Below are 61,013 nucleotides of genomic sequence, written 5' to 3' on the forward strand. Positions count from 1 at the left end.
AATAAAATTATTTTAATTGATAATTTAAATATTTTGATGTATGAAATGATAGAATTGAAATCGAGTTATTTGAATTAAATATGATAATATTCGTATATGGTATTTTAAATAGTTTACGAGTTATTAAAAAAAACATGATTAGGGTGATTGGAAGAAAATTGATTATGATAAATAGATTTAAAGATGTGTTTAGAAGAGTGAAATTAGAATTGTTATTGTTATTGAAATTTTAATTATAATTATAATTTTATAAGATTTGGTATTGAATTACCATTCAATTATTATGTTTAAATTTTTTTCAAAATTTTTATAAAAAAAGTATTATTTATATTATTAAGATATTTATTTCAGACAACCTATTATGATAGTTTAAATTTTAAGAGTTTTTGTTTAGAAGTCAATTTTGACAAGAAAAATAAATAAATATTTCGACATATTAATTTAATAAATAAAAAATATATATTGGTTTGTCATGTTAAATTTCTAAATTTAAAAAAAAAATATCGGTTTAACATTTAACTTTATAAATTAAAAAATATATATTAGTTGGAAATGTTAACGTACATTTAAAAAAAATATTGATTTGAAACTTTAACTTTCTAAATTAAAAAATATATAAAAACATTAGTTTGAATTTCAATAAATTTTAATTATAATTTCTTATTTTAAATGTTATTCTAAATTTAAGAATTGAAATTTCACCCATAATTCTAATTTCATGAATACCAACCACACCATAAAAATATTAATATATAATGATAAAATATTTTTTTTAAATAAAATAAAATATATTTTAGTAATTTAGTTAATGATGTGTGTGATAGGTTGATAACAGATGGTATGAAATGAAACAAAATGATATTTATTATAGGAGTGAGTTTATACTATTGTATTTATCCATATTGTATTTCAGATCGAAATTTTTGATTTATGATAATCATACCTTTATTGCAGAATCATACTGAATATAAAAAAATATGGATATTATATCTCTCCTATCATATATATATATTACCTGAAAAAGAAAATGCAGAGATGGTACAAAATTTATAAATAGAAAAAAAAAAGATATTTTAAGAATTAAATTTACCATGTATTCTACTAATATAGAAAATAAATAGAGAAATTTGATTAAATAACCTGAAAGATGAGGTTATTTGATCTGGTGGTGACTTGCTAATTTTTTTGTGCTCGTAGTCTTTTTATTTTTTTTTGGACGATATTGTCCTTGTAGCGAAACGCTAAGTACCTTAACGTTTCGCTAAGTGGATTAGGGTTAGTATAAATACTTTAATATTTTCATTTCCTTAGTTTTCTTTCTCTCTCTTCTCCTGTTCTCTCTTTCACGGCGGCCGGCGGCGACGGCGACGGCGACGGCGACGACGGAGGTTGCAGGCGGCAGTTCAGTTCATACAAATCTATACAGATTTACAAGATCTAACCTAATCCATTTATGTTTTTATTTATACATATTTACAAGATCTATATAGAACTAACCCTAAATCTATTTTACATGCAGGTCTCCGATTCTAGGGTTTAGTGTATGTAGGTCTCCGATTCTAAGGATTTGAAGGTCGAGGAAGATGTTCATTTCAAAATCTAATTCGAGTTATGTTCATGTTTACATTTTCTTCATTTCAAAAATCTTTTCATATTTCGTTCTGGTTCATATTTGGTCATATTTGTGGATTCTTATTTGTTATTTGGTTCATATTGGTTCATGTTTGAGCATTTCGTTAGGTTATTATTTGTTATTGGTTGATATTTGCAGAAAATCTCTGATTAGATCGTATGTGTTTCCGTTTTAGATCTGCTTAGCGTTTCGCTAAGTGCATTTCGCTAAGTGCATTTCGCTAAGTGCATTTCGCTAAGTTCATTTCGCTAAGTTCATTTCGCTAAGTCCATTTCGCTAAGTTCATTTCGCTAAGTTCATTTCGCTAAGTGCATTTCGCTAAGTGCATTTCGCTAAGTGCATTTCGCTAAGTGCATTTCGCTAAGTGTATTTCGCTAAGTGTATTTCGCGAAATGCACTTAACGATAACTTACTTGATTAATAAATAAGTAATGTAATGCTTATTTATTTTGATAATGATGTTTGAAGGATGAATATTGTGCTAATTTAAAATATATTTTAAATAATTTGGTGCAAAAATTTAGAAGAGATAAATCTAGGAAGTTATCGTCAAATATTCAAAGAAATTAGTGTAAATGGGGAATACTTAGAATGCATGTCAATGTTCACGATAGAACATATACTTAGGTTTATAAGACGATGTCACATGAAATGGGGTGACTTTATAACCCTTTGCAAAGAACTGAGGCGAATTAAAGGTTGGTCGATTTCTTGTCCTTCCTTTACTCTCTTCCAAAACTATAATCTTATTAGCTTTAGTTTGTTGATAATAAAAAAATGAACTTTTTTTCAGTGGCTTGTTTGAAAGGAGAAGACAGAGTACGAAGGCCATGGTGGGCACCTCCTTGTTTGGCGGTTGTTTTCGTCAAGTCTGCGAAGAGTAATCGGCAAGCCAGAGTTGTATCGTTGAAACTTGAACCTTAATAGATTTTGCTCTTTTCTATGTATGTAATAATATGTATGTATGTGTGTAATTCTCACTTGTTTCATGACTTTAATCATCTAAAATTCATCTTTTGGTTCTTCAATGGAGAACTTATGTGAATTTCTTTCCTATTTTAATTAGCTTTTTTGGTTTTATGTTTGATTTTATCAGTGTTTTCCTGTTTTAAATGCATGTATACAACTTTGTAATGAAAGGAGTGCATTATGATCAGGATATATATGATATATCTAACCAATAATAGTCTACTTTCTTTATATGAATCTTTATTGGACTCTTTCTTATGGATTATTATTTTCATCTTGATTATGATAAATGGGTAAATTTTTAAAAAAAATTATGTTTGTCAAAAATTAAAGTATAAATTAAATTACACTTTAAAGTAATTTTTGCACCAAATTATTTAAAATATATTTTAAATTAGCACAATATTCATCCTTCAAACATCATTAGCAAAATAAATAAGCATTACATTACTTATTTATTAATCAAAATAAATAAGCACTTAGCGAAATGCTAAGCACTTAGCGAAATGCACTTAGCGAAATACACTTAGCGAAATGCACTTAGCGAAATGCACTTAGCGAAATGCACTTAGCGAAATGCACTTAGCGAAATGCACTTAGCGAAATGCACTTAGCGAAATACACTTAGCGAAATACACTTAGCGAAATGCACTTAGAGAAATGCACTTAGCGAAATGCTAAGCACTTAGCGAAACGCTAAGCAGATCTGAAACGGAAACACATACGATCTAATTAGAGATTTTCTGCAAATATCAACCAATAACAAATAATAACCTAACGAAATGCTCAAACATGAACCAGTATGAACCAAATAACAAATAAGAATACACGAATATGACCAAATATGAACCAGAACGAAATATGAAAAGATTTTTGAAATGAAGAAAATGTAAACATGAACATAACTCGAATTAGATTTTGAAATGAACATCTTCCTGGACCTTCAAATCCTTAGAATCGGAGACCTGCATACACTAAACCCTAGAATCGGAGACCTGCATGCAAAATAGATTTAGGGTTAGTTCTATATAGATCTTGTAAATCTGTATAGATCTATATGAACTGAACCGCCGCCTGCAACCTCCGTCGCCGTCGTCGCCGCCGGCCGCCGTGAAAGAGAGAACAGGAGAAGAGAGAGAAAGAAAATTAAGGAAATGAAAATATTAGAGTATTTATACTAACCCTAATCTACTTCGCGAAACGCTAAGTGACTTAGCGTTTTCGCGACAAGGGCAAAATCGTCCAAAAAAAATAAAAAGACCACGAACGCAATAAAATTATAATCTTACCGGATCAAATAACCTCGTCTTTGAGGTTATTGAATCAAATTTCCCAAATAAATAATACCTACTTATGCTCAAGTCTTTTTAGAGAAATAAATGGATATGTTAAATTATAGAGAAAATATAAATACAGTTAAATCTTAAATTTGTATGGAGAAAATAAAAAGTTAGTCAAGATGGATGAATCTAATTAAAAAAAGAAAATTAGAATGTCATTGTTTAGAATTTTATTAGTTATTATTATTTATTTATAAATATTATATGTCGATTATATCTAAATATTAAAAAATTTTATACCCGATGTGATGTCGTATCTATAGTTTTGATATATGTTAATTTTGATAAACCAAAAAATAATGATATTTTCGAAGAATGCATCATCATCAACATGTCTATCTAGATCCAAACCCTTAATGGACCGAAGTTAATAATGGTCGAGCCACGCGGCAACACGAAGCTGATTCACCCCACCGTTAAAGTAGATCTCTCTTATCTCTCTAAATATTTTAGCAATATTTTAGTGAGGTTGTGTTTGGACACGAAAATAACGTTATGTAAAAATTATTTTAAAAAAGTACGCTGAACCCTAGATTCCTGATCTCTGCCCGTTCAGACCTCTTCACTTTATTGACGGTCAATTTTGGCAGTATTATTTTGAATTTTAACTTAATTCATAATTCCACCCTGTAATTTCAGTATTCCAACATTTAAGACCCTAAAATCTTTAAACAACCAATTTTGTCTCAAACCTTTCCAATCTTAATTTATTTTCACATATATTGAAATTAAATCATACCCTTGACTATACGATCATGTCTAATTTGACCATCGAACTATGTTTAGGTCCAATTCGACGTTAAAGTTTCAATTTCAAAATTTCTTAAGACTTGTTTGGTTTTCTTTTATATCAAACAATATTTTTTTTTATGTATTGAAGCCTCTAAAACATTTTTAAAAAAATCTTAAAAATTATAAGTTAGTAAAAAATAATATTTTCTATTGTAATCATTTTTTTTTTATCATTTTTAGGGACTGTCTTTGAGAGCTCATATTTTTTGTTTTTCCATCTTAAATTTTATTAAATTAATTCAGTATGCTCTTAAAAATAATTTTTGACCTACACAAACATTTCTAAAATTTTTGGAGCACAATTAAAAAATACTCTGTTTTTGCAGTGTCATCGTTAAAGTAACTTTGAAATTTCCAAACAAAATTGTAACAAACTCCTAAAATTATTCTTAATATGTAAAAAAAAAATTCAGAATTTTACAAATACTTTTATAAACTACTCGATTTTTGCAGTGTCATAAATGAGACTCCAATACTCATAATTTTTTTGTGAAAAAATTTCTACACTCATGAACAGTTATGCTATAAAGATTCGTGATTCAAATCTTTAATCAAGTAAATTTTTACTTTATATGTGTTCTCTTCGTGATAGAAAAAAAGTTGGTGACACTTGTATCTCAATATTGTCTAAACTTAATAAACAACTATAATATAATAATCTTTATAATCTTTAATAACGAATAATCATTCAAAAAAACAAATCACATTTTAGAATATAAATTTAGTCAAAGATAAAAACAAATATTTTTTTTTTTGTATTTTTTAGAACACATGTGTAAATTGTTTTTTTTAATATTTATTTTATGTTATTTCGCTTTGATATTTATGACCTCAATTTTGTTTGTTTTAGTTTTTTTTTTGGAATTTTGTAAAAAAACAATATTGTTTGATAAAATGATACTTTATTTTAGTTTTTAATTAGTAAAAGGTTATTTTTGTATATAAATTTAATAAGGATAAAATTATATATTTTAATATTTTATTTAATAAAATGAACTATTTGATAATTAAAATAATACTTATGTGATTAAAATAATAATAAAAAATACAATTATGTAAAATTTTTAAAGAAAATAAACAAAAAAAAAGTACTCTTAAAATCAAACTATTCTAATGACTTATATATATATATTCAATTTTTTAACAATAAAATTAATGAAAAACTGATTAGTTGGGCTGTTTCAATTAAATAACTAAATTATTAATTTAGTATTTAAAATATTAAAAAAATAATATATTAATTTATACACTTATATTTTAAAATTGGTTTAAACGTAATTAAAATTGTCAGTATATATAATTAAAATATATTAACATAAGGAAATATATTGGCAGGAAAGTGTAGGAAATGATGTGTCATCTCTTAATTGGATTGAAAATTTAAAATTTTTCTCTATTATTAGATTTTTAATCCAATCAAGGGTTTGACACATCATTCCCTATACTTTCCTGTCAATATATTTCCCGCTCTCTATCATTACTCTTAAATGATATATTAAAAAAAATTAAAATTTAGTTTTAAACCTAATTTTAAATAGTGTTTTCAAATAGAATTATTTTAATTGATAATTTAAATATTTTGATGTATGACATGATAGAATTGAAATTAAGTTATTTGAATTAAATATGATAATATTTGTATATGGTATTTTAAATAGTTTACGAGTTATTAAAAAAAACATGATTAGGGTGATTGGAAGAAAATTGATTATGATAAATAGATTTAAAGATGTGTTTAGAAGAGTGAAATTAGAATTGTTATTGTTATTGAAATTTTAATTATAATTATAATTTTATAAGATTTGGTATTGAATTACCATTCAATTATTATGTTTAAATTTTTTTCAAAATTGTTAAAAAAATTTATTATTTATATTATTAAGATATTTATTTCAGACAACCTATTATGATAGTTTAAATTTTAAGAGTTTGTGTTTAGAAGTCAATTTTGACAAGAAAAATAAATAAATATTTTGACATATTAATTTACTAAATAAATAATATATATTGGTTTGTCATGTTAAATTTCTAAATTAAAAAAAAAATATCGGTTTAACATTTAACTTCATAAATTAAAAAAAAATATATTAGTTGTAAATGTTAACGTACTACATTTTAAAAAAAGTATCGGTTTGAAACTTTAACTTTCTAAATTAAAAAATATATAAAAACACTAGTTTGAATTTCAATGAATTTTAATTATAATTTCTTATTTTAAATGTTATTCCAAATTTAAGAATTGAAATTTCACCCATAATTCTAATTTCATGAATACCAACCACATCATAAAAATATTAATATATAATGATAAAATATTTTTTAAAATAAAATAAAATATATTTTAGTAATTTAGTTAATGATGTGTGTGATAGATTGATAAGAGATGATATGAAATGAAACGAAATGATATTTATTATAGGAGTGAGTTTGTACTATTGTATTTATCCATATTGTATCAGATCGAAATTTTTGATTTATGATAATCATACATTTATTGCACTAATCATACTGAATATAGAAAAATATCGATATTATATCTCTCCTATCAAATATATATATATATATATATATATATATATATATTTTACCTGAAAAAGAAAATACAGGGAGTAAAATGGTACAAAATTTATAAATAGAAAAAAAAAGATAATTTAAGAATTAAGTTTACCATGTATTCTACTAATATAGAAAATAAATAATACCTAGTTATGTTTAAGTCTTTTTAGAGAAATAAACGGATACGTTAAATTATAGAGAAAATATAAATACAGTTATATCTTAAATTTGTATGGAGAAAATAAAAAGTTAGTCAAAATGGATGAATCTAATTAAAAAAAAAAAAATTAGAATTTCATTGTATAAAATTTTATTAGTTATTATTATTTATTTATAAATATTATATATCGATTATATCTACATATTAAAAAAATTTATAGCCGATGTGATGTTCGTATCTATAGTTTTGATATATGTTAATTTTGATAAACCAAAAAATAATATGCATCATCATCAACATGTCTATATAGGTCCAAACCCTTACTGGACCGAAGTTAATAATGGTCAAGCCACGCGGCAACTCGAAGCTGATTCACCCCACCGTTAAAGTAGATCTCTCTTATCTGTGACCCACCAAGATTCAAAAATATTAATTAAAATTTTACTTTTTTTTTTATTGGACTTTCTTGTGAGGCACACCAAACCAAGTAGACGGTACTAGTTAACGACGTTAAATGGTTAATCCGAACATTTTTCTTTTAAAAAATAAAAAAAAATTATAAAAAAAAAGAAGAGTAAGAATATTTTGGGAGGATAGTGATATAATAAAGAGATAATATTAAATAAATTTTTAAAAAAAATAAATTTTAAAAAACCTATATCAAACAAGCACCAAGCACCAAGGGATGAATATTGAATAGATAAGATTGGAACGAATGTTTCCGTTTCCGTTTAAGTCGTTAAATTTGTAGACCAAATATAAAATAAAAATGAAATCGAATATGGGCCCAGCCCATTTCATTCCTGCGGCCCACCGTCTACCTCTTGGTTCCTATATAAAGGTGCAAAGCGTTTCATGCATTTCTCGCTCAATCTTCTTCTTCTTCTTCTTCTTTCAGTTTCTGCGATAATTAAGCAATATATTATTAAAATCTTCGCCATTTCCATTTCTTGCTCGATTCCATTTCAATAATTTCCTTTTGTTCTTCATTTCAAGGTTGAATTATTCCTTATATAGTTAATTTCTCTTTCGATCTCGTCGGAATATTCTTCTTCTGACCGGTCGTTGTGGGGATATATACGTATCGTGAGAGTGATTTAGGGTTTTACCCCTTTTCCCGACGTTCATTCTGCTTCTTTTGAGGGGGTAGCCGGGGCTCCGGCCTCGGCGGCTATTAAAGCCCCCACCTTTACACCAGAAATTGGTAAACAACAATAATCTTACTCATTCTTTCATTCTTTTAACCGTTTCGGAAAACAGATCGGGGAAGAGATGCCGGCCGCTTGTTTTGTAGATTCTTCCGTGCCGCCGGCCGCCGCATGGGAAACCACTCTTCCCTTGCCGGAATCTTTCTCCGGTCTACCTCAACCGGCTAACACCATCTCCTTCACATCCATGTCAGACGCCGTCGATGCCTTGTCCCTCTGGTCACCTCCTCGTTCATCCGCTCTCTATAAAATCGATGGATGGGGCGCTCCTTATTTCGACGTCAATAGCTCCGGCAATATCTCCGTCCGGCCGTACGGAACCGATACCTTGTCTCACCAGGAGATTGATCTGTTGAAGGTTGTAAAGAAGGCTTCAGATCCGAAGTCATCCGGTGGCCTTGGCCTGCCGCTTCCGTTGATCATTCGGTTTCCTGACGTGCTGAAGAATCGACTCGAGTCTCTACAATCCGCTTTCAATTTTGCGATCGAGTCTCAAGAATACGAGTCTCATTACCAAGGTGTTTATCCAGTGAAATGTAACCAGGATCGTTTCATTGTTGAAGATATTGTGAAGTTCGGTTCGTCATTCCGTTTTGGATTGGAAGCTGGATCCAAACCGGAGCTTCTCCTCGCCATGAGCTGTCTTTGTTACGGAAATCCCGAATCTCTACTGGTCTGCAATGGATTCAAGGACGCTGAGTACATTTCGCTCGCACTTGTAGCGAGGAAGCTTGCCTTGAACACAGTTATTGTGCTGGAGCAGGAAGAGGAGATCGACCTGGTTATTGAAATTGGACGGAAGCTGGCTATTCGTCCTGTGATTGGCCTGCGTGCCAAACTCAGAACAAAGCATGCTGGCCATTTTGGGTCGACTTCTGGTGAGAAGGGTAAGTTTGGACTTACAACTACTCAGATTCTTCGTGTGGTGAATAAGCTCAGGCAGGCTGAAATGCTGGACTGCCTTCAATTGCTCCATTTTCACATCGGATCACAAATTCCTTCCACAACCCTGTTAACCGACGGTGTTGGAGAGGCTGCTCAGATCTACTGCGAATTGGTCCGCCTTGGTGCTGGAATGCAAGTGATTGATATTGGCGGTGGTCTTGGGATTGATTACGATGGTTCAAAATCAGCGGATTCGGATGTTTCAGTTAGCTACGGGCTTGACGAGTATGCAGCCGCAGTAGTTCGTGCAGTACAGTTCGTATGTGACCGTAAATCCGTGAAACATCCAATCATCTGCAGCGAAAGCGGGAGAGCCATTGTTTCCCATCATTCGATTCTAATATTCGAAGCTGTATCATCGAACGTATACGACTCCCCAAACATGGATTCAACCGGTCTTCAGTACTTCGTAGAGGGTCTAGGAGAAGAAGCTCTTGCCGACTATCGCAACCTATCTGTTGCAGCTATCCGAGGAGAGTACGATACCTGTTTGCTCTACGCCGACCAGCTTAAACAGAGATGTGTTGAACAGTTCAAAGATGGAAGCTTGTGTATGGAACAACTCGCTGCTGTTGACGGTCTATGTGAAATTGTGTCAAAGGCGATTGGAGTATCTGAATCCGTTCGAACATATCATGTCAATTTGTCTGTTTTCACTTCGATCCCTGATTTCTGGGGGATTGAGCAACTTTTCCCAATTGTTCCGATTCATCGATTAGACGAGCAGCCTTCGGTTAGAGGGGTGTTGTCCGATCTGACGTGTGATAGTGATGGGAAGATCGACAAGTTCATTGGTGGGCAGGGAAGTTTGCCGTTGCATGAGCTGGGTGGCGGAGGAGGGTACTATTTGGGTATGTTCTTAGGAGGGGCTTATGAGGAGGCTCTTGGAGGGGTTCATAATCTATTTGGTGGACCTAGCGTGGTTCGTGTTTCACAGAGCGATGGACCTCATAGCTTTGCGGTGACTCGAGCCATGGCTGGTCCGTCTTGTAGTGATGTGCTTAGAGTAATGCATCATGAGCCGGAGATGATGTTTGAAACGTTAAAGCATAGGGCGGAGGAGTTTGTTGGAGCTGTTAATAATCAAGATGATGACGGTGATGATGATAATAACATGGGTTTTGTATCGGTTGTGAATGGGATTGCTGGTTCGTTTAACAACATGCCTTATTTGGCAACATCAGGTGATAATAATAGTACTAGGTCTTGCTGTTTGTCTGCTGCTGGTACTGCTAGTGGGGGGAATGGGTGTTATTCTTGCTGTGTTGATGAGAGCTATGATGTTGTAGGCGGGGGTGCTTGTGTGGATGGGGAGGATGATGATCAGACATACATCTGTGCTTGATCCTGGTGGTGGTGGTTGTGATGGGGTAATCTGTTTCCGTTTCTGTTTTAACTAATAATAATTACTACTTACTACTACTGTTTGTATTTGAGGGTTGGTTGGTTTGTTTGTTTGTTCTTTCTTTCTTATGAGAGAAAACAACAAACATAAAAACAGATGAAGGGTGTCTTTCCCCGCCTCCTGATTCCCATTTGAAATCTGGGGTTAGTTGGAGGAGGAGGAGGTGTAATATTAGTGTTGTAGTAGAACCTCTGTTGGTATGCAATGCTTTAATGTTCTTTTTGGCAAACTTATGATGTTGAATGAATGTTTTGGTGTTGCAATACACACTACTAGTGTTGTTTTGTTTATCTTCTTCTAGTTAGTTATTTTCTCTTGTTTTTTTGTTGTTATGTTGGTAAGAGAAATGGATAAATAAAAGTTTGAATAATGTGTTTATCCAAGTAATTGTGTTTGTGTTGATAATAAATGGGACCATAGTATGATTCTGCCTTAGCTGCATTTAGAAGGGAAGGGGATCATGCATATGCATAAGGAAAAGGGTGAGTGAGTGAGTGGAGGGTGGTGGGGATTGTGAATATACTAGTAAACTAATCTAGACCTTGAGAAAAAGAATAGTGTGGTGGGGGTGGGTGGGGGGACTCTGATAAATAAAATGCTTAGGAAGGAGGAGGAAGGGAGGGTTGGGTCCATATATATTAGAGAGATTCTTGTGATTTGGTGGTGGTGGTAACAAGTAGGCAGAATCAGAGACAAAAGAGAAAGAGATCTTCATTTATAGAAATTGATAGAGAGAGCCAGCCAGCTAGCCATGTAAGGTAGTTATATAGTTGCCACACATTATTTAGTGACCACCTTACCTTACCTTCTTTACCTTTACCTTATATACTATACCTTATCATCATCACTCACTCACACTATTATGACTCTATCTAATCTATTTAAATTTGAACAAGATGAGTCTACCCTCATTTGTATGGCAAATATTGAACTACCCACACACCCCATCCCCTTCCCTACACACAACTTGGGCTAGCATATTGTCTAGCAACTTCTTTTTATCATTCATTTCTTTCTCTCTTTATTTTCCACTATACATATATATGCCCACCATCCTCCCAATTGCCAAACACCACCAAATGCCAAAAGTGTGGTTCTGGGATAGATGGATGGATGTTAGGTTAACAACTACTCCTCCTAGACACACAACCCATGTTACAATAATGGACCCAAGAAGATCCAGATTAGCTTAAAGCAAATAAAGTTCAAAATAAATTAAATACACTGAGTAAGATCTTGTTGGATTTTATTAAGTTTTTTTTAACTTGTTTGATAAAAAAGTTTTGCATATTTCAGATTTGATGAAGGTCATTTATTAGAGTGTTTTCTTTTTTAATTTAAAATTCGAGTGTTAGACTAATATCAAGAATCTTTTTGTCGTGTATGATTGAGAGTTATTAGTTAATCTTTTTGTCGTGTATGATTAAGAGTTATTAGTTAATCTTTTTGTCGTGTATGATTAAGAGTTATTAGTTAATCTTTTTGTCGTGTATGATTGAGAGTTGTTAGTTAATTTTCGAGTTTGTAAAGTTTGAATTGAATTGAATTTTATTTTATAATTATCTATATTGTTTTCTGGTGAATTATTTTATTGAAATAAATTATCTAACTTTAAATGGCAATAGTAGTTCTATGCGAATTTTATAACGTTTTGTTAAATTTCTTATGTTGTGATATGTTAAACGTGTTTTATTTTTATTTTTTATTTTAATATATTTTTTTACTTTTTTTTATTATTTTTTGTATTTCTTTCTTTTATAGTTATGCTTAAATATTTCTTTATTATTTTTTAAATAATTCTTATCATTTTTTAATTATACATGGATCATTTACCACTAAAGTAATTATATTTTTGACATTTTATTGATAAATGAGTGGTTTTATAATTCAAGTGATAGTGATTTATAGAGAGATACTTTAAAAATAAAAACTAAAATAATTCAAGATCAACTCAGCTTCTTTAATTTATTTATTTTTTCATTTTCTTTCACCATTTTATGAATGAATAATATCCCTTCTCTAATTTATGGTCAACAAAATAAACTTGAATATCCCAGCTTCCTCAAGGCCTTGTTCTTTTTGAGTTTTTTAAAAAATTCATCCCAAATCAATTTTTTAATCAATCACTTCTTAACAATCACATCACTCATTTCATTAACCAAAATACTAAGATACCATCTATTTTAAATTATTATTTTTTATTTTATTCATATATATCAATACTCTTTTAGTCTTTTTATCAAAAATAATTATCACCTCCTTAAAATTATCACAAATTATTTTTTTTTTCTCTAGATTTTTTTAAAAACCCCAATCCAAACAAGACCTAAGAGGTCCTGCACAATTTTCTTAACTATATTATTTTTGTAGACATTAAAATATACTTTTAAATGATATTGATACATATAATAATAATTATATCATTAGAACAAACAAGTGCAACTAATAATAATAATAATAATAATAATAATAATAATAATAATAATAAACAACGTGGTTACCCTTGTTTGACTAGAAAAATATCAACCTTTTTGAAAGGGACCTCACAGTTGCTTGGTTTTTTTGAAGTTTCCTATTCAAATTTATTATTATAAACATTTCAAGCCACAATCTTTTCTTTCTTTAATATTAATGCAATCCATTGTCCTCAGGATATATATAAAATTTATTTATCACATTGTATTTGCCGTGATTGGAAAATGACAAGTAAATGGATAAATCATTTATTAGAGTCATACTTGACCCATAATTAATTATCATTTTTTTTTCTTTATTTGTTTTTTTTTCTCGAAATATTTCGTATTATCTTCAATGTACAATGTATCATCGAAGAGGTTTGACTCACGGTTTAACAAGTCTTTTTTATCAAATATTATGATGAAAACATTAGTTATGGGACATGATCATTTCATGTAACAGAGTTTTTTTATAGTCTCAATCTTTATTTAAAACGACTTTAAATCTTGTGTTAATTATCTTTAAGATCAAATTTTGATGACAATCAATGGCAAATCATCCATTCTGTAAGAGTTTTGACAATTTGATGTTTGAATCCTTCTTTATTTCTCTTGTTTGTATGGGAGTTTTTTATTTATAAAAAATATTAATCAAGTAAGCATCTTTTCAAATACTTTTTTTTCTAACCCCATAAAAAAATGACACTTTAGGTGATATATGTGTCATCCTCAACTTCCACAAAACAAACCTAATTATTAAATTCCATACACTATTTAAAAATAACATTTATTATAAATTTGTACTTGTAGTTGAGTCATATACTATGTACATTTGATTTTCATTTTTATTATTGGATAATTGACTTGTATAGTTCATATTATTAGTTAATATGTAACTTATGTTATCTTGACCTTTACATTTATTATAACAAAACAAACTAAAAAAAAAATAATAATAATTAAAAATTAAGAAGAGGTGTTCATGTCATTCAGGAAGATTAATGTTAGAAGTGTGTAGGAAAGTCGTTAATCATTTGATTGACTTAATTGGAACTAATTAAATATTTAATTAGATCTTAGGATATATGTACTCAACATTATAAAGTCCATAATTAATTATGCATTGTTACCCCCTCCACCAACATTCTGATTAAATAAACTTTATTATGAAACACTCTGATTTTACATTTCAATCTACTATATAATAAAAATGAGAGATTTTAATTCAAATAAATAGTTATTTAATTATCAAAATATTTAAATTATTAACAAATAAACAATAAAATGTAAACTAATTTAGCAAAATAGCCCACATTTTACATCAAACAGTATTTATTTATTTAAAAAAACTTGGATTATTTTAAATTTCAACAAATAAATAAAGCATATTACAAAGAAAGGAAACAAGAGTAGGAAAACAAAAATTGGAATAAAAAAAGCATACAAGGTTATAGTGCTCACACGAATCAAATATGGGACAACATTGTCTTGTTTTAAGCTCTTTCAAAATTTTAAATAATGAATACAACTTGCAAAGAGCATTTCCTTCTACTTGACCATATTTTTTTTTAGTTCGTCACATTCCACAATCAATATATATGAAGTAGTAGGCGCACAAATGTCTATTTGTCGCCCAAAACAAGATCATCTTACATCGGATTTTTCTTTTCACATCATTTGTTCATGCGTTACAAATTCGTTGGTATTAGTAGTGAAAATCGAATTTAAATAAAAACCACCATAATGAGTACATGATATTTTTAAAAATTGTAATGAGTATAATCAAATTAATTAACTTGAGTAACAAGTCAAATTTATTTAATATATCATTCCCACAACCCAATCAAATACAATCCCACATAAAACAAAAAAAGACAGATTTTCAAATATTTCTTCTATCAATAACAACAATTTGGTGCACAATTTGCAACCCCTTTTTATTCACACTTCACCAGAAAGAAATGCCCTTTCTCCAACCAAAGGATCTCCAGCCAGGACTCGGTGACGTGAAACTAAGCCCAAACATCTCATTCACAGCCCGGCCTTGTTCAGAAAACCTAATTAGCTTAGCAACAATGGCTGCACTCTCCATAATTCGGTTTAAATCGTCTGGTTGGTTCCACAACCGATTAACGAGCTGTAACCTCCTCCTCTTTGAATCCAAACTAATATCCCATTTCTTGTAAAGCCTATTCCTTTCAGCTCCTGAGAACCTTTTGTACATCAGCCTACATAACATCTCTTTCTCTCTATTCAATTCCTTCTCACTGTGTCGTCAACAAAACCAACCAGTTACAAAAACAGGATTATAAAATACAGAGTTTTTTTTAAAGGAGAACAACAACAAAAAAAACACCTTGAGGCCAATGTGAGGGTCCTCCCAGCTTCAACAGCGTGGCTTCCCTGTGAAAACGCGTCTTTAAGGAAATTTAGTCTTCTAAATTCAACTTCCATATAAACAGAATCAGCCGGATTGCCTTTGAACAATAAGAAAAAATATGTTCTGTGGATTATAGAAACATTGCAGATCTCCCACAGTTCAATGATCGCCTTCCGTTGCTTCTCGAATTCAGATTGTACCAATGACATGTCCTCCTCCTGCTGCTGCATTGGATCTAATCCAATGTCTTTCATATTGACCTAATAAAGAACAGGAAATCGACCAATTAAGAATTTGGATAAAAATTTGATATTAATAATTATCTCACCTGTTGTTTAGCCATTTGTTTCAATCCAGCAACAAATGTATCGACACTAGGTATTATTTCCTCATTGCAGTCTGCAACACTACTACCCATGGAAGACTGAGAATTGTTTCGCAACAACTTCTTTGTGATCGTTCGGACGCTTTTCGGCCTGCCTGTAAAATTCCTCTCATAACCACCATTGGGGGGCGGCGTGTAATTATGTTGTGGAGTGGTGGGCGTGCTCATGATGACATCACTTTCGAAACTCCAGTTTCGTCTCAACATATGATTTCTATAATCACCACCTTCGAAAGGTGGTGTGGCGAGGGAATCCACTTCACTGTATCTTGAATTATCTTGATCAGATGATTGTATTTCCTCGCATGGGAACTCGGTTAATGTTGAGACTCCTCTTTCACTGGATGGTGAATGGCTGCTGGGTTCAGAAACATCTACATGTTTCTTGGCTGCTGGTTCATTATCCACCTCAATACATGGTACATCCTTGCAGACGCCATTTGAATAGTCTCCAGTTTCGAAATAAGATTTACCTAATTTACCTGCTGGCAATGGAGAAGAACTTGATGATGCTGATGCTGAACTTTCAACGTCTTCGTCTTTCCATCTTGAGTGATAATGACTGATCCCATTCTAGTCAAAACAAGGAAAACAAAAAATAGTTTAGAATTTGGAAGACTTTTTGTTACATTTTTCTTTTGAAGGGATAGTTTGGGTCGTTCTTTTCGGATGTGGTTATGAAAAGGGTACATGAAAACCTATTTTACTTGTTTGTCAAGGGTTTAGGGTTCCCGAACATAGATTAAGGAGATTTTCGCACAGCTTGAATTGTACTGTGCACTTAAATTAAAGCAAGTATATGTAATTATTTGAACATTTATGGGTTTTGTAATTTGAAATGAAAAATAAGCATGAGATGAGAGTGTTTACTGTTTATTGTTTTTCAATTATAAAAAGTATATTGAATTAACCACAATCAAACATTTGAGGCTTGGTTTAATTTGATTAACTTATAGTATTTTGTTTCTATATATAGATTAGTTCACATACCTGTTTTCTTTGAGCTTCATTACTGGCAGCAATATGCAGCAAATCCTCCACCCGAGCTTCCGCAAGATCCTTTTTCCTATTAAGCTCTCGAACCTCTTTTTCCAACTATATACAAACAAAAAATCGCAGAAAGAAAGAATATATATATAATTAATTATTGATAAGTTTGACAGCATGTAGAATAAGCTGGAGATGATAATTATTATTTACCCTATCAATCTGGAGATCTTTCTTCCTCAAAGATGTAGAACAGTTACAAGTAGAAGAAGGGGTGGGGGGAGCTCTCAGTTCGTTCTCAAGCCGAGCCAACTCTTTTTGCAAATGTTTGACCAGGGCTTTGTCGGACATGACCACGTTAACTTGGGCATTTGTGGTCACTTCTTTTGCACAGCTAGCAAATAAGAGAGCGTTTCTAGTTTGCTCAACATGGCTTCGAGCAGGACAAAGCGTGCAAATAATGGCTGTTCTTGCATTGCCTCCCAACGACGGTTGGAGTATACGAGTCAGCTTAGAATCTCGATAGTTAATATGGACATTTCTCCCTTTGCTGTATGCACGCATCAAGTGCACTAAATAAATATATTTTGAAATGAATAAGAACCAGGTGCGTTAAACATACCTTAGCTTGCGAATAACAGTTCCCAAAGTCAATAAACTACGGTTTATGTGACAGCCTTCCTTCAGCCTGTTCCCAACCGATAGAGCCTGAGATGCTCGCTCGCTTCCAGCTAGGTCAACAAAATTCTACACAAACAAAAACAACTTTCCATTCACAAGAAACTAAAAAACTCAAGAAAATAAATAGATAAATAAGATATTCATACCACACAGGCTACAAGTGTTGTGGACTTGTCTTTTCCTATAAACTCGCGAGCAGAACTCTCAATTGTCTGCAGAAAAAGGTCGATTTTGTTAAACAAGAGGGGAAAAAGAGAGAAGGATAGATTGTTTCAATCAAAAGTTTTGGTTTGACTGAAAGAAAGCCCACCAATCTGATTATTTGATGAGATCTAGAACTTGTCTCATTCAAAGAAGTCTCTCCAATCTTCCTTTGGGCTGCAAGATTGTGTGTTGTTTACATTAGCTATCAAAACAGAGAATTTTACATTTTACAGATTACTATGGTAAAAAAAGATACCTTCACAAATTGACAAAAGCTCTTTGAGATGGTTCCAGTCTCTTAGAGTCTCTTCTGTAAGTTTCTCAACGACAGTCCCTTTCTGAAGGAACCAAAAAAAGACTTATTACAGATGCAAATTGACAGAAAAAAATATTATTATCAAACACAGATGAGAATTAATAGACAGAGCCCATACCTCAGGATCATCTAGAAGCCTAAGTGGAGTATTATCAGAGGTCAGCAAATCTCTTACAACTTCATTATAGATTTCTACAGCCGATAATTTCAAAACAAACGCTCTTTCCTGATGCTGGAAGTCACGAAACAAAACACATGTTACAGAAAACATTACAGACTCAGAAATTCAAATGAAAACAGAGTGTAATCATTACCTACCTTATGTATATAATCATAAATGTCTGCAACTGCATACTCTGTTATTCCAATCATTGTATAAGTCTTTCCGCTGCTTGTTTGCCCATATGCAAAAATAGTGGCTGAATGAAAAATCAAAATAAAAAAATTATATAATGGTGAAAGCTTTGTACACAACAAGAAGGAAAATGGAAGGTTGTCTTACAATTGATTCCGGTGACTACTGAAAGAGCAATCTCTTTTGCTCCTTCGTCGTATACCTGTCTTGTCGACTTGTCTCCACTGAATACTCTGTCTGCCCATCAAAACGATTTAAGTTAGGCTGAAAATATGAATTTAGCTTTTCTAAGTTTACAAGAGAATAACTTAACTCTCCTCCTTATTTCTTACCAAATGTATATGCACTTGGATATCCAGATCGATCCTGAAGCCTGTTTCGGAACAAGATGGTTGTCTCATTAATACATTCCCATTCTGAAACCTCATTCCTAGAAATCTCCTTCTCGTTCAGAGGCCTTAGTCGAACCAACACCAGGATTTTCTCCCCGCCGCCGCCGTTCTCTGCCAACATATCCCACTTTATCAATTCTTCCTCACCAATTGCTCCCATTTTCCTTCTTAATAACAACCCATCTACCACCTGAAACAACAATAATCAGATAGTTGAGTTGAGTTGAGTTAGTTCAAACCAAGCTGCAATAAACGATGATTATGGATATTCTTAAAGAGCTTAATCAGGGATTAGTAGTTGAGAGAAAAAAAAAAGTTTGCTTAATGTTTAGGTCTCATCAGACCTTTCTTTCCAACTGCAACTAAAATGGTAGCTTTCCTCAATGAACCTACTACAAATGCTTTCTAACGAAGTAAGGTGTCCTATATAAGTTGGCTATAGAGAGACTGGATCTTTTCCGAAAATGATGGCCCACAGACCCAAGCAATAAATAAAATAAACCTAGAAAACAAAATTCTCAATGAAAATGAAATCAGGATGGAAATAACATACTTCTTTCTTACCTTCTCTGTATTTTTCCAAAGGAAGACATAACTTTTTCTTCAGATCAGGTTTCAATGATGGATGAAACAGTCTTCTTCTTCTTCCAGAATCTGTAATTGTAACGGTTAAAATAGTTCATAATAGAATCAACAATGACGGTTACAACACAAATAAATGCTATTACTAATAAATAAACGATCATCATGTATATAGAAAGAGATAGATTTAACGATTCTATCTATCTATATAGAATGCGTGCGGATCAGTAATAGTACTGAGTAGATGAGTGATGGATGTTACCAGTGGCTGTTTGAATTGAAATTGAAATCGCCGACTTGTTCTTCTTCTTCTCAGTGTAAGAGTGTTTAAAGTGTTGGAATATGAATGGCGATATCTCTTCTTTTTGTATCGCTCTGAAGAAGCAAGTGTCTCTTTCAAACAACACACGCTAGAGAAGTATGAATGGAGAGAAATAGTCGACGTCCTTCCTTCTGGTTCGCTGCGAGATGAAAATCACGTTTATGCCATTGCCGATGTAAAAAGGAAACGGGATCCACAGGTCGTGCGTAGATGAAAGCCACGTCTTCTCACCATTATTCTTCCCGTCTCTCCACCGCCCGACCGTTTCTCCTTTCCCTCCCGTCAATTCTCCGTCACTCCTAACAATATAGCCACTACTTTTTTATTTTTCAAATAATTTACACAATCATATTATATATATATATTATTTAAAAGGTCCTTTAATTTTGTTATAAAAAAAAAATAGCAATATTAGTTTTAAATAAATATATATATATATATATATATATTGTCGGTCGTTGATAAAAAAAAAAATATATATATTATTAAGACTTGGTTATGTTTGCTTTGGATGTCAATTCAATTGACTCTTCAAGGATCAAAATTCTAATTATTATATAATATTGACTTTTTATTTATTTTCATATAAAATGTTTTTTTTATAATATAAAGAAAGAATTATAACATAAGAAATCTGGATTGTATAAATTAAAGTATTTAAAAGGTTTCAATAAAATATTAGTGTTACTTCTCACCTTTTAGTTGATAATTTAAGATAATTAACATTATGATTTTAATTGTATGTTGTATAAATTGATCCATGTCATTAAATAGGAAATGTACTGTTATTTTCCAGATTTGATAATAACTAAGAAAATATTTTGAAAGTCTTCTTTTACACAGAATCTATCCAGATGGTGTTATCTAAGGAAATCAAGTTAGATATACCAAATGATATTTCATATTTGCCTAATAAATATAAATAAAGCTTCTTGTTTATGAATTTTTTTAAACAAAAGTTTACTTACAAAGTATATTTGCTTAAACAAATTACTTTGTTTTAGTCAAATTAGTGCAATATTTATACTATTTTCCAATATGAATTCACATATTTTATAGTGTTGTTGTTCTAGATATGTGAGAGTAATGAGACTATCATTCCCCTGCCCCACTTGGTTAGTAATTTTTTTATTTGAGAAAATATATAGAAAGGGAATGTTCATCTATCTTATGCAAAGTATAAAATATAGGACATAAAAAAGATGCTTCAACCACATTAATTTAGTTTTTCTTAAAGAGGATAAAGTCATCTAGGAGAACAAAATGCCTTGGTTGGAAAATTGCAAATTACTTTGAATTAAGTGATAAAAATAAATATTGAAGAGAATTACGAGGATATATTCATTTTCATTTTTATTGTGTTAAATAAATTTGATATAATATATTGAGTCAAAGAGTTACTCTAGTTTTATTGTCGTTGATATAGCATATTGAGTAAAAAAAATGATATATTTTTCGTTTTCTTGTTTCAACAATTTTAACTAAATTTCGCAACTTTATTTCTGTCAACAATTTTTTAACCAAATATTGCTAAACTTTATTTCTTTATTTTTCCTTCTTTTTTGTTTTGAATTTGTAGAAAATTAACATAATACATTTATTAATATCTCTCACTTCAATTTAGAGTTATATGACATATTTTTATATTCAGAACTAGTTTGATTCTTGTTTTAAAATAAATTATGAAGAAGTTGACAATATAAACATTGAAAATCTCTCGAGAAAATAAATAATAATATGAAAAGAGTAATGTAAAGGCATTAAAAACAATAGTTTGATAAAGTTCAACTAACCTTAATTTCAACATCTTTAATAAGTATTATATTATAAATTTATCATTTTAATAATTCAAATATCCCTAAATTACATTGTCGACTTTATTTATATTAGTATAATTTAAAGAGTTGAATTATTTAAGATATAAAGATTCAACATCTAGTTGTAAACTTAAAAAATTCATGTCATTTTGGGTTATTTCCAATGTTGTCACAATTGGCAACTCAAATGCTTAGACCTCAATTTCTACCCAACAAAACTGAGAATGTGACAGCTTGCTTGATACAAATTATATGAATAATTAATTATTATTATCTATATATATATATATATATATATGAATATGTCAATGGAGGAATGTAAACTGTGATTCCCATATTATATTCATACAATATATGTCATGAATTTATATAAATTTAATTGCTATGTCACGAATTTAATAATATTGTCCATAGAATTTTCATTGTTTGTAATCATAATAAAGAGATCAAGAGGTTAGGAGAAGAACAGGGAAAACATAATTGAACATTGTGTTCTTTTGTTATATTTTTATTGAATGAATGAATGATTTTAATGTTTGATTAAACTTAACTAAACGTGTAATTAGGGCAAAATTAAGCAGTTTTTCAAGTATGATATGATTACAAAATGATGAAGTTCTTTACCAATTTGTAAAAACAAGACTTTTGATCATTTAAAGGATATAATGGCCATGTAATATGTTACCGTGTGATTGTTAGGCTTTGGCATGAAGCAAGGATCATTGCAAATTTGCAACCCCAATCATGGAAATTAATTATCATCATTGTTGTAAAATTTAATACATTTTTTCTTTGCGTTGACTATTTATTATTAAAAATCGTTTAAGCAAACTAAGTATAATATTAAAAAAAAAATTGAAAATTGAAAATTATAAAAAAAAAACTATATTAATGAGCATTAATGAAACTATTTTAAAATAATATTCTTTTGTGAATTTAAAAGATTTTTTAATTCATTGATTGTTTAAAAAAAAGTAAGTACATATTATAGAAAATAATTTTTAAATGTTACACGAATTAAGAAATGGTAACCCTTGTATTAATTTTAAAAGTTAGATAACTTTTATGAGGAGAAAACAAGCAATGTAATTATCGTTAAAATGGAGTTAAGTCGAATAGAGGAGGGATGAGATAGTAGCTTATTGTAAAATGGATAGTAAGAAAATTTTATTATTATGTTAAGATTGAGAAATATAAAAATCTAGGTTTATAGATAAATCAAATGTAGAAAAAAAAAAGTACTTTTATTAAATTGAACTGAATTGTTTACCTCACATGTTTTTATATAAAAAAAAAATAAAATAAAAAACTTGAAAAATATAAATATTGCAATTGAATACCTGAATATCTTAGTTAAAATTAGTAGGCTGTTTTTTTTGTTAATTAAGATTTTTTGATTTATGTTATTAAGAGAACAATTAAGAATGGGTGAGAATGGAGTAAGTGAGGTATATTCTTTTTTATTTATATATATATTTCTCAATTTTATTTATTATCCTGCATTTTTCATTTTAAGTTTCACTCAAGTTTAATGGAAGATTTGAAGTCGAAAAATTGAAATGATTACAGGTCCAAAGACGATGGATTATAGCCCACACTCCAGAGTCCAGACTCCAAAGATATATATTTTACCTTTTTCCAGAGTCCAGTCCATCATATTATTTGTTTTTCTTTATTTAGAACTTAATTATTGTTCTCTTATTTTCTTTCAACCATTTGATTACTCAATTTTTCATTAAAATATTTTATTTTTATAAAATTAAATAAAAATATATTATAATAATTTAACCCATTAAAAAAACACACACACACACACACAAAAAAATTCAAAAAAAATTCCAAATAATCTAACATCAAGCTCTTTGTTGTGATCAATAGAAGGATAATATATTATTAAAGAATACACCAACTGAAAATAAAATCAATGGCATTTTGTGATGTTTTTGTTTCTTGCTTCTATCTTTGAAGACTATCTTTTAACAAATATATATTTGCTCACACAAATCAATTATTAAAGGTAGTGTAATATAGAGGTGGACAAACCGGAGACATGATTCTACGTTATTAATTAATTAATTAATTAATTAATAATAAGATGACTTTTTTTTCCATTTCCCCCTTTCTATTTTTGTCTAAATGAATTAAATATCAAACCCCACATGACCCCCTGCTTAAAACTAACCAAGCAACACATCTCAGATTTAAATCACAATTCAGACAAGACAATAACAATATTATTCAATTCTTAATAAAATACATCATCATTAAGAATCTTGATCTCGTACGGTCGGTCGAGATTAATTCTTTCATATTATATTAATCACTTGTGATCAAACAAGAGTACATGCTTTTTTCACTAAACTTAAACTTCTATTCTAACCAGACAAGCAGGCCTCTTCAATACTTGTATTTCAACAAGATGAAAGACCATTATTCATACAGCCTTAATGTTCAAATCCTAATTATCACGGATTTTTTTTTTCTTTTACACCATAAGGCCTTAACGAGTTCCAAATCACTAACCCGCAATCGGGTTAGCAACAAAATACCCGAGCACGCCGACAAACGGCGCATTAATATAAGTAGTCGGCTCCGACTTGCGAAAATTATCCCTAACGTCCTCATACAACTCATCCTCCTCAGGCCCACCAACAATAGCACCCACCAACAAGTTTGGATTCGGGTTAGAACTGTTGAAATAAACAGTCCCCTCCTTACACTTGATCATTTCAGGATGATCCTTAATCGAAGGCATAGATGATCCTCGATGATGAATTCTTTGCGGGTAGTAATCACTGTATCCAACCATATAAGACATTCCCTTAGGATTGTCTCCCAATATGTAATCAACCTGTCGTTTGGCCAACTGTCGAAGCCTTGCTGCTCCAACAGCGACGCTACCGCAGTTAACAGTCTGAGAAGATCGATCCAAGTATTCTGCGTATGTTAATAATAGAAATGATATGGAAGTTGCATGCTGCAAATTGCTTCCTCCAGGTCTATATATGAGTCCACCTGGAGTATATTCAATATGGGATGAATCTGATTCAGGTATTAAAGTGCACATAAAACTATCTGCCGATGCTTTGTATGATTGTAACGACATCATATTCCCTTCAAAAACCTCCTGCAATATCAAATTCAAGACTTTTTTTAATGGAAATCGAACCAAATATGTATCCAAATAAAGGAATTGTATGATCAAATTACCTTGGAGACAAGAACATTGAGACCAGCATGTTTATTGTCCCAACCGAATTCATTAATGTTGTCTGCAGCTCCAAGCGTTTTTCCATTGTCTTGTATGTAATTAAGGTAAGAATCTTGTTGAGTGGCCCTTCTCAACCACGCCGCTCCCCACAGCAATTCGTCCTGTTTTCAACAGGAAAACCCCAAATCAAATCAAATCATTCAATTTCAGCTAATTGGGATAATAATAAACTGAATCATACAATCACTAATTTACCTGGTAACCATCGAAGTCACAGTAAAAAGGGCAGACGCCATCTTTGATGTTGGCATTATCACTGTAAGCTCCTCTGTGACTATCAGCGTAATGAAAGGACATGGTGGCTGCCCTAAGAAGAGTTTCGGAATAGCCAGGATCTGAAGACCTAAAGGCGATGGACGCGGCGGCTAGAGCTGCCGCTGTCTCTCCGGCGACATCGGAGGCCGGGTTCGGAGATTCAACTGTGTAAACCGTCCGCATTGTATCCATATCCTCTGCCCTTTCCCAACAGTTGTGATCTGAACTCGGGTCACCCACCTGCTTACGTAATTATTTAGTAAAGTTTTTAAAATATAATCAATGAAAATATGGTTGAAGAAAATTAATTCCTCAACAACATTATACTATATGGTCAAAATTAAACAAATAATTATTCAATAAAATAAAAAGTAACTAAATAACAATAACACATTGGAATTTGGAGATTAGACCAGCAACGAAAATTGAGCCTCACGGAGTTTGAGAAACCCATCTCTAGGTTCTTTAATAAAATAAACAAAAACACTATAAATAATTAATTAAAATCATTTTGTAAATATAAACAAAAATAAATATAAAAAATAAATCCATAAAAAATAAAATAAAAGATGTATTATTGGGAAAATTTATTAGTGGTCCCACTATCTAAAGTCACGTGAAAAAACAGTTACCTAGCATACCAAAACTACCCTCCTTCCCGCCACATAACAACTAAAACACCACCGAATTCATTACCTGAACGAAGATTCGGTCAGGCAGTTGCGAAACCGTCTTCAGGAGATAATCCGTGGCCCATCTGGTCGCCACTAACGAATTTCTAAGCTCGCCGGCCGGCATAGATTCGCCGAACTCAATGATACTCCAGGCCAGCATTGTGGTGGTGAAAGCCATCGGAAAACCGAATTTAACATTATCGCCGGCGTCATAATAACCGCCGGTCAGAGCGCCATTCACTTGCCATCCATCGCCGAGGCCGGAATTCGAACGCCATGTCATTCTCTGGTCGGCCGGCAAGCATCCGGAACGCTGGCCTTCGAAGAATAGAATGCATTTCGACAACGCATCTGAGTAATCGTGGTTATTGCTTAAGGAGAAGAGAGGAAATTGAAGAATGATGAGAGCTAGAATCAGTAGTCCTTCCATGTTAGGAAAAAAAAGGAAGGAGATAACTGATAAGAGAGTTTATGTGAATTGAGCATTTTTTCAACCTTATTTATGGGCCGCTAAAGAGATAGTGTTTCTAGTTTGTACTCCTATTACTTTTATATTTTATTTTGATGCAATACATTATCCTCAAATGCTTACATCTTTTTGTAATTTACATGCATATCTTTTACATCATATATTTCACCAGTTTTATTTACACCAACTAACATTGACCACAACTAATAATAATAGTGAATATGTTTTTGATAAACATGTACATTTTATATTAAAAAAAAAACATATATTTTAATATTTCATTTAATAGGTGTGTTTGATATGTTTGATTTTTTGTTTAGGCTTACATCATTTTAATTTTATACAATATTTTTTAATGTTATTTAATATATAAACTAATAAACATTCTTGATATGCGTGTACTATTACAATTTACAAGTCAATAGATAATATTATAACAAGTTTAGACTAAATGAGCAGGATATATGGACTATATGTTTAATAGAGGGGTGGTTCGGACTTATTCAAATAAATTTCAAATTAAGAGCTCTGGTGGAGATTGATTGATATTGGGTTTATAGAACAAAAAATATGAATTATTTAAAATTTGTATTAAGATAAATAATTAGAATAATAGTGATAATACAAAGAAAAGAAAATTAAAAAGAAAATAAAAAGATTTATCTAAAATTTTAAAAGATATATATTTCAATCACATTATTATAATTCTAACAACCAAATTACTTAATTTATAAAATAAAATATCAAAATATTATTACTTTATTTTGTAAATAATTCATGGTAAACAAATTTAAAATCTTATTTTTTTATCAAAAACAAAAATTAGATAAAATTATTATAAAAAAAAACAAAATCAAACAGGCCTTAATAGTTAATATGGTATTGAATTTTTTACTAATATTCAACTATAATATCTATGTTTTTCAACTGTGTTTATTAAAATATTGTTACTTAATTTTATAAATTTTAAATATAAAAATAATGGTAATAATTAAATCAATTAAAAACTAAAATAATCTATTTTTTATTAAATAATTTTATTTAAAAAATATCAAATAAAAACCCTAAAAAACTCTAATTAAGCTAAAGTTAAGGCAGAATTGAGTATGTACCACTGATATAGCCTAGTGGTAAGAGTCAGCTTAAGAGGACAAAATGTCAAGCGTTTAATTTCATCTGAAACATTTTGAGTTTAAGCGGTGGGGTGTCATTCTAGTTCTCTTTTATTTCCCAAAAATAAATATTGAGTATGTATTATATAATAAACAATGTTATTGATTTTGAGAAGAGAATATTTTTTTATAAAATTTTAAATGTATTAATAAGTTTAAATATTTTTTTTTATAAATAAAATGGTATTTTAATATTTTCGTTAATTAATTGAGGGGTCTGATTGATTAAAGAGTGATGAAATGATTTTTGATTATAGGTTAAATTTTTTTTTTATTATAAAAAATTAATAATAATAAAACCTATTTTTATTTTCTAAACAATTATATCACTTAATTAATTAACTAAAATGTTTTCTATTTAAACCAAATAAAATTTAGTTTATTGCACATATATATATTAAAAGGTCATACAATATGATATAAATGATAATTTTTAAACATAATAACAACAATTATACAAAAACACGAGTATTCATGGAGAATTCATTTACCATTCCTGCCCGGTTCGGTTTCAAGAAATTCCCGCGGGGCAACGTTTATAAAAATATTTAAAAATAAATATAAAAAATTATAAAATAAAATTATATAAACAATTTTTTTAATATAATATATATTGTAATATTAAAATTTTAAATTAGTATAAAGAAATAAATTACCACTCTTATAAAATATAATAAATATATTAGTGATTTTATATATTTCATTAAGTTTATAGTGTTCGGGACAAATCGGGATGAGATCGGGCCGGATTGGGGTGGGGAACACATATACCATTCCCGCCCCATCCCCGCTCGATTTCGGGAAAAAACTCACCCCAAATGAGGCAATTCAGTTTAGTTTTAAATTGTCATTATTATAGTATTCATCATTTCATAAAGAGAGTCAAAACACATCGAAATTAACCATCTGAAAACAACAATGAAAACATAAATAAAAAATTATCACCAATAGGTGAGCATTTGGTAGATTAATTCGAAATCCAATCCAATCTGAATCCTAAATATTAATTCGGATTGGATATTTCGGATTGGATTGAGATCGGATCGGATTGAATTTGGATTGAATTAAATTGGATTGGATTAGAGTTATCCAAATTATAAAAACTATCTAAATAAAAATATATTTTTTAATTTATTTTTCTTTAAAATAAATTTCATCTCAATTTAATATATATTTTACTTATCACCACTTTATCATCACTTTGACAAGGATATTTATTTTTATTATTTTTTTCAGATTCAAATTTAATAATAATAAAAAATTCGAATTTAAAAAAAAATAAAAAAAATAATAATAAAATTGTTGACTAATTTCAAGTTGATATATATAAATATTTTTTAGTTTGGATTATCCAAATAATTTTCAATTCAATCCATATTAATTAGTAAAATGGTTTGGATTAATTGGATAAATTTAGTTTGGATTTAATACGGATCAGACAAAACGGATTGGTTTTACCCATTTGTTCACCCTTAATCACCAATGAATAAACATAATATAAAATATAAAATTAACGAGCTCAAAAATCTTCAATAAGATCAATGAGTTTATCAACTGACTCAATTAATGAGTTTATCAACTGACTCCATTAATTTTTCAAAAGTAATCTTATCTATGGGTGAGCAAATGGGTAAAACCAATCCGTTTTGTCCGATCCGTATTAAATCCAAACTAAGTTTATCCAATCCGTAATCCAAACCATTTTACTAATTAATACGGATCGGATACAGATTGAATTGAAAATGATTTTGATAATCCAAACTAAATAATATTTATATATATCACCTTGAAATTAGTCAACAATTTTTTTTTTAATTTTTTTTTTAATTTTTTTTTAAATTCGAATTTTTTATTATTATTAAATTTGAATCTGAAAAAAATATAAAAAATAATAATAATAAAAAATAAATATTGTGTTGTCGAGTGATGATAAGTAAAATATATATTATATTAAGATAAAATTTAATTTAAAAAAAAATAATTAAAAAATATATTTTTATTTAGATAGTTTGGATAATCCTAATCCAATCCGATTTAATTCAATCCGATCCGATCTCAGTCCAATCCGAAATATCCAATCCGAATTAGTATTTAGGATTCGGATTGGATTGAATTTCGAATTAAACCACCCAATGCTCACCCCTAATCTTATCTATCGTCATAATAATAACATTGTGGAATAAACACATTGTTCGACCGTAATAACATCCTATCGTTTCTTTTGAGTCAAATAGTTCACCAAAAAATAATTATGATAAAGTCTCGTCATTGAACAAAATAAAATTTATTTTATCAATAATATCAATAGTTTTCTAATCCTTTTTATAAAAAAAAAAAAAAAATTCTCAAAATCAACCCCACTTAACATTATTCTAATAATATGAGTTAACATTATTCTAATAATATGAGTTAATAAACTAATACTAAATTGTAATTTTAAATCTTGAAAAAGTAAGTATTACTGGACCTTATTTGAGTTTGGTTATTTAAGAATTTTTATAAAAAATATATTATTTGATTAAAAAATATATTATTTAGATATTTAATTTGTTGTTTTAATATAATATTTTTTTTAAATAAATTTTAACAAAATAAAAATATTTAGTATTTGAATTAAATAATTTGGTAGTCGAAAAAAATCTAACTCTTATGCTAACAATATCTATTTTTAAAAGCTCACATATCAATATAACTAAACTAAACATAGGACTTGTTCGGTCCAGGTTATTTAAATAACCTGAAGAGAGAAAAATGATTATTAATAATTATTGGTGATAATTTTGAAGAAATAATGATGTTTTTTTGGTAAAAAAATTTAAAGAGTATTAATATATATAAATAAAATAAATAATTATAATTTAAAATAGAGGGTATTTTAGTATTTTGGTTAATGACTTGATTGATTTGAAGAATGAGAGAGGGAGTGAAGTGACAATTGATTTGGTTGAATTATTTGAAAAACCCAAATCCGAACGAGGCCATAAAGTCACTGCTGAAGTTATAACCATTTTTATTTGAAGAAGTGATGAAATCTATCGTGCATCCGACAGCATATGATTCCTGTTACACCCCTATCCGAAGCACACTGCCTCATTGTCTCTCTTTTTTTTTTTAAATAAAACCATTTTATTAATCTGTTTTTTTTTTTTTTTTGCAAAAATATAAGAAAATGTAAAAAATTTAATACAATTGATTACCAACCTATCACATTAAATTAATTACAATTTACCAACCCTTGTGATAATTCATTACAATACAAAATAGTAATTTAAAAGCTTTAAAAAAATGAGATCAAACAAGCCCCAATAATGACTGTTCGTTATCTGTTAGGTTTTTATTGGAATGTGTGTTTCTGAAAATATTCTGTAACTGCATGTGGCTTTTCAGAGCAGACCAACCGCCGCCCGAAACGAAGGAGGCATGCAATTTCTTAACCACCGCCTTTATTTCTCCATTCATAAGCCTACACCCTGCAATTACTTTTACTTTCATCATTTTTTTTTTGGATAACTTTATTATATACTAATTCATTTAAATTGATTAATAAAGTTACATACAAGCTTACAACTTGTTTAATGTTAGTTATTTGATGGGATTCGGTCGAAAATTTATTAAATTTGATTGGACAATTAATGTTATTTTTAAGTACTGACGGATTTTACGGTTATTTAGTATTTTTATTTTTATTTTTTCTAAAATAAAAAAGACTAGTTGTTCACTCATTCCAATGATGGAAATGGTAGGGAAATTGCGGGCCAGTACCTCACTCTTGTTTGTTTGGGCTGTCTAGTCTAATAATAGATTGGGCCCAAGAGCTTGTTTGGTTTGGAGTAAACGGTAAAGTATTAAAATTAAAAAATTTTATTTTGTTAAGGAAACGGTTTAACATAATTTCATTAAGAAACAAAAAAAAAATGGAGCGTCAAAAATTAAAATTAGACAAATAGTAACTTTGATTATAAAATTACAAACAAACGATTCTAGAGTTTCTGAATGGTTGCAATCAAACAACAATGCGTTCTAAATCTTGGTTGTTATTTCCAAATTCGCCTCGTAGTCTAGGTTGATTTTTTTCCACGTATCCTTCTTCGCTCATACTTAATGAAAGGTGATTAAATTGTAGTAGATGTTGTATGTTTGCTCCCATTGTTTAATCTACATCTGTATGAACCTATACTGGTATGATAAAATGAATTTTTTTTTCAGAATTTCAAGACTTTTATCAATGTTTCTCTTTACTTCAGTTTTGCGGATTTGAAAATCAACAACTTACTTTCCTCATCACTCTTCTCATATGTTATTTCTTTGATTTTTTTTTTCTTCGGATTAAACCTCTTCAACATCATTTTTTCTTCAATTTCATTGTTTTATTCTCTCTCTTATTCTTACTTGATTTTTTTCTTTTGTTTTTTTTATCACTATCATTGACTTTCACAATATGCTCTTCTATTATTGATTTTTCCATTTTATTTTTCTATTTTCCCACTTTCTAGATTTTCTGGTCTTTCTTAATTGTTTTTTGCACATTTAGTACTAGTATGTCGGAAAACATATTTGTTTGACCTCCATTCATATGACATTTTAATGACTGTGGGTTTTTCCTTATTGTCAATAACTGTTATTTTCTTTGGCAGTGTATTTTGATGATGTACTTCAATACTTATTTTAATAAAAGTAACGTGTATTCCTCTATATGTCAAGTTCATATATAATAGTTTCCCAATAGACTAACAAAATGATTTAGAGCTTATAAATTATACATATGTATTGGGATGTTCTTAAATATGAACCATATTTGGAATGTTTCATTTGACTTGCTTAGAAGACTCAATTCTTCAGACAAATTCTCAAGCTTCATATAGTTTGATTCAATATAAGTATGCCCAATTTTCAGAATATCATTTAAGTTTGTCCCTTCTTGAAATTGCAGAAAATATATATCATAGATGTTTGTAAAAACCTTCTCCAATTCCTTCTGCTCTCATTATTTTATTGGTGATTCCTTGGTGACCGTGAAAGATACACAGTTCTTTCCTATGTAGTTCACAACAACTACAATTTCTCATTCTCTAACGTATTTCCCCTCTATTTCAGTGAGCAATTTAAATTCAAAAAGAGAGTTGAGAATCTCAATTTTTGTTTTAAACTCACCTAAGTAAATTATCTTCTACTTTATTTTTTGCATTTTTTTTTTTCAGATTTCATTTAACTTCCAACTGGAATTGCTCATGATAGTATAAGTCTTTGATTTTATGGACTTCATCAGCTCCCTCATTGTTTTCACTAACCAATTTATTATCTTTTCATATTTTTCCTCCTTCAGCAGGTTTCGATATGAAGATAGTGAATATTTAATTGAACGGTTATTTGTTGTATTTTTCTTCGTTGAGCCCACTCTCTCATTTCTTTGCATGCATTAGTAGTTTTGTGATTTGATTTTTAAACCCAAAAAAATTTGCTCTTTCATTATACTAAACCTTCCATATTCCTTTTTTTTTCCGTTTTTTTCTTCAGTTTCACTAATATCTTGAATAGTAGTTGCTTCTACCTTTGTTGTTTTCTTTTACTTTTCATGTACAATTTATTTGACCATCCTTTTGATTTCAATTTCAGCCGTCTCCTTTATACTTTCAAGAACAAATTCTTGTAATTCCTTAGCCTTATTTTTTTTCTTTCTTCTCATTATTGTAGAAGACATAATTATGCAGCAAACCAAGCAAATACAAAACAGAGTAATACATAATACATGATTACCCTATGCAACAGACTAAGAACATAACCACAACCAACCTCAATCGATCGTAGACAAAGACTTCGCGACCCTTTCCCAAACCTTGTTCAAACCCTAGCCGTTGTTTCTTGATTTCGCAACTCATAACCCTACACGATTTTTCCTTATGTGACGAACGTTCTAGATGTGCTGTCGATCGTTACTCTGACCATATTTACCGTAACCGACTACCAAATCAATCGACCAAATTTCGCGCGAATAAAATGTCAACCATACCGAGTGTGCCAAATGTAAAAAAAAATCAATATTTTATTGAATGTGTAAACTTTAAAGTAAAAAGTTTATGTAAAACTGTAAAAAAATTATTTATAAACAAATTTAAACATATAATATTAAAAAAATTAACTGATTTTTAAAACATATTAATCCATATAAAAACTAGTGTGAATGGTTGTTAAACAAAATTATTAACTAATCAAAACAATATACTATCTCTAAGTTAAAATACATATATTCAAAATTGGTTAGTTGTAAATTAGTAAAATCAATAATTTATTTAAAATATTATGAGTTTTTTTAATATAAGTTAGACCCTCAAAACCACAATCTTCATCTCAACTAAGGCTAAAATATGAAATGTTAACTTCATTCATATTATTATATATATTATTAATTATTTTTGTCTTTCAACTAGTAAAAGTATATATTAATAAATAATGATAATAAGTATATGACATCATTAAAAAAATTATTTACAAAATTAACTATGTTAATTCATTTATTTTAATAAATTATAAATTTATTTAATTTATAAATATAAATTTTATTTTTTATTTTTATTCTTGTAAAATTAAAATTATTTTTGAAATGGTAAAATCTTATTAATTGAATGAAAATATATGGCACTTCTTGAAATTTTTATTTCGATTCAAAGTTGTGGTGTAACGTGTATCCTCTCATGTTCCGGTCATAGAAGAGTGAATAAATTAAAATTTAATTTTTGTTCAAAAAATAAAATCTTATTGGAACCGTCAAATATTCGTTTCACAAAGCATATCAAATTTTGAATATGATAAAATATGATTATTTCTTTATTTTCTGATTGCTTAGTAGGGACAAAAGAAATATCTTGCTGCATAAAATTTTATAATTGTAATTTTAAATTATAAATGCTTGATTAGTAAGTTTTAAAAGTGTTGGTTTGAGTTTGTTTAATAAATGTTGATGGTTGATTATGTTGAGAAGTTGAGTTTTTATTCTTATTTTTTAAATATAAATATTAATATATATATATATATATATATATTATTTTGATTAATAAATTTATTGAAGTGATTTATATGAGAGATTAAATAATATTTAATTATTATTCACTAATGTAGCTCAAGTGAGAATAATAGTTTTTAAGAGACTAAATGTTACGGGTTCGATTCTCACTTGAAACGCCTTAAATTAAAATGGAGACCATAACTGCGGGGGTCATGCTTAGGAATGACAACGGGTACCATACTCGTCGGGTAGTGAAGTACTCATTCCCAAATCCGATTTTCATTTACTACTTGTCCCCGACCTCGAACCGGATGTTTATCTATATTTGTATCCCCTAGATTTTCATTTAACTACCTGACTCTGACTCCGAACCTGACGGGTATCTCTATGTATCATCATCCCTGATTATCGGGTACCTGATCTCCGACGGCTACATCATTACCTGATTATAATATTTTTTAATATACTAAATATTAAAAATCCAAATGAAAATGAAAATATTACTTATTTGCATAATTATGTTGTAGGAATGATAACATGTACCATATCCGTCAGGTAGTGAAGTACTCATCTCCAAATCCAATTTGTATTTTACTACTCATTCCCGACCTGGAACAAGACGGGCATCTCTATTTGTATCCCTATCATCGGTTCGTCGGGTATCCTATCCGTGACAGATACTCCATTACTCGATTACAATATTTTATAAATATACTAATTATTAAAAACACAAATGAAAATATTACTTATTTGCATATCTATGTTGTAGAAGTTGAAAATGATAACATCTTTATCGTTATTACATATTTGAAGTTAAAAAAAATAATTAAAAAATTAGAGAGATTTAAAATAATGTTGAACATGAAAATAAAAGGTGAAAAATGAGTAAAAGAAAAAAAATATTTTATTATCAAAGAAAGTAAAGATTAAGAGTTACAAAAAGAGTAAAATGAGGTTGGCATCAAATGTTTCTATAGGTAAAATAAATTTTATATTTATTTTAAATTTATAATTATGCGAAATTTCAAAAGTCATTTTAAACTTTAATAAATATATACATATATACATATTTAATATTAATATTAATATTAATATTTTGGGTATGGTTTGAGTTTTTCTCACATTCCTCATTTTACCCGAATTTGATCGGGTAATCATTTTCACTCCCTATCTCCGAAGTCGACTATCAGATATTTACATGTATCGAATTACGGATAACCATTATCCTTCTAACATTAATATATATATATATTTAATTATGAATTTATAATTTTATTTTTCTTAAACCCACCTACGAAGGCCCAAATGCTAATGGGCCGTTGGTGTTTAACTAGCCATCAGACTTGGTAATATATATCAGATTTGATGAAGCAAGTTTTATTTGTTGGTCAAAAGCGAGCGAAGGTGAAGCAAGTGCGAAATACCTTATCATCCATCGGTAGATATACATTCAGATTTCATCCATTGCCTCTTCTCTCTCATCCGAGTTTTCTTCTCTTCTCTTCTCTTCTCTTCGCTGTTCGTAGATCAGCAGCCGGAGGCATCATCAGAACACAGGTACCTCATCTGCCTATTAATAATATATAGTTTCTCTCGTTGATTTTCGTCTGGATCTCGATTCATTGAGTTGTTCTATATCAACAAATCCAGAGAGTTTGATAACTTTCTGAATTTCATCCGGATTCCCATTGAATAATTTGACTGGGAATTCTCCCAGTGTTTATGTAAGATTTTCTCTGTAGATTTGAACTTATATGATTTAAGCGAGAACAAATCTTTTTCTCTGCATATCGTGTTTGATTAGCTTTAGATTACTAACCTCCTCTAATTGCCATGATATTTATAGTCAAAAGAGAATTACATTAACGTTATTAATTATTATGAGTGGGGAAATATGAGGGTAAATTGTTAAGCTGTATATTAGTCTAGTTTCTGGAGAAAACTGGTGTAGTAATTCTACAGAAGAAGAAAATTTCATGGACGGATGAGATGTAGTCATTTTGCCACTTGAGTTATCTGATAGCTTTAGGCTTGAAGTGTGATCTCATGGTGTTGGGACAACCTTGAATGATATGTAGATATACATAGAGATATACAACCTATCACAACAAATATCTGATCTGCTGGATATAGGATCTATTCAGATAACCTAACCAATTCGATCCACACACCAAATGTATTAGTTAAAGTTATGATGAACAAGAAATTTTACAAATATATCAACTTTTTTTTTGGTCTTTGGTTAATAAGAAAATTTGTTTAAAATGGTATAACGTTGGTGTTTATATAATTGAATTCGTTTGATTAAATGTTTTTAAATTAGTTCACATACCTATCCAAAAATTATCAAATCAATCCAAGGTCTGATGCATCAAATCCGCCGGATATAGGGTCTTTAATAGAATATAGCAGACATAGCCGGATTTAAATTTATCAAAAAAACGATCCAATCAGATCCATCGATCACCCCTACATGTAGTGCTTCCAAACACCTTAATGATGTGCTCCACATGATCATTGTTTTGTCCCTTTCTTGGATGACTAGATTCAGTGCAAAATATAGACTTGAGTTGTTGTACCGCATTTCAAATCCCCAGTCCTCATGTCCTGGAGGGGTATTCCATGTAGTTACTAGCGACCACTCAACAGAAGCTTAAATAGATAGGTCACTAACCACTAAACGTGGATGGATCTTTATGTATTGTTCAAGGGTTAGGTATAATAGTTCTTGAAGTTAGAACATTTAAATAGTCTCCGAAGTATTAGTGATATAAACTTAGTACACAAGTTAGTTTGGGGTACAATTAGGGTGCGTTTGGTTGCTGGAATTGGAATTGGTGGTACAATTACAATTGTGATGTTTGTTAGGGATTTAAATGTAGGAATTGAATTTAGAAATAGAATTCGGATGGATAAAAGACAAGTGTATTTTTTTTGTTTTGTTTTAAATCTACACTATTTAGTTCTGAATTCTAATTTCTATCTCACTTTTCTCAATCCCACTTTTTACACTCCAATATAGAAGTTCACTTCCTTCTTCCTCATTCCTTCCAAAATGAGTTATGTTTGTACAAAAAACAAATCTCTTTATTCAATTTTATAGTTTTTTTCAAACATAAAAATTTGAATTGAATTACAATTCTATAGTTTTAACAAACGTAAGAATTGAATTGTAATTCAATGCCAATTTTTGTAGAATTATAATTCTAATGCCAATTCCCCTTCTAATTACCTCATCCAAACTTACGCTTAGTGTTCTTGATCGCTGATTCGGTCATTGTTGTTTTGACTCTTGGTAGGGGTTGTGGATAAGGAATTTGCATTTGATCACTTCATATTTAATGAGCCTGTATGAAAATAATTGTCACAATCATGATCCCACTGAAAAATCGCCATAGTGAAAATGAAAGTGATTTTTTAGATTGTTTTCTTGACCATGTTCGATATATAAATATATATTTTATAGATCATATTCCAGATTAATTTCTTTGTTTCCTTTGATATACAAATCGTGAGCCACTTTATTTTTAGATCGTTATGTAGATTATTTTATAGATAATCGTTTGAAAAGCATAACAATGTAGATTTTTCAGGATGATCACCTTGATAAAAAGAAATCATGATACCAATAAATAAGCTATAAAATCACATGTTTCCTTCCCTAACAATGATAATTAGTTCCTTTAATTTACTTTGTGGTGGAAGTTGAGCATATTCCCTTATGGATTTTTTATGGGAGGAACAAGAAAGGGGGGAGGGGGGAGCGGCCAAGGTAGAGAAATATAGTAGTTGTATGGTGAATGAATGGCTTATCGGAGATGGTTTGAAGTTGAAGAATATGTTCTTTATAATTCAGATTGTGGTGTTGTATATGCTTGAGAAGAAAAAGGATTTATGGGACTCATGGGTGTGGTGTTTGGGTATGGTTGTCATGTGGACAGGGAGAAGGATTGTGTTGCTGGTGGTGTATTTGGAGTCAGGTGGTGGTGCATTTGGAGTCAGGTGGTGGTGCTTGATTAATTTGGAGGAGAGTCTTTGAATATGAGTTCAGGCAGCAGGAGCAGAAGCAGGAGCCCTATGGATAGGAAGATCCGCACTTCACGATATTCTTATCGTGATGCACCTTACAGGCGTGATTCTTCGCGTGGGGGTTTCAGGTTGTCAGGACTTCTAACAAATATAATTTGTTTTTGATGTTGTTTTGTTAAAATTGGCTATCCAGAAACTATTAGATTGATTTCTTTATAGGAAGTTGACTGTAGTTCATTGCTAACATGAGCTTGTTTGAAGTAGGTCATCTTTTTGGAAAAACCTCTAAACTTTTTTATAATATTCGATACAAAGTAAGACTAATTTAGTATTTTGATAGATGATTTGATTGATCAAACAAGACCTTATTATTACTAGTGAGTAGTGACCCATGTGTGCATGTTTTCTCGAGGTGTGCAAGAACAATGAGTTCCATTGATGTTTCTTCATTTCTATTATTGTGCATTTGTGAGACTTCATTTCTATTTTTTCTTTTTTCACAAGAATGAAAATATTGCTTACAGCCAAAACAATCTGTGCAAGAACTGCAAGCGACCAGGTCATTATGCCAGAGAGTGTCCTAATTCTGCATTATGCCACAATTGTGGTCTTCCAGGGTAAGTTATATATAGTCAAATTTTGTTCAATCATTATTGGGCTCACTTGAAAACAATTTATGGATCTGAATCTAGATTTATACGAGAAATCATCAATAGAATTCTGAATTGATTTGGTTGCTCGGGTAATCATATATATCAGGCACATTGCATCAGAGTGCAGTACGAAGTCACTGTGCTGGAACTGTCGAGAACCAGGGCACATGGCTGGAAACTGCCCAAACGAAGGCATATGTCACACATGTGGTAAAGCAGGGCATCGAGCTAGAGACTGCACGGTCCCACAGGTGCCACCTGGCGATCTGAAGTTGTGCAACAACTGTTTCAAGCAAGGGCATATTGGTGTTGATTGCACAAACGATAAGGCGTGCAAGAACTGCAGAAAGACAGGTCACATTGCCCGGGAATGCACAAACGCTCCTGTCTGTAACTTGTGTAATATTTCTGGACACGTTGCGAGAGAGTGCCCTAAAGGAAACATTCTCGACGATCGCGTTGGCGGCGGCGGCGGTTATAGGGATATTATATGTCGGAGCTGCCACCAGTCGGGGCATATTAGCCGGGAGTGTATGGGACAGGGGGCTTCAATTATATGTCATAACTGTGGAGGAAGGGGTCATCTTGCGTATGAGTGCCCATCTGCTAGGTTTATGGATCACCATCGCCACCAGCAGCACCGTTTCCCCAGCAGGAGATATTGACTATTTGAGAGATTGCTTTAGTCTCCAAGGATTTTATCTAAAATTTGGTTTTGTTAAGAAGACAATTGAACTTTGCAATCTCTTTCTAAGTTGTGTATTTTGAGTGAGTTTGTAGGCTGCCTTTCTCTTGGGTTTTAAGATTCATATATTATTATTGCTGCAGCTGCAATTCAGTGAATGAATAGTCAACTGTGCCTGTTTTCTTTTTTCTTGAGATGTAACTATTAACCTTGGATCTGTTTCTTTCGCCTAAGCAAATTTCAATATGTTATTGTTCCTCTTAACAGCTCTCGGTTTGGCTGAGATAGTACAGTACAGGTGCCGAGATAAGACCACCCCATGCCCAAATTGATGGTGATAAGATCCTTTTACAATTATGGTTAATGTGGATTGTTTGTAAGTTTGTTAGTTGTGAAAGGGACTAAAACTTTATTAGGCTTATATTGACATAATAAGTAAAATAATTTGAGCTTGAATTCTTGTGGGAACTGGAACTGGGAATAATATAATTTGTTGATAAAAGTGTTATGTTTAGAAACACTAAAAACAAGATGTAGTGACATTGAAACTATTTGTAAATGATCTTATTAACCAAAGTTAACAGACCTATAGCTTGTCATCAAAATTTTAGTGTAATGATGAAAACCAGAAAAAAAAATTAAAAAATAAGGGATTGCAGGTATGATGGTTTTTTTTTTTTTTTTTTTTTTTTTAAATCAGAAAAGAAAGTGGTGAATTACATTGAAAAAAAAATGAGAAAAATAAGTTGGTATGTTTGTCACCTAAGGGTTTTTTTTTTTTGTTTTTTTTTTATTTTATGCGGGATATTATTACAATTCGTTCACAAAAATGATATTATTTATTTTTGTTGTAAAATTTTAAGAGTCAAATATTCAAATCTAATATCTCGTTTATTGGATGAAACACTATTAACAATACAATTTTAACGGATTATATTTGGAAAAAAATGTTATATTATGATAAGTCATTATTGTGCGTGTCAAATGGAGGTAAAATGACAACTCAATTATTTTTGTATTTTTGAGGGGTAACAAATATATGAAGTATTTTCAGAGTAATAAATGAGATTCATTTGATGATTCATGAGTCCTTGAAAATTGTTGAGAAATTTGAATTGAACAGACTTATATGAAGACTACATATTTGAGTTACTTTTTTCATTATTATTTTTTGTGAACTTGTAGTATTTTGATATATATAATTGATAATGTTATTATTATGACACATTATGAGGTTCGTTCTGAAAATTCGATGAAGTCGGTTAGGGAGTTAATCGTTTTTATCGAGAATTTACGAGTTCGATAAGCGTTCGATAAGCGGTTGAGTAACATGTTTTAAACATTTTTTTTTAATATAGATGAGCCATTTAAAAAAAAAAAAAGCATAAAAAAAAAACAAGAATTTAAGAGAAAAAAAGTCATATGCCTTCTAGTTTCATTATTGCAAGTTATTTTTTTTAAATTTAAATAATAAATAATAAAATTAGAATTAGACATAAATTGGTGTGAACATATACATATATAATTAAGTTATATTTTGAGAATTTTTTTAAACATTAAAATATATATATATATATATATATATATATATATATTATTTTACTTAAACTAATTTAGGGGTATATATAATATATTTAAAATAAAAAAAACATTTGAAAATATTTAAAGACAATTTGAGTGTGTTGGTCTTATTATAAGGTTGTAAGGGAAGGGTTAGATGTTGATGATGATCTGTTGTTGTTTTTGTTTGTAAATCCATGACCCACCCACTTCGTTCTAGGACCAACGTAATCTCTCTTTTCTCATTTTTTTTGTTTTGCTAATACGTAATCTCTCTCAGACTGCTCTGTCTGTAGATGCTGCCGCTCATCAAGACATATACTTTCTCGTGTGTTCGTAACTGCGTATGTGGAATCTAGGGTTAGGGTTTTATATTTATTAAGCCGATGGAAGACGAGGGCGAGAAAGAGATTATCAAGATGGACAATCCTCCCGTTCAACTGCAAGCTCATCATGAGTCCCATGATACAGAAGATAAACCTTCTGAGACTGCGGAGCTCGCAAAAACCGAGGAAAATAGCGATCTTGAATCCTCAATTCTTCCTCAAGTTCTAGAATCGCAACTACTTGTTGGGCCGCCGCCGTTTTTATCTGCCGAGGAAGGGAGAACGACCGAGGAGGTAGTGACTCTGTCGGTTGAAGCGAAAATGCATGTATCCGAGAAGTCTGCGCCTGAGATTGATGTTAGGCAGGGACTGGATGATGCTGCAGAAGACGATGACAAGGTGGCCGAAGAGGGGAAAGCTGAGCCAGAATTGATTGAAGGTGATACGCCGCTCATTAGCGCCGACCCAGCAGTGGATATATCAGAGGAAATGGCAGGAAATGATATTTCTTTGGCTGGTGTGGCCGAGGCTGATGCAGTGGGCGATTCTTCTTTGAAATTCGATGGTCCAGAGATCGTGCCTTCTAATAAATCTTTGGGTGAGACCCAAGATGAGGTAATAATGAAAGAAGAGGAAACTCAGATAGTGGAAAATGCAATGAAGATGAAAGATGATGAAGCGGGGTCAGATGATAGGGAATGGAGGTGGAAGTCCTGTGAGAGTGACCAACAATTTGTTTCAGTCGATCCATTGATTCATTCAGATGATTTCAAAGCTATTGTGACAAATGATGTCGTTCCTACTATAGCAGACGACTCAGACAATTTGCAATCCTTTGATGTTCAGTCATCTATTCCAGCTAACGATCCACAAAATGTAGATGTGCAGTCCCCAGTTGCTTCTAAACTGGACCAGGAAGATGAAGCTTCAACTTACATGACCTTATCAGGTACTGTGTGCGATCTTGCACCTGAACCTGATAATGTAGAAGTTATTGATTACCAATCCTTGCCTGCCGCTTTAGTGAGTGTGGAAGACGAAGTCATGAGACAAGAAAATGTTGGAATTACAGAAATTGATGCAACAGAAGAGATTGAAGAGAACCCTATTCAGCTTTTGGATGGTCTGCAAACTGTTGATGACGATGAAGATGAAGAACCGATGGAAGAGAATAATACTGAAATGGAGACAGAGACTGATGCACCAGAGATGGCAGAACAAGATAATAGAGGTGGCGCTGTTGAAGAGAACCCTATTCAGCTATCGGATGATCTACAAACTGTTAATGAGGATGAGGATGAAGAGCCAATGGAAGAGAATGAGGCTGAAATGGAGACAGAGACAGATGCACCAGAGATGGAAGAACAATATAATGTTGGTGTCTCTGTTGATCTACAAACTGTTGAAGAAAACCCGATTCAGCTTTTGGATGATCTACAAACTATTGATGACGGTGAGGATGAAGAACCAATGGAAGAAAACGAGATAGAGGTACCAGAGATGGAAGAACAAGATAATGGAGGTGGCTCTGTTGATCTACAAACTGCCGAAGAGAACCCTATTCAGCTTTTGGATGATCTGCAAACTGTTGATGACGATTCAACAAAAGATGATGAAGATGAAGAGCCAATGGAAGAGGACGAGGCACCAACTGCTGAGGCTGAAATAGAGACAGAGATGGCAGAACAAGAGGTTGCAGAGAACACTGTTGTAGGGAAGAGGAAAAGAGGAAAGAACACCAAGGTTCCATTACGAGCTTCATCTAAGAAGACCACAGGAGAAGATGTTTGTTTCATTTGCTTTGATGGTGGAGAGCTTGTGCTATGTGATCGTAGGTGGGCCTGTTAATTTTGCTGACAAAAAATGTGAAATTTATGTACTGCTTGCTCTTTTCTTTGTGTATGTTTATTCAACTTGTTCATGTGATTTCCAGGGGATGTCATAAGGCTTATCATCCTTCCTGTGTCAATCAGGACGAAGCATTCTTTCAAGCAGAAGGTCGATGGAATTGTGGTGAGTTATTATCTTTTACATCTCAGTTCTTCCTTTATGTTGATGTCGTAACCTTTTTTGTATGAATCAATATGCAAGGGTCATTTTCACAAGAAACATTGATTTATTCCTTTTTGATTTTCTTCTAATATCTCTACATTGAAGCTTACTATCGGGTGTAAAAAGTTGATTTTTGTGTCTCTATAAGTTCTTGAGATCAATAGAGAAAGTTTCAACCTTATAGCTTGTTTGTTGTAGTTTTTTTCTTCAAATAATATGTTTTAACATTGTTTGATGAGAAGTAGATTATTTGGGGCTGTTTGGGTTGAATGACTAAACATTCTTTGTACTTTATTATTTAAACTGTTATAGAAAGTAAAGTAAGGGTATGTAAGTAGATGATTTGAATGATGATGGGATAGGGGGTTGTTTGGGATTAATTTCAAATTATGTAATTTTTTTTTGCTATAAAGCTCCTTATGTTTTTCTTTTAAACTCGCTGACTTTTAAATTGTGATTTAGCTTTCCTGCCTCATTTATTTTTGTGGTACACCAACTTGGCTACTTTAGTGTTATCTCATTTGTCCAATTAAATTTCAATGTTGTATCTGCACATCTGTAGAAGCATATGTGATATGACTTTACATATCTTACCTCTTATTTTTCAGGCTGGCATCTTTGTAGCATTTGTGAGAAGAATGCACGCTATATGTGTTATACATGCACTTTTTCTTTGTGCCAAAAGTGCACGAAAGATGCTGTTATCTCATGTGTTCGGGGTAACAAGGGTTTTTGTGAAACTTGCATGAGAACTGTGATGTTGATTGAAAATAATGAGTCTGCAAACAAGGAGGTACACTTAGTGTTCTCAGTCCTTTGCTTCTTGCTTACCTCTTTTTTTTCTTCCCATAGTTCAACATTCTTTAATTTGTTTTTTGAAGAAACCTACAAATTCTTTGATTTTACGCTTTAGTTCTCTTTAAAATAAACCGGTTTGGCAAGGGTTTCAAGGACGATACTGATGTAGGGTATTTAGAATAGTAGGCGTTGAGAAGAGAACTCAAAAATTTCATTGAGGTAGAAACTGAGATCACAATCAAAGTGTTTGGATTAATGACTACATTCTAACACTCTACTAACTCTGTTTATATTAATTCCACAACTAACGATCATTGATATTCTTGTCTCATCTTATTAAGCCAACTAGACTTGGCCTATTGTCCAGCAGACTTACAAATTCCAGTCCGTTAACTACCTAACTCACTAACTTGTCCTATTTCTGCATTGAATTTAGTGTATAGTTACATTTCATTTGCAGTTTCTTTGTTGTATTTCTGCGAAGAGCTCACTTGTCCTGTTATATTCATCAGGATCAAGTAGACTTTGATGATAAGAGCAGTTGGGAGTACCTATTCAAGGACTATTGGACAGATTTGAAGGAAAAACTGTCTCTGACTACTGATGAAATTGCCCAAGCTAAAAATCCACGAAGAGTGTCTTTGGGAAAAGATGAATCAAATGAAGAATATATTGATGCCAACGATGGAGGTTCAGGCTCAGACAGTTCAGAGAACCTAGCAGATAGAAAACCCAAAAAACGAATGTCTAAGAGAAGATCGAAATTGCATGAGAATACTGAAGAGGCTGACTTGCCAAATACTTCAGAGAAAGCTTCTGCGCCTGCAAACACAGAATGGGCATCAAGAGAGCTCTTAGAGTTTGTTATGCATATGAAGGATGGTGACAACTCCGTTTTATCTCAGTTTGATGTGCAGGCTTTACTGCTTGAATATATAAAAAGAAACAAGCTTCGCGATCCTCGTCGGAAAAGTCAAATTGTTTGTGATGCAAGACTGGTAAATCTATTTGGAAAAGCTCGTGTTGGTCATTTTGAAATGTTAAAACTTCTTGAATCTCACTTTCTTATGAAGACCGACGCTCAAATCGATGATGTTCAAGGCATTGTTGTCGATACTGATGTTAACCAGGCGGATAAAGATGGAACCACCGATTCTCCATTTAGTAAGGGAAGTAAAGAAAAGAAACGCAGAACAAGGAAGAAAGGTTATGAGAGAGAAGCTCAATCCAATCTTGATGATTATGCTGCCATTGATAATCACAATATAAACTTAATCTATTTGCGAAGAAAATTGATAGAGGATATTCTTGAAGATATTGACAAATTCCATGATACAGTTGTTGGGACTTTTGTTAGGATAAGGATATCTGGTAATAATCAAAAGCAAGATCTCTATAGGCTGGTCCAGGTTACAGGTACATTTCTTTAGTAATGTTTAGCTACACCCTTTGTTTTTTTTTGAATCTTTGCAATAATATATTGAGATTCTAAGATTTATTGGTCTCTGTTGTATTCAGGCACAACTAAAGCTGATAACCCATATAAAGTTGGTAAAAGGACCACTGGATTTTACTTAGAAGTATTGAACTTGGACAAAACAGAGGTGGTGGTAATTGACACAATTTCAAACCAAGATTTCACCGAGGTATTTTTTTTTTTGAAAACTGAGAATTTTTTCATTGATCCACAAATGACGCAAAAGTCTCCTCAACACAGGTAGCTGGATATATTAATATTCGTGTATGACTTATTTTCCAATTGTCAGCAGCTTGCATTGACTATCATGTGTTGTAGCCTTTAACTAAAATTGAATTCATGTCGGAAACAGTACATTGATATGAACGGTTTATTCTTGCTTTTTTCCACTTATATACATGTTTCTCTGATTGAGTATATAATCCTTCTAGCAAAGAATTTAACATATTTGTTTGATTTTGAAGGATGAATGCAAACGCCTTCGGCAGAGCATAAAATGTGGGCTTATCAATAGGCTGACTGTGGTAATTGTAATTTTTTTCACGAATCATCTCCAAATAATTAGCTAGATTGAGTTCTAAAGATCGCATGTTCTTTGTTTCAGGGAGACGTCCTGCACAAGGCAACAGAAATCCATGCCGCTAGAGTTAATGATGTAAGGTTCCTAAATCTGACGTTAGTTGCCTTCACTTGCATGTTTGGTGAGATATTTTAGGCATATATGATCCTTTAGATTCTGTGGCTTACCACAGTTCACATACTCTTTATATCTTGTTGATAAATGTTTTGAAACCAGATCCAATGTGTAGGAGCTTAAAGACCTTGCCTAACATGCCTTTGGTTATATCTCTCTAGCTACTTCTTAGAAGTTAATCAGATCTAGAAATCTTATTTTGGTTCTGCCAACATATACTTAAGTCTGACTTAAATAACTCCTTGCTTATCTCTTTTTTCATTTTGGAAGGGCTGTAATGAGCCTATTTGGAAACTAGTACTTTGATAACCATCTACGCCATAATCACAATCTCATCGGAAAATCGTCGAAGTTAAATCTGACAGTGGTTTTGTTTGGTATAAGATTTTTTGTGGATGATTATTAGATTATTTTTTGGATCTTGATCCAAATTATAGTGTATTTTTGTTGATTCATTTGGTATTCAATTTATTTTCTAGATCATGATTAGATATTTTTCAATATTAGTGTCATTTTTGGCAAACATAACCAATGTAGATATTTGTGGATCATGATCAACATGAATTTCTTTCATAACTAAACGCCAAATATTAGTAGCCAAGTCCGAAAGCACTACAAAGATGTTCTTGTTATCTGTACATATAGCAAACAATTTTAGCATAATGTTCATTTTTATAATGCAGTGGCTGGAAGCAGAGACACAGAGAATTGCTCATCTTCGTGACAGAGCAAGTGAGAAAGGACGGCGAAAAGAATATCCTTTATCTTTTTGGATTTAGTGTATTTTATGCCCTAGTATCCATTTTCTTAAAAAAAAGAAAATATAAATCATGGTTAGGTGTTAAATTGTTAGATGTGATCCTTTACAAATTAATACGCTTAGGGAATGCGTGGAGAAACTACAAGTTTTGAAGACACCGGAGGAGCGTCGCCGTAGACTGGAGGAGATTCCTGAAATACATGCAGATCCAAAAATGGATCCAAACTATGAATCTGAGGAAAACGAAAGTGACAGGGAGGAAGAGACTAAACAAGGTTTTTGTTTATTTTTTCCATGCTTATTATCCCTGTTTGTTGTGTATGAAATCTTACTTTGCACTGTCTGCAGAAAATTTCTCGAGACCTAGGGCAGTTTCTGGCTTTAGCAGGAACGTGAGGGAACCAATCTCTCCTGGAAGAGGAAATCTTACAGAGTCAGGAAGTGGTGGCTCGAGGAAATACTCTGATAGGAACTGGGAATTCTCCAGAAGCAGTTCAGGGAAAGATTTCCTGAACAGAAGTGACGATAAAGCTTCAGTTAGTTCTCTTGAGGATGAAAGCACAAGGAATCAAGGACGAGATGGAGGCATACTACAGCAATCTAACTATTTTGAAACACCGCCGAAATCTGAAACAGCTGGGCAAACAAAACATTCTGTTGTAAGATCAGATTCATTCACTAGTCCAGCATCTAATCCTTCATCGTCGGTTACTAAGAGTAAGGAAACAGAAAAAATTTGGCTTTATAAGGATCCATCTGGAAAGATTCAAGGACCGTTTTCGGTTGTTCAGCTGCGGAAATGGAACAACACTGGCTACTTCCCCACTGACCTGAGAATTTGGAGAAATAATGAAGATGAAGATAGGTCTATGTTTTTGAAGGATGCCTTGGCAGGAAGATTTAATAATAATCAGGAATCACAACCATCACATCTTTCATCCCCAACACCACCTGTCAAGAAGCAGCAGCTTCATGGGGATCAAAATGTAGAGAAATGGAGATCATCACCAACTGTCCAGGTTTCAAAATTTTCAACTGACAGGTTGGGTTCTGATTACATCACTAGAAACGATAATCTCCCGTCGCCTACTCCAAACTCTGCCCCGACCCCAACCCCTATTATGCCATCTTCAGTAAATCAGGTTATTAGAGGACAGGGGCATAATATGGTCGAATCACTAGGCATCTCAGATATAACTAGTAATCATGAATGGGTTTCGAAACAAGAAATGGTTCCACAACAAGCAAATCAGACTGAAACCCGCGTCAATATTGTTCCTTCTCAAACATCTGAACAAGTTTATGTTCAGTCATCATATGGCCATAATAATACCTCTACTACTCCTACTCCTACTGCAGCCATGACTCAAACTGAAACTTGGAGGCCTCAAATAGTCCAGCAGCAACAGCCAAACGTACCTTGGGCGGGTAATATGGTCATGTCCTCTTCGTGGGGCCCAATGACAGGTAATCAACAGTTGGGTGGTTGGGGAGGACCTGTCCCTGTTCCTGTCCCAACTTCAAACATGAACTGGAACATGGTACCACCACAATCACAACCACCCCCACCACCACTACAAGGGCCTATGAATCCTTCTGGATGGGCAGTACCGGGAAACCACCCGGGTCCTCCTATGCAGCAAGGTGGGTTTATGCCCGGTATGGGGAACCCGGGTTGGTTTCCACAAATGGGTAACCCAGGTCCTATGGCTAATACAGGGCAGATGCCTGGGAATGGATGGTTTCAGCCACCACCGGTGACAAATCAACCTCCTCCTGCTTGGGGCGGGGGAACACAAATGGGAAATACAGTTGCTCCTGTCCAAGGAGGGAATGCAAACCAAAACTGGAGCGGTCAGAATGGTAACAACAGATTTTCAGGTCAAAACAGGGCTAGAGATGATGGTGGTGGCAATAATAGTAGGGGGGGATGGAATGGTGGTGGTCGGTCTGGAAGGAATAATAATAATAATAATCGTGTATGCCAATACCATTTGAATGGACATTGTAAGAAAGGTTCAGCTTGTAGACAACTTCACAATTGAAGCAGGTTAGAGTTTTTACTCCTTGTTTTTATTGTATATACAGTCAATCAATCAGCTTTCCTTTCTACATTGAAAAATTTTGAGCTTTTCCCTTCCCCTTTATGTTAGCATTTTGTTGTCCTTTACCTGTTTAATACTATCCTTCTAGAACCCTACAATCCTTTATAGTCATTAATTTTATTTTATTTTTCTTTGGGGGTTACTTTTACAGTTTGTTTGTTTTAATAATTTCTAGAAAAATGGTGGATAACTATAATACCATCAATTTTAAATGTTTCAATAATGCTCTTTTCCACATATCCTAAAATTATTATCAGTTTAGAAGCTTATTGTTTGTTGTTAATCTCTTCTGTTACTATTAGTTTTACTTTTAATTAGATTAAAAAATTAATAGTAGTTTTCACCTTAATGAATGTTATTGTTAGGCCTTTTGTTGAATTTATTAAATAATATTGTGTAAATATGTTAATATGCAACTTACAATTATTTTAAGCCTACATGTTCGATTCTTATTAAAAGTTAAAACCTTATAATTAATCGGTTCCTTCTAAATAATTTTTTGTCTCGAAAAAAACATTTTTTATAATATAAAAAGTATTATGATTTCAAATATTGTTTTTTTGCTAAGAGTTGATTTAAAATATATATATAATTTAAATTTTAAATCACTTAAAAACAATATTTTCTCAAAATCATTTATTAAAAAAAATCTAAATTACCATGTTAAACTCTAGACAAACTTTAATTGTTTATTATAAAGACAATCAAGATCTTTATTTAAAAAATTGGAATAGTGGAGAGAACAGTCTATGACTTTAAAAAAATCAATTAAATAAAATCTAAAAGAATAGCTTGTAAGATATTACTTGGATAATTAAAAAAATATTACATTTTAAAGTTGTTGATGAATAGCTATTTTCTTTTTAATTTCTTATAATCATGATTGTATTTTAACTTCTGATATTTTTTAGTAAGAGTAAAACATATTTTTTATTTATTAGTCAACACTTTCTCATTTAAACTAACAATAAAATTATTTATTATTACAAATAAATATAACAAATTAATAAGTGAATTATGGATTGAACATGGATGTACAACTAACTACCCAAATTACATGTTAGTATGTCACATTCATACAAATTCCCTACTAATTTTGAATAAATCTCATTATAGGACAAATGTAAGGTTTTCTCCATTTTTTTTTTTTAACAAATTTGTAAGTAAAATTAATTTAATATATTCTTAATTTAAGACATTTTTCACTTGGACTATTTATATAGTTTTTATTTGGACCGTATCTCTAACTTTTTCATCTATCAATATTAGTATGAAACAAATTATTTATTGCCATGGAATAAGATTTGATTTTTTTTTTTTCTCAGGTCAAATTTTCTTTATCTAAAATTTAGTGAGATATTATTTTAAGAGAAATGTACTTTCATACTGTATCTATCTGATTTGTATCTATCTGATTTGATAAAAAAAATAATATATAATTTGAAAAAAATACAAGATTTAGAAAAATATTTTCTCTTTCTTACCAAATCAAGTAGGTGATGTATAAGAGATAAGTGTTGTATAAAGGTGCAATATATATTTTTTTTCTTATTTTAAATATATATGTTTGATAAAGAAAAACATTGTTAAATTAGGTTATATATATATATATAAATATATATATATATATTTCATAATTATTTTTATTTAAATAAGTTAATGAAAAAACACAGTTTAAATAAATTTATAAGTTATTTTCTAAAATTCAACTGATTTTAAACTTTAGAAAAAATTAAACAAATGTGAACTTTCTTAACACTACAATTTTATCCAACATAAAATAAATTAATAAACTAACTTATGAATGGTAAACTCCTAAATTAGTTAAATATTTTTATACTTCTAAATTTATAATATAAGATTATGTAATTTAGTAATTTTATAAATTTATAATTTATTTTCATTTTACAAATTTATATAAATATAATCAAAAATTGAAGTTAAGAATATATCAATAATTTTTTTAATTAGATAAATAAATTAAAAAATATATATATTAAAAGTTATGTTACAATTTTATTTTGATTTTTTTTGTTTTTTTTAGGGTTAGATGATCCGACCTCCCCGAGTTCTATTGCATACAACTAATTTATATTTATAAATTATGTTATAATACCATAAATTCACAAATATAAATTTTAAACTAGCTTGATAATATGATTAAAATATTTAACGTGACTATGTCGGTAGGGTTAGTTTTGAGAAAGTAAACTCTAAAAATTGTAATGCTGGCGTTATTAATAATGAAGAAAAATATTGAAATAAAACTTAACTAGCTCACCAAATTTGACTACACCGGTTTAAAAACTGAACCCTAATAAACCGGATTTTACTACATTTGGCTCTGAACCGTAACCCCCCACCCACCAGCAAATCGGTTTCTAAGTTTGAACCCTATTTCTCATCTCCAAAACCCTCCGGTGACTGTTAGAATGAACCTCGCCGGAGAATGTCGGACTACAAGCCGGTCTATATTCCGGAAACAGCCTACCGGATTTGAACCGGACTCCACATGCGTTACACAACGATTTTGGACCAAGCGGACCTCTTCTCCATTGCGGTGTCTTCTGCACCTCACAATGCGTACATCGCCGCTGTGTCTTCGCCTCAACCGCTTCTTCGGTGCCGGTTTCCGATGACACTCTCGCCTTCTTCTTCTTTTGCTTCTGTTCTACAGGCAGGGGAACATGACTCAAGGTTTGCTCCTGTTTGTTGATGATGATGAAGGAGGAGGAGGGATCATTTGAAGATGAAGAAGACGAAGATGGCGGCCAGATTCTTCCTGAAGGTCTTTCTCTCTTGGACCTTGTCTTCGCCGGGACCGGCACCGGGAAACAAGAAAGTGGAGTAGTCGGAATCGACGACGGTATTCTTAATATTGGATCCGAACAATTCCTGGTAGTAGTAGTAGTAGTAGGGCTACTGAAATGAATCAATTCAGTAGAGGAATCGTCTACTAATCTCGATAACCACTCTAGATCCTCAAAATCATCTTCCTGCAGAATTTCTTAATCGTAAGTGATTTGACAGATATATTGTTTCTGAATGAATCGGAAAAACGATGGAGAATTACCGGTGGAATGTTTAGTTCGTCTGGAAAGAAAGAGGAATCCAATGAATCGGAAAACGCGCTGCAGCAGTTAGAGGAGCCAATATCATTTGAAACAGATAGAGAATACGTTCCTGTTCCTGTTGCTTGTTCGGATAAATCATCATCATCATCATCATCAACATCATCCTGAGGTTGAAGGTCGTGATTAGAGAGATCGAGGAATACATCGACTGAGAAATCTTCAGCGTTTCCACCACCACCAGTACCACCACCATTAACGTAGCAGAAATCATCCGGTCGAATCTGGTGGTTTGATTTGATGGAGAATTCAGAGGAGAGTACGCTAGACTTTAGGGCTTTGGCTTCCATTGATTCCATGATCTAGAAAAATGAAAAAAGTGCAGTACAGCTTTTCTGTTAAATGGCGAAACTGTTGCTACTGTGTTAATGCCTTTTCTGGACCCGTTTTCTCTCTCTCTCTCTCCTATTAATAATGGTATCCATATTTTGAAATTTAAAACCCTCTATAATAATAGTCAATAATAATTCTGCTTTGAATTTTTTGTTTTATTTTTCTTACAATTGGGGTTTTGATGCTTCTAATTTACGTTTATTTGTTTGTTTTTTAGTCCATTTTCAAATAGTAACTTCTATTAAAATTCAAGTTTTTTTAAGTCCATTATTGCTATTTTTTATGTTTATTTATAAACACTTCTTACATCTAAATTTGTGTCTAAATTTAAATTATCATTTCATTTAAATACAAATTTATTACTATTTTCATATTTCCAAATTAGACACCATTGTTTAAAAGCAAGATGTTTCTATTAGTCTTAATTATATATAAATGCCATATAAAAAATCGGTAATTGTGCTCAAATTGGTCCTAATAGTAATGTATCAAATTTTGTGTGTTCTATTCAATTTTTTTTAAAAATAATAGGAAATAAAATAATAATACTAATTTTCTTATATTTCAAGCATTGTTTTTGTTAACTTTGATATTATTTATTTATTTTCTTTAAAGAATAGACTATTATAAATAAGACAACTTATTTGTCTTAAGTCCGTCTTCTACGAAATTTGGTGGAATTTTGTTTGTATATTGTCCTAGTTTGGGTATTTATTTATTCTACTATGAATTAAAATTATTAATTTTTATACAATGTTTTGAGAAACTTGTCTGAAAATATCATTTATTGCGTAATTTTCAAAGTCTTATTTCATTAATCAATTCAAGCCCAATTATTTGACATGTGTCCAAAATTTAGAATAAATTATTTGCAGTAAAAAATAATAATAATTATATACATTTATGGCATGTTTGACTGTAGCGTTTAATTTGAGCATTTAGCGTTATATAATAATCTATTACAATAATTTTACATAATAAATTATGACAAAAAAAAAATTATAATCTAAATTATACATAATTTTTCTATCTGACTATCAATTTGGTGAATAAACTGAAACGAATAAACGAAAATTAGAGACTAAACCGTTCATCAGATGTCCGGCTAGGGAATTGAAGGGTTAGCCGCGTTATTTGCGCCTCCGGTTCAGGTGGCTTGATTTGATTTGCCGGCGGGGCCCGGTCGAGCCATTCAAATTTTAGTCAATTTTTACCGGCCTAATTTTAAGGCGCGTTTGGAACTCAAAAAAAATCTTGGCGCACTTTGATCACGACAATCATCATTATTATTTATTAAATACACTATTAAATCCTCACTTGCGAGTGGGACCATCATTTATGCAATGATACTCCTCCACATTTAAAATTTAAAATGAAAAAGATTATTGTATAATAGTTGTCGGTTGCAAGTTTACGAAACGAGGCCATTTGGACATTTGTGATGAATTCTTAAACCTACCATTTTAGAAAAAAATAAAAATAAAAGATTAAACGAAAGAGAAATAATAGTTGAAATTGTAGTCAAAATGTAGGTATGTTAGATAAGGTTGGCTTCGATTCCAATGTGCTCTAATACGAATAATGAGTCTCCACCAAAATAAACTCATCATTTATATTCAATATATTAAAAATAATAAGAAGGGTGAAAACACAATTACAAGAGTTTATATTGGACATTTTTAAATTAATTTGAAAACAACACATTCATAAATATCAAATATTATTTTTTTTTATTTTTTCTCTTTACTCACACTTTTTTTTTTCTTTTTTCAACTAATGAGGTGATGTCACGTCATTTTCTCTGTCATCATCTTCCCCAAATTCAGTTAGTTATGTTAACAGTACATGTATTGTATGTATTCACTAAAAAGCGTCACATGTACAAAGAGAAAAAAATCAACAAATGATAAATATGATAATTCATTTTTGTGTATATGTGTCACTTCATGAATTAGCTACAAGCACTACCTCTACTAGTAACATCGAATTAACTTTCAAATTCCCTCTTTATATCACTCATCTTAATATAACTAGCATAATGTCCCTACGTTGCAAGGATAAATAAAATTCACATTTACAAAGTTGAAATAAACAATTCTCACATCTTTGTTGTCGCCATCATTATTATCGTTTTTCATCGTCTTCATCATCTTTTTCGTCAATAATATCTATGGTATGAAAATGAGGGGCTTCAATGGTTGAGACAATCTAGTGGTCGTCTTACTCCTCTCATTCAAAGTTGTTTTTAATATTTATAAAAAAAAAAAAGAAACGGGATAATAAATTTAATAATGAGACATTCATTTAATTTTTTTCTCATTAGTTCACCAATTGTACTCTCATTTCTCGGTCAACAAAAAGTATCATTTCTTACATAATAGGCATATCATATTACTAATCTTGTAACCTTATTTTTGCACCCCAACTATCTCAATAGTACCAACATCTTTTAATTTCATTTTTGACAAACCAACAATCTCGACATATCACTAACTTCTTTACCATAAATTTTTCGGTAGACCAACAATCTCATTCATAAATTCAATTTGTAAAAAATAATGTTGTCATTAATATTTTGAAGCATTTTTATTTATTCTATAGAAATTATGTGATTAATCATGACATAGAATGAAATTCATTTGTAGAAAGAGATAATAAAAAATTGTTTGTGTTTGAACTTATTATTATAATGCTATTAAAAAAACATGACTATGTTAGCCGAAATTGTCTTCGCAAGAATTGTCAATCTTCCCACATTTATTTTGAGCATGGTCGTTTTATGTCGATTATTGCTCAAAACATGACACTATATATAAGTGATTTGATTAAGACATGAAATATATTTGTAATTATATTTTATTTAATTATGTTGTTAGGTGATTATTTATATATACCAGGCATACTAGCTAATAATAGGATGATTCATGTTCATTCATAAAAGTATAATTATTAAGGAATTTGTATACATATATGAATAAAGATCTATTATATACATTTTTTTGTTTTCCAATTAGTCTCTCATATTACTAATCTCTCATCTTATTCCTCGACCAACTAACAACAAATCTATTATCATTGATAAACCAATGTTAGCAGGCCTTTATCCCTCGGTAAACCAACTACAAATTTTATTCATCGGTAAACCAACTATCAATCTCAATAATAATACTTTCACACACCTTTTATCCCCCTCTTAACAAATCAACCATAAAATCTCAATTGACTTCACCATCCAATGTTACCGATCTCTTTTATACCTCCCTCCTAGCAAATCAACCACAAAATCTCAATTCACCCCACAATACAATGTTACTAGTCTCTTATCCCTCCCTCTTAACAAATCAACCACAAAATCTTCTTTTGGACAACAAGACTCACCTCTAACTCTAACAAAATTAATTTTGATGTAATTACTCTTTTATATATATATATATATACGAATTAACTACAACTCTTGACCCGACAATCCGGACACTTTAAAATTAAACATTATTATTATATATATATTAGTTAGTTAAAAAGTTGAATATATATATACTGTTAAAATGTCCCGCTTTCATCAATTTTGGTTTTGAATTTAAAAAATAAAGTGTTATTAGCCTAGTTAGTTATAGGTTTATATTTGTTTATTTAAGTTGTAAGTTCGAAACATACATATAGTATTTTTAATTTTATTTTTAATCGTTTTAAGTTTATGGGCGGGTCAACCCACAATCCAACTCAAGTATTCATTTACTCAAAAACTTCTTCGCACTGCGATTTCATCTCAGGGATAACTTCTGCACCTCTTTCCAAGAGATAGGATTCGGTATCTGAATCGGCTTTTGGAGAGGGCTCTCATATATATTCAAATTAACCACAGCTCTCGACCTGACAATCCGAACACTTTAAAAATTAAACATCATTATATATATATATATATATATATATATATATATATATATATATTAAATGGATAACACTCTTTTATTAAAAAAATATAAAATTAAATTTGTATATATGTAACCAAAAAAATAACATTAATTAATATATTAGTAAGAACATGCATTTGTTGAATAATTTATATTGGTTTGGTTATTTAAACAGATATTATATTGGTCTTTATTAGGTTAATTATACTCCATCAATATGTTACAATATCCGATCATATAATCGATCAATTAAATTTTTTTTAATTAATATTATATCGGTAGTTTTATATATTCTAACATTACTATAAGAAAAAAAACTTCAATGATTCTATTTTCAACCCAAATGAATAAACCATTAGAATTGAGAGAGGAGAGATATGTCTTCTATACCTAATTGCTTACTAATTAACTCATTATATATTTGTTTGACAAGAGTGATTCTCTTAACCCTGAAGTTTGGACTGTCTATGCGGAAAAAAAAATGTTCTTTTTTGTTATTTTGTATGTTATAGTGTAAAAAATAATCATTTTGCATTATATTTATTAGTTTAATTAGTTTAATGATATAATTCTTTTTAAGAGGTGCAAACCTTGTTTTGGAGTTTAAAACTAAAGATCCTAGACGGCTGGATTGGTTGCATTATTAAAGGCCGACCCTACTTCTACATGGACTAATCCAGGAATTCGAGTTGAAATTAATTTGAAAAAAATAGATGGCTAAAGAATAAAAGAAAATTATGAATAAAACGAGTGAATAAACGTAATTTTAACTATTTTTTATGAATTAGAATCAAATAATAAATTAAATTAAAAAAAATAATAAATTATAAGGTTATCTCACATCTCGGAATGGACTGAAATCTAACAAACCCTAACATAGATTCACCGTTGAGTTCATGTTAATATCATAATTAACGTATTTTCATTAAAATGAAACGAGTTTCTCAATATCTAATTCGTAAAAAAACATTTATAAGACCATTTTCAACCACAAACTTATTTTCAAACCCAAAATACAGTAAATGTCAATTCAAAAAGTAGTTCACCTCCAACTTAAAAACCCATTTCCAAACTCAAAAGAATATTCTTATAGTTATACTAACTTTTTAACCTTATTAATATTATCTATATATTTATCAAATTTACATATTTAACCTAAATCTTTTCTCATTTATTTAATAAAATTAAAATATAATTAATTATATATTAATAATTCATATACAACAAAATAATATATTTTAAAATAATAAATTTATAAAATATAATATAAAAATATAAAATAAATTATAAAAATATAAATAAATTATATAAAAAAACTGAATATATAAAATTAATTCATATCAAATGTGTTTTTTACCTTAAACATCATAAGTAAATAAATACAAACTAAAAAAATAAAAATATTGTTAAAGGATTAATTTATAATTTTAAAAAATAAATGCGTTTGTAAATAGTAAATAATATGAGTATTCCAGAGAGAAAATTGTGTTTTCACCATTTTGTGTTTGGGTTTGAGAGTGTAAAATGGGTTTGAGTTTGAGGTTGGGTTAGAAATGGTCAAAATAAAAAAAAAAAAAATTGTCTAATCTTAGGCCTTGTTCGTTTCAGGTTATTTAAATAACCTGAAATGAGAGAAAATAATGATTATATGTGATGATTTTGAGAAAATGACGATGTTTTAAAGGGTATTTATATATATAAATAAAATAAATAATAATAATTTAAAATAAATAATATTTTAGTATTTTGGTTAGTGAATTAATTAATTTAATGAATAAGAGAGGGAATGATATAATAATTGATTTTGTTGGGTTAGTATAACTTACGTAAGGATTGATTGAGGAAATTTGAATTGGTAGACATAAATGATAATCCTTGACTTTTTTTCTTATATATATATTTTTTTCTTTATTTGGCTGCACTTCTACGCATGACAACTCAACAAATTGTTGGGTCCCACGTTAGTTAGGTTAGGAGCATGGGGGAAGAGATAAGGTTGCATGTCTACTCCACTCACATACTACTAATTAACTGTGTTTGTCACTTTTCTATAATATTAATATCAAATATTGCAAATCAACGCACAGTAATAGTTATTACTAATGTATATACTAATTTATATGAATGAATGAATGATTGATTGTATTTGTTTTGATTGAGGGAAAGATATTTAACAATTTAATTAATTGCACTGTTTTCGGTCAAAACCCCTCTATGTAAATTCATGTTAAAATAGGGGTCAGCCTAATCAGCCCTAAACTAAAATTTGAAAATATTTAATTATATTTATTATTATTATTATTTTAAAATAAAATGTTGTAATATATTGGTTTAAGATAAAAATTAAAATTATTTATTTGGTTATTGGTTCAAATTTTATCAAAAATATATTTTTTTTAAACTAGATTTAGACAACGACAAAAAAAAATCTACATTTTCTTTTATGTAGAACTGAGCAGTACAAAATTTGGAACCGACACTGAAAATAGATATAGTACAATTTCAATATCAAACTTAATAAAACTAAGTCCTAGCAAAATAAAAATTAAAAAACTCATACAATGGGCTAGTTTGATTCAACTTATTCTCAGTTTATTGACGTCAGCTTATCCAACTTATTCTAAGATGTTTCATATAATTTCAACTTATTCTAAGATGTTTGATATAATTTTAGCTTATTTAATCGTTAAGTATGGGCATGTTTGATTCAGCTTATAGCTTGTTTTTTTATATTTATAATATTATTTAATAATTAATATTATATATATAATATTATATATATTTATTAATTTAATTTTAAATATTAATAAATGATTTAAATTAAAAAATAATATATATTTCAAAATAAATTATATTAATATATTAATTTTTATAATTTTTTTTGTTAATATATAATTTTAAATATTAATAAATGACTTAAATTAAAAAATATATATATTCTAAAATAAATGACATGAATAAAAAAAAATTATTATTATATATATTTTTCACATTTCCACACTCTCCCTTTGATCTAATCTTTCAATTGTCCATTTATTTTTTTTTTAGCTCTTTCATCCTATTCGTATTATCATTCATTTCAATTGTAATTTAATACTTTTAGATAATTAAGGCTAGTTTAATTTCTAAAATTATAATTATATAAAAAAAATCATAATATATTTATATTTTATATTTTGCTTAATTATTTTATATATTAAGATACATATATTATAAATAATAAATAAAAATATATTTAAATGTATGTTTTTTTATTATAATAATTTTATATAAATATATAAAAAATTTATAAATATATAGAATAGACGAGAGAGAATGAATAAAATGATTAGAGAGATTCAATTAATGAGAGAGAATAAATAAAATGATTAGAGAGATTAAATTGATGAGAGAGAATGAATAAAATGATTAGAAATAAATGAAATAGATGAGAGAGAATAAATAAAAAATATTTAAAATTGATGAAAGAAAAAATGTTGAGATTATAATCTTAAATGCTGAGGAGGGAGGTAGAGAGAAATTTGAGTTTAAACGCAAAATTGTGTTTGATTGTAATTTTTTGTGTGAACTTGTTACCCAAAGTTATTATAGCAGCTTATTACGCAGACGTCTATACGCAGCTTATTAACGCCGAATCAAACGAGGTCAATATCTAGATTTTGAATATACTTTCAACCGGTTATCAAGTAAGAATACGGGTAAAAACGACATATAGAATAAAAAAATAAAAATATATGTTTTAGTGCATTTCATCCAAACCATATATAACCGCA

The 61,013-nt window shown here is 30.4% G+C and overlaps 6 protein-coding genes across 8 annotated transcripts; 3 read left to right on the forward strand and 3 right to left on the reverse strand.

The window, feature by feature from the left end:
- The first annotated feature begins 8,333 nt into the window (after positions 1-8,333).
- Positions 8,334-11,304, forward strand: LOC124932682 (arginine decarboxylase-like). Its single transcript, XM_047473350.1, has one exon. It carries the CDS (start codon positions 8,723-8,725, stop codon positions 10,946-10,948), a length of 2,226 nt encoding a protein of 741 aa, XP_047329306.1. The 5' UTR covers positions 8,334-8,722; the 3' UTR covers positions 10,949-11,304.
- Positions 11,305-15,255: 3,951 nt separating this feature from the next.
- LOC124928746 (kinesin-like protein KIN-7E) lies at positions 15,256-19,816 on the reverse strand. Its single transcript, XM_047468992.1, has 14 exons — positions 19,729-19,816; positions 19,105-19,354; positions 18,920-19,009; positions 18,736-18,836; positions 18,536-18,649; positions 18,358-18,439; positions 18,208-18,275; positions 18,044-18,109; positions 17,839-17,963; positions 17,430-17,766; positions 17,220-17,324; positions 16,173-16,802; positions 15,821-16,104; positions 15,256-15,731 (listed from the first exon to the last, which is right to left on the reverse strand). The coding sequence occupies exons 2-14, from the start codon at positions 19,322-19,324 to the stop codon at positions 15,413-15,415; spliced, it is 2,541 nt and encodes an 846-aa protein (XP_047324948.1). The 5' UTR covers positions 19,325-19,354; positions 19,729-19,816; the 3' UTR covers positions 15,256-15,412.
- Positions 19,817-24,169: 4,353 nt separating this feature from the next.
- LOC124928747 (endoglucanase 24-like) lies at positions 24,170-26,536 on the reverse strand. Its single transcript, XM_047468993.1, has 4 exons — positions 26,108-26,536; positions 25,352-25,651; positions 25,096-25,257; positions 24,170-25,012 (listed from the first exon to the last, which is right to left on the reverse strand). The coding sequence occupies exons 1-4, from the start codon at positions 26,513-26,515 to the stop codon at positions 24,404-24,406; spliced, it is 1,479 nt and encodes a 492-aa protein (XP_047324949.1). The 5' UTR covers positions 26,516-26,536; the 3' UTR covers positions 24,170-24,403.
- A 9,584-nt stretch (positions 26,537-36,120) lies between these two features.
- Positions 36,121-40,229, forward strand: LOC124932968 (zinc finger protein GIS2-like). Of its 3 annotated transcripts, XM_047473689.1 has the most exons (5): positions 36,121-36,283; positions 36,377-36,450; positions 38,668-38,883; positions 39,280-39,372; positions 39,515-40,229. In XM_047473689.1, the coding sequence occupies exons 3-5, from the start codon at positions 38,768-38,770 to the stop codon at positions 40,071-40,073; spliced, it is 768 nt and encodes a 255-aa protein (XP_047329645.1). In that variant the 5' UTR covers positions 36,121-36,283; positions 36,377-36,450; positions 38,668-38,767; the 3' UTR covers positions 40,074-40,229. The 3 variants fall into 3 exon arrangements, with proteins under 3 accessions (XP_047329645.1, XP_047329643.1, XP_047329644.1); XM_047473687.1 differs by lacking the exon at positions 36,377-36,450; XM_047473688.1 differs by lacking the exons at positions 36,121-36,283; positions 36,377-36,450 and having other exon boundaries at positions 37,952-38,883.
- Positions 40,230-41,867: 1,638 nt separating this feature from the next.
- On the forward strand, positions 41,868-49,932 carry LOC124931940 (zinc finger CCCH domain-containing protein 19-like). Its single transcript, XM_047472528.1, has 10 exons — positions 41,868-43,814; positions 43,913-43,992; positions 44,640-44,824; positions 45,342-46,245; positions 46,348-46,475; positions 46,771-46,830; positions 46,911-46,961; positions 47,684-47,754; positions 47,878-48,035; positions 48,109-49,932. Exons 1-10 carry the CDS (start codon positions 42,040-42,042, stop codon positions 49,803-49,805), a joined length of 5,109 nt encoding a protein of 1,702 aa, XP_047328484.1. The 5' UTR covers positions 41,868-42,039; the 3' UTR covers positions 49,806-49,932.
- Positions 49,933-52,077: 2,145 nt separating this feature from the next.
- LOC124931964 (GATA transcription factor 7-like) lies at positions 52,078-53,403 on the reverse strand. Its single transcript, XM_047472556.1, has 2 exons — positions 52,939-53,403; positions 52,078-52,861 (listed from the first exon to the last, which is right to left on the reverse strand). Exons 1-2 carry the CDS (start codon positions 53,293-53,295, stop codon positions 52,247-52,249), a joined length of 972 nt encoding a protein of 323 aa, XP_047328512.1. The 5' UTR covers positions 53,296-53,403; the 3' UTR covers positions 52,078-52,246.
- Positions 53,404-61,013: the final 7,610 nt, after the last annotated feature.

Source organism: Impatiens glandulifera, chromosome 3, assembly GCF_907164915.1.
Source record: "Impatiens glandulifera chromosome 3, dImpGla2.1, whole genome shotgun sequence".
In the NCBI taxonomy this organism is placed as follows: Eukaryota; Viridiplantae; Streptophyta; class Magnoliopsida; order Ericales; family Balsaminaceae; genus Impatiens; species Impatiens glandulifera.

Coding starts and splice junctions, on each gene's coding strand:
- LOC124928747 (XM_047468993.1), bottom strand. CDS start 26,515: ATGGAAGGACTACTGATTCTAGCTCTCATCATTCTTCAATTTCCTCTC. Junction 25,258..25,351: donor GTGACTTCGATGGTTACCAG/GTAAATTAGTGA, acceptor TGTTGAAAACAG/GACGAATTGCTGTGGGGAGC. Junction 25,013..25,095: donor TCAATGTTCTTGTCTCCAAG/GTAATTTGATCA, acceptor TTGATATTGCAG/GAGGTTTTTGAAGGGAATAT.
- LOC124931964 (XM_047472556.1), bottom strand. CDS start 53,295: ATGGAATCAATGGAAGCCAAAGCCCTAAAGTCTAGCGTACTCTCCTCT. Junction 52,862..52,938: donor ACGAACTAAACATTCCACCG/GTAATTCTCCAT, acceptor GAAATTCTGCAG/GAAGATGATTTTGAGGATCT.
- LOC124932968 (XM_047473689.1), top strand. CDS start 38,768: ATGAGTTCAGGCAGCAGGAGCAGAAGCAGGAGCCCTATGGATAGGAAG. Junction 38,884..39,279: donor TCTTCGCGTGGGGGTTTCAG/GTTGTCAGGACT, acceptor TATTGCTTACAG/CCAAAACAATCTGTGCAAGA. Junction 39,373..39,514: donor CACAATTGTGGTCTTCCAGG/GTAAGTTATATA, acceptor CATATATATCAG/GCACATTGCATCAGAGTGCA.
- LOC124931940 (XM_047472528.1), top strand. CDS start 42,040: ATGGAAGACGAGGGCGAGAAAGAGATTATCAAGATGGACAATCCTCCC. Junction 46,476..46,770: donor CAAACCAAGATTTCACCGAG/GTATTTTTTTTT, acceptor TTGATTTTGAAG/GATGAATGCAAACGCCTTCG. Junction 48,036..48,108: donor GGAGGAAGAGACTAAACAAG/GTTTTTGTTTAT, acceptor CACTGTCTGCAG/AAAATTTCTCGAGACCTAGG.
- LOC124928746 (XM_047468992.1), bottom strand. CDS start 19,324: ATGGGAGCAATTGGTGAGGAAGAATTGATAAAGTGGGATATGTTGGCA. Junction 17,325..17,429: donor AAGATCTCCAGATTGATAGG/GTAAATAATAAT, acceptor GTTTGTATATAG/TTGGAAAAAGAGGTTCGAGA. Junction 15,732..15,820: donor ACCCTCACATTGGCCTCAAG/GTGTTTTTTTTG, acceptor TTGACGACACAG/TGAGAAGGAATTGAATAGAG.
- LOC124932682 (XM_047473350.1), top strand. CDS start 8,723: ATGCCGGCCGCTTGTTTTGTAGATTCTTCCGTGCCGCCGGCCGCCGCA.